We start from the raw sequence: 72,089 nt of genomic DNA on the forward strand, positions 1-72,089 counted from the left end.
AGACCCAAATATTGACTTTCAGCGTCCCCCCCCCCCTTGTACTGATGTAACTTGTGAGGAAGCACCGTACTTCTTGATCACCGTACCACTGGTCACCGTACCACTGGTCACCGTACCACTGGTCACCGTACCACTGGTCACCGTACCACTGGTCACCGTACCACTGGTCACTGCACCACTGGTCACCGTACCACTGGTCACCGTACCACTGGTCACCGTACCACTGGTCACCGTACCACTGGTCACCGTACCACTGGTCACCGTACCACTGGTCACTGCACCACTGGTCACCGTACCACTGGTCACCGTACCACTGGTCACCGTACCACTGGTCACCGTACCACTGGTCACCATACCACTGGTCACCATACCACTGGTCACCGTACCACTGGTCACTGCACCACTGGTCACTGTACCACTGGTCACCGTACCACTGGTCACCGTACCACTGGTCACCGTACCACTGGTCACCATACCACTGGTCACCGTACCACTGGTCACCGTACCACTGGTCACCATACCACTGGTCACCGTACCACTGGTCACCGTACCACTGGTCACTGCACCACTGGTCACCGTACCACTGGTCACTGCACCACTGGTCACCGTACCACTGGTCACCGTACCACTGGTCACCATACCACTGGTCACCATACCACTGGTCACCGTACCACTGGTCACCGTACCACTGGTCACCGTACCACTGGTCACCGTACCACTGGTCACCATACCACTGGTCACCGTACCACTGGTCACCGTACCACTGGTCACCATACCACTGGTCACCGTACCACTGGTCACCGTACCACTGGTCACTGCACCACTGGTCACCGTACCACTGGTCACTGCACCACTGGTCACCGTACCACTGGTCACCGTACCACTGGTCACCATACCACTGGTCACCATACCACTGGTCACCGTACCACTGGTCACTGCACCACTGGTCACCATACCACTGGTCACCATACCACTGGTCACCGTACCACTGGTCACCATACCACTGGTCACCGTACCACTGGTCACCGTACCACTGGTCACCATACCACTGGTCACCGTACCACTGGTCACCGTACCACTGGTCACCGTACCACTGGTCACTGCACCACTGGTCACCATACCACTGGTCACCGTACCACTGGTCACCGTACCACTGGTCACCGTACCACTGGTCACCGTACCACTGGTCACCGTACCACTGGTCACCATACCACTGGTCACCGTACCACTGGTCACCGTACCACTGGTCACTGCACCACTGGTCACCGTACCACTGGTCACCGTACCACTGGTCACCGTACCACTGGTCACCGTACCACTGGTCACCATACCACTGGTCACCATACCACTGGTCACCGTACCACTGTTCAATGCACCACTGTGAGGACATAAATCATCATGAAAACACGACCCGTAGAATAGCTAAGTTAATCCCCAACATTAACAATCATTCACAAAACATTACTCTTCTCTATGTGAGTTTTCCTCCACACAGTATTATTGTTCCTTCATCTGTCTCTCCCTTTCTTCGCTGTTCTTGCTCTTCTTCCCCCACATTCTTTTTTTTTACCTTCATCCTTGCTTCTGAGTTCTTCTCATTAATCTGTTAACTTCCACACCCGACTCCACACCTGGCCTAGCCCCTGACTCCACACCTGGTCTGGCACCTGACTCCACACCTGGCCTCGCTCCTGACTCCACACCTGGTCTAGCACCTGACTCCACACCTGGCCAAGCATCTGACTCCACACCTGGCCAAACATCTGACTCCACACCTGGTCTAGCACCGGCCACATCTTCGTCACTGTTAACAGGAGCAGATCAAACCGGCTCCAACATAAATGCCTAGCTGATATATATACTTATTTTCTGTTTTGGTAATAACACACTCTCTCTCTGTGTCTGTCTGTCTCTCTGTCTGTCTGTCTCTCTTTCTCTCTCTCTCTCTCTCTCTCTCTCTCTCTCTCTCTCTCTCTCTCTCTCTCTCTCTCTCTCTCTCTCTCTCTCTCTCTCTCTCTCTCTCTCTCTCTCCATACTCCCAATCCTCCATTCCTTCCTACCTGTCTCCCTTTTCCGAGCTTATTCTTCCTATTTCCTAACTGTTCCTACCTTGTCACCCTCCCCCCTTCCTATAAACTCTTTTTTCTCAACCATCTTTTCCCAGTTTCCCTCCTCTTCTTCTCCTTTATACTCCACGTCTCATCTCTCAAATAATTTAACATAATTGCAAATACAAATCCTCCAGGAAAGAGGTGAACTGCTAAAAGGTTAAAAGACCGCCACTGAGCATATCTTCAGGATAATGTGGACTAAACAACACCATATAATAAGAGAACGACGACGTTTCGGTTCGTCCTGGACCATTGTCAAGTTGGTTTTGATGAGACGAAGGAGGCACGGGCAAAGGATAAGGCAAGAGAGAGGTGAGGTATAATAAAGGGGGGAAAACGTGCATTCAGAAAACTATGGTGGTTTACGTGCTCACCATAGCCCATGCTACACGGACACACCGTTCTGAGTAGCTAAATCTAAAACAACTGAAACAACGTGCATTCAGAATGATGTGCTTCGCATCCATACAATGCACGGTAATGGGAACCCTATGAAAGATGCTGCTTGAACATTTGAAGAGTTCAACCAACCACTTCTGTCCAACTCAGAAATCGAACCCTAAGTGTTGCCTTATAATGCAAGACTGGCATGTTTTGAAAAGGAAAATCGTGGCTCAGGAACTCAAGAGAATTTGTGACCGAGGGAGAGAGATCAGGCCAGTCAGAGAAGGCTAGGTAACAGGGTTACTGTGGGGGGGAGGGGGGGGGAAGATAAGGTAATTATCAGGATTATTATTATGGTAATAGCTGTTATGGTAATATTATGGCTGCGAGCCATAATAATTATCAGGTAATTATTATGGCTCGCAGCCAGTGTGACTATATGACGCTTGGAAGCTCTCCCATTTGGACCATCGGAGATTGTCCAACAAGTGGTTACTAGAGTTTAACTCAAGTAAGTGCAAAGTAATAACATTTGAGACTGGGAACAGGAGACCGGACCAAAGGTATCAAATGGAAGAGGAATCCCTCCTGGAGATGTACAGAGATAATTACCCGAAGATTGATGTCACACCGAATCTGTCTTACGAAACAGAGATCAAATGAATATAATTGTCAACATAGGTAAGGTTGACCAAGGTCAGAATTGGTATCGGAAATCTTAATAAGTCATCTTTAAGAATCTTGTTTACCACATACGTGAGACCAATTCTGGTATATGAGGCGCCAGCGGTGATTACTTGTCACGTTAAAACAAAACGAAAAAAACAACTCGAAAAAATCCAGTGACAACTCGAGTCAACCAATTCGTAATTCCCATTCTTTGTCCAGCATACTCCTCACCCTTTTCCTTGCCTCATACCCTCATGAAACATATCGACACGATATACAGTTCCGTCCCTCTGCCCCGCATACCCCATACTCATTTTCCTTATCCAGTATACCCGGCAGCCTTTTCTTAGCCACCTTTTCGCTCCGCATACCCTATACCCCTTCCCCTTCTTTCCCCCCAGTGCCCAACATACCCCTAGCAGCTCATGAATATGTGAGTGTGTTATCCATCACTTGTGAGATAACCAGGTATTACCAGGTCCCGCTACTTACGAGGGGAACTGTGAGGGGGGGGGGTGTATGTGGGAACTGGGAGGGGAGTGTAGGTGGGAACTGGGAGGGGGTGCAAGTGGAGGCGGTGAATGGGGAGGGGTGTAGGTGGGGGACTGTGAATGGGGGTGGGTGTAGGTGCGGAGTGAGAGTAGGGAGTGGATGAGAGGAGTTGGCTATGGGTAGATATTGGTACTTACCTATCAGTGACCACGGGAGAGTGGGGTCTAGCTCTCCATGCCCCGCCGGCAAAGCCTCATATTGCACCTGCTACGTTATATAACCTAACTCTCCTGACGTTCGAGTTCTTTGACGAGTCAAGCCTTGAAGTTGTGGATGGAGGTGGCTTCCACAACTCCCTCTTTGCCCGCATTCCACTTTGAAGAGACCACCCGAACAGGGTACGAGTCCTGTCCTTACATTTCTTCCTCTCATGTGTAGGTTTCCAGCTTCCCATTCTTGTCCTACTTTTCCTCACTTTACAAGAGGATGAGGGTGAAGGTTCAGGGACTTAAAAGGGGCGGTTTTAAAGTGCTGCAAAACCGCCACTTTTCATGAAAACATATAGGAAAAGAGGGAAGAGGAGACAATGACAATCTGGCAGAATGACTGTATACTTCATAGACGATCAACCACATAGGGTCAACCATAGACAATTGAGGGTCAACCACATAGGGTCAAGCCATAGACAATAGAGGGTCAACCACAGAGGATCAAACATAGAAGAACAACCACAGAGATACAGCCATAGAGGGTCAACCACAAAAGATCAATCATAGAGGGGTCAACCATAGACGATCAATTAACCACAGAGGGTCAAATAAAGAGAGGACAACCACAGACTAACTACACTTAGGTAATTACACTGAGACAACCATAGAGAATCAAACATCCATGCTCACAGAGGATCAACCATAGAAGGGGTCAACCCCAGATAATCAACCACAGAGTGTCTACAACAGAGAAATCAATCATAAAAAGTTCAACCACCGAGGGTCAACCAGCACAGAGGGTCAAACATAGCGAAATCAACCACAGAATATCAACCATACAGAGCCAGCCCCACCCCTTAACAAAGGGGTGGAAACTAGGTCAGCAACGACCCATAACAAAAGTTACCCACGTGTTTAAAGAAGAAAAAACACAACAGCAGTTAACGAGACAGCTGGAGGAATCCCGACCTGTATTCACCACTGTCGTAAGGGTGGGAATTAACGTGTTTTCTAGAGTTAATTCTGGGTTACGTCTCCTGTCTCGTCCCCCCCCCCCATCCCTCCCTCTCCCTCCCTCTTCCCTGGCCACCCACATTGTTGGCTGGCTGGGTTTTCCAATGACATTTCGTATAGTGATGCCAGTTCGATACCAGCCGGTCGTAAGGTAACATCACAATCAGCGGTCACTATCGTTAATACCATTATGGGTTATTGGAGTGCTTATTATAGTGGTGTCAGAGTCATTGTCATTCAGTAATGTCATTGTCAATAGTTTTATTAATGTAATCGTGATAATTATAGTTTTACTCGTCATTATAATAGTTTTAATCGTTATTATTATAGTCTTTAATCATTATAATAGTTCTAATCATCATTATGAACATTTTAATCATTAATCTTACAGTGTAACCAGCGTATCTATTGAGACGAAAATAATAACCAATTTTCAATTTGTCTAGCGTAATTGATATGATTATTAATCATTATAATTATTACTCATGTTTTTATCATTATCATTAGTGCTGTTATCATTGTTGATAATACTAATTTGATCATTAATATTTCTGATATTATCAGTATTATTGGTGTCCTTATCCAGGCGGCGGGGGGGGGGGGATGATTAGTGCATCTTGGTCAAGCTGAGGGCGCCTGACAGCTGGGTGGACAGCGCTTCGGATTCGTTGTCCTAAGGTTCCGGGTTCGATCCCCGGTGGAGGCTGAGACAAATGGGCAAAATGTTTCTTTCACCCCTGATGCCCCTGTTACCTAGCAGTAAATAGGTACCTGGGAGTTAGACAGCTGCTACGGGCTGCTTCCTGGGGGTGAAGGCCTGGTCGAGGACCGGGCCGCTGGGACACTAAGCCCCGAAATCATCTCAAGATAACCGCGAGATAACCAAAAGCTTCCCAACGTCTAACACAGGAAGGAGAATCCTGCTACTAGCAAGACTTAAAAAGGAATTGCTTAATTTGCAGTTTTTTTGTAATATTCTTGCATAGAAGAAGTAAGTTACAATAAAGTAGCTGAAATAAATATTATTATCCTTATCAAGTTTTAAGGGTCCCGGACGGACCGAAATGTCGTCAACAATGAGTCGAAGATAGGACCGTAAACCTGTGGGTTGGGATAATTTTTTGAAGTGAAAGTTCACCACCATTTCATTTTCATTTTTTTAATGAAAGTTAACCTCAGTGATTGTGAAGAGCAGTTGTAGTAGTGTTGTTTGATGAAATATATATAAAGAACTGTTGACTGCAGAAGACAGCTGCCAGAATCAATACGCAGTTGTAAGGTAGTACGACCGCATATATATTATAGGCGCTATATAATCCTTTCCTCCATCATATCCTAAATCCTTATCCACATGTCCCTTCCAAGTGCTATATAGTCATAATATCTTAGTGCTTTCTCCTGGCAATTACCCCCTCTCTCAATAGGCCCCACAACACCTCGGTCACTGAGAGTTAGAGGAGTGGCATTAAAAAGCAAAACTGAGATGAAAGCTTCCATACCAGCGATGACAATCTCGGTGACTTGGATGTATCGGGCGAGAAAAACAATAGTCGCTCCGCACGGGAGAAATCAAGATAAAATTCTTAAAGACTGACCCGTTCAGCAGAGCGAAAATGCCACAGGCACCGGGGGAGGGGGAGTCTTAGGGCGTAAATGCTTAGGAGGAGCAGCATTTTTAGAGCTTTATTTATGATCAAAAAGAGCTTAACGGGGCAGAGAGAGAGAGAGAGAGAGAGAGAGAGAGAGAGAGAGAGAGAGAGAGAGAGAGAGAGAGAAAGAGAAGAGAGAGAGAGAGAGAGAGAGAGAGAGAGAGAGAGAGAGAGAGAGAGAGAGAGAGAGAGAGAGAGAGAGAGAGAGAGAGAGAGAGAGAGAGAAAGAGAGAGAGAGAGAGAGAGAGAGAGAGAGAGAGAGAGAGAGAGAGAGAGAGAGAGAGAGAGAGAGAGAGAGAGAGAGAGAGAGAGAGAGAGAGAGTGTGTGTGTCGTTATATGGAGAGATGTCAGTGGGAGGGAACTACCAAAGTTACGTCCCTTGGTAGAGGGCGAGTCTCAATATGTCTATGGAAACATTATCAAGACGTCTCTCTCACGCAGGATGAGGAGAAGCAAACCCCAAGAGCTAAAGCTTAATCCCGACCTAAATATATAGATGATATTTTACCCATTTCACACATACATACTAATGTACACACACATCATCCCCGCCCACCCCCCACCCCCCCCCCCCCCCACACCCATACAACTCCCCCACCCCTTCCCCTTCACACACAAACTCACCAATCCGACTAAAACAATCAAACTAATCAAACTAAAACCATCAGCGGTGGTCTAGTGGTAGATAACGCGACTTGAAATGCCTGGGTCGTAGGTTCGCGCCCTCCTCGTAGTTCTAGTGGATTTTTAGTTGATTGACAGTTGAGAGGCGGGACCAAAGAGCCAGAGCTTAACCCCGCAAGCACAATTAGGTAAGTATGATTAGGTAAGTACACACACACACACACACACACACACACACACACACACACACACACACACACACACACACACACACACACACACACACAAGGGGAATCGACCGGGTAAACAAGGATGAACTATTCAACACTGGTGGGACGCGAACAAGGGGACACAGGTGGAAGCTGAGTACCCAAATGAGCCACAGAGACGTTAGAAAGAACTTTTTCAGTGTCAGAGTAGTTAGTAAATGGAATGCATTAGGAAGTGATGTGGTGGAGGCTGACTCCATACACAGTTTCAAGTGTAGATATGATAGAGCCCAGTAGGCTCAGGAATCTGTACACCCGTTTATTGACGGTTGAGAGGCGGGACCAAAGAGCCCGAGCTCAACCGACGCAAGCACAATTAGGTGAGTACAATTAGGTGAGTACACACACACACACACACACACACACACACACACACACACACACACACACACACACACACAGGCAAGTGTGTGTGTGTGTGTGACTTCTACAACCAGGATAACAAAAATCAGGCAAGAAAGAGAGGGGTGGGCAAACTGCATATTTTTGAATTGCCAGAAAGCCTTTGATACAGTACCACACAAGAGGCTAATGAAAAAGCTGGAGATGCTGGTAGGAGTGAAAGGAAAGGTACTCCGTTGGATAAAAGAGTTCCTAAGTAATAGAAGGCAGCGAGTCACTGTGAGGGGTGAGATCTCAGATTGGCGAGACGTCACCAGTAAAGTCCCGTAGGGTTCAGTCCTTGGACCCATACTGTTTCCTATATATGTAAATGATCTTCCAGATGGTATAGAATCATACCTCTCATTGTTTGCTGATGATGCAAAAATTATGAGGAGGATTAAGACGGAGGAAGAGAGTATGAAACTCCAAGATGACCTAGACAGACTGCATGAATGGTCCAACAAATGGCTACTAAAGTTCAAGCCGAGTAAATGTAAGGTAATGAAACTAGGCAGTGGAAACAGGAAGCCAGACACAGGATACAGAATGGGAGATGACGCCCTTCATGAAACGGACAGAGAGAAGGATCTATTAGTTGATATCACACCAACCCTGTCTCCTGAAGCCCACATCAAAAGAATAATATCTGCCACATATTATATGCTGGCTAACATCAGAACTGCCTTCAGGACCTGTGTAAGGAATCATTCAGAACCTTGTATACCACATATGTAAGATCAATACTGAAGTATGCGGCCCCAGCATGGAGCCCGTAACTTGTTAAGCACACGACGAAGCTCGAAACAGCTCACAGGTATGCCACTAGGCTAGTCACAGAACTAAGAGGCAAAAGTTACAAGGAAAGGCTGCATGAGATGCACCTCACGTCGCTGGAAGACAGGAGAGCTCAACGAGACATGATCACTACCTACAAAATTCTAAGAGGAATCGACAGGGTAGATAAAGATATATTGTTTAACGCGGGGGGAAGGGTACGAGAACAACGGAGACACAAGTGGAAACTGAGTACCCACATGAGCCACAGGGACGTTAGAAAGAACTTTTTCAGTTTCAGAGTAGTTAACAGATGGAATGCATTAGGCAGTGATGTGGTGGAGGCTGACTCCATATACAGTTTTACATGAAGATATGATAGAGCCCAGTAGGCTCAGGACTCTGTACACCAGTTGATTGACAGTTGAGAGGCGGGACTAAAGAGCAGGAACTCAGCCCCCCGCAAGTACAACTAGGTGAGTACAGAGTGATTTTAATGAACTTTTAGCAATTTTCAACCCTGAAAAATTTGTGTGCTTCATAAGACATATATCCGGCTCGTCCCTCAACCGTGTCATAATTTGCATTCCTGCAAGCATAGTTCGCTGCAGAACCGTAGTATATGTTGGTTCATCAGACCACCAGGCTGTCTCTACTACGCTGACTATCCGAGCAGGTCAAGGTGAAGAATCTACTCAAACAACCTGGCTTTGGGACAGGGTGAACAGGCCAGCCCTCCGCTCAGAGCTTGTAAGCCACTAATTGGAATGCCTCACTCCACGGCGGATGTGAACAGCCAAACAAACGCTTTCACTAGTCGAATACTGGACCTCCAGCACAGGCACAGCCCTCACCGGCAGTCCGTGACCAATCCTACTGATCACCTTACGTCTGGATATCGTTTCCGGATGTCAGCTGTGGCCAAAAACAAGGCCTGGAGGAGATTTAGAAGGCATTCCCAGACTCATAACTAGAATATTCATAGATTATCTTATCATATAATAAAAAATTGGTTCAAACGTGGGCTATATCCAGATGGGAATCGGAAACTCAAAGAAAGCTTGCATTCGGATTGAGTTGGATCCAAAGTCTGGCGGTACTTGGCTAAAGATCGCAGCTGTTGGCACAATGCCACAACAACAAGGCATGTATAGATGAACTGCAGAAGGCAGCAACACTAGCCCACAGAATGAGAGCGAAGCTGCTGATCATGGGGGACCTAAATCATGGAGAGATAAATTTGGAATCAAGGAATCCCCATGGAGGGGACGAAACGTGGGGAGCAAAATTAGTAGATGTTATAGACAGGAATTTCCTAACACAACATGTGAAGGAAGACACAAGGGAAAGAGAAGGAGATGCACCGAGCCTATTAGACCTGATTTTCACCCAGAACGTAGAAGATATCGAGAATTTAGAGCATGAAATACCTCTAGGGGCCAGTGACCATTGTGTCCTAGTCTTTGACTACATGATGGAATTCAATCTTATGACCATGGGACAAGAGATCTGGGAAAGGAGAGTTGACTACAGGAAAGGGGACTATAAGAGGATAAGGAGCTATCTGGGTGAAGTGCAGTGGGAGGAAGAAATTAGAGGAAAAACAGTCCAAGATATGATGGACCTAGCCATACGGAAATGCCAGGAGGCCGAAGAGAGATTTATACCAACAGTAAAGGAAAAAAATAAGAAGGAATATAATAACCGATGGTTTAATAGACAGTGTCAGGAAGCAAAAATGGCCAGCAGGCGGGAGTGGAGGAAGTACAGAAGACAAAGGACAGAGGACAACAGGATCAGATGCAACAGAGCTAGGAACGATTACATTAACATTAGACGAACATCGGAAAGGGACTATGAGAACGATATTGCGATCAAAGCGAAAAAGCAACCTAAATTACTACACAGCCATATAAGAGAAAAATGTCGGTGAACGACCAAGTGATAAGACTAAGGAAGACAGAGGGGGCATATACTGAAAGTGACAAGGAAATCTGCTAGACACTGAATGCCAGTTTCCATGGAGTGTTCACAACCGAGCCTGAGCAGCTCACATTGTTGGAAGGGGTTACCCTAGATGAAAGACTAACAGATATAGAGGTGACAGCAGAGGAGGTAATGAAACAGTTGACAACTCTAGATGCAACTAAAGCAGTTGGACCAGACAAAGTATCACCGTGGATACTGAAGGAAGCAGCGCAGGCACTCAGCATGCCTCTGGCAATGATCTTTAATGAGTCACTTATGTCGGGAGAATGGCCCAGTTGCTGGAAGAAGGCAAATGTCGTGCCGATCTTCAAGAAAGGTGATAGGGAGGAGGCACTTAACTATAGACCTGTATCACTGACAAGCATCCCCTGTAAAATACTGGAAAGAATAATTAGGCTACGACTGGTTGCACACCTGGAGAACATTAGGTTTGTGAACAAACATCAACATGGGTTCTGGACAGGGAAATCGTGCCTAACAAACCTGGAATTCTATGATAAAATAACGAGGATAAGACAGGACAGAGATGGTTGGGCAGACTGCATATTTCTGGACTGCCAAAACGCCTTTGATACAGTACTTTACATCAGACTGCTGTTCAAACTCGAGAGGCAGGCGGGGGTGGGAAGAAAGGTCCTAGCATAGATAAGGAACTACCTAACAGGAAGGAGCCAAAGAGTTACGGTAAGGGGCGAGAAGTCGGACTGGCGAACAGTAATGAGTGGAGTACCACAAGGATCGGTGCTGGGACCAATTCTATTTCTTGCATATGTTAACGACATGCTTACAGGAGTAGAGTCCTACATGTCGATGTTCGCGGATGACGCAAAGTTGATGAGAAGAGTTGTGACAGATGAGGATTGCAGGATCCTCCAAGAGGACCTGAACAGGTTGCAGAGATTGTCAGAGAAATGGCTACTGGAGTTCAACACGAGCAAATGTAAAGTTATGGAAATGGGACTAGGAGATAGGAGTACACAATGAAGGGGAACTGCCTATCTGTGACGACGCGAGAAAGAGACCTGGGTGTGGACGTAACTCCTAATCTATCTCCTGAGGCACATATAAATAGGATAACGACAGCAGCGTACTCTACACTGGCAAAAGTTAGAACATCATTCAGAAACCTAAGTAAGGAGGCATTTAGGGCGCTTTACACTGCCTACGTGAGGCCAGTCTTAGAGTATGCCGCCTCATCATGGAGTCCCCATCTGAAGAAGCATATAAGGAAACTGGAAAAGGATCAGAGGTTTGCAATGAGACTCGTTACGACACTAGAAAAAAGAAGGGAGAGGGGGGGACATGATAGGAACATATTAAATACTCAGGGGGATTGTCAGAGTGGACATAGACGAAATGTTCACACGTAATATTAACAGAACGAGGGAATATGCGTGGAAGCTGGAAACTCAGATAAGTCACAGGGATGTTAGGAAGTTTTCTTTTAGCGTGAAAGTAGTGGGGAAATGGAATGCACTTAAGGAGCAGGTTGTGGAAGCAAATACTACTCATAATTTTAAAATTAGGTATGATAGGGAAATAGGACCGAAGTCATTGCTGTAAACAACTGATGCTCGAAAGGCGGGATCCAAGAGTCAATGCTCGATTCTGCAGATGCAAATGGGTGAATACAAATAGGTGAGCACACACACACACACACACACACACACACACACACACACACACACACACACACACACACACACACACTAGTGGCGCTGGTGGCTCAGAAGAGAGCACGCAGTATACGTAGTCCTGTGGTCCGGGGTTCGCTTCCCGGCGCCAGGCGGAAACAAAAATGGCCAGTTTCTTTCACCCTGATGCCCCCCTGTCACCTAACAGTAAATAGGTACCTGGGAATTAAACAGCTTGTTACGGGCTGCTGCTTCGTGTGTGTGTGTATGTGTGTGAAAAAAATTAGTATATAGTAACAGTTGATTGATTGACAGTTGAGAGGCGGGCCGAAAAAGCAAAGCTCAACCCCCGCAAGCACAAGTAGGTAAATACACATATGTCTCCCCCTTCCCCCTCCAATACACACAACAACCACCCACTCCAACACTGCCACCCTCTCCCCCTAACTGAACAAGTCCGGCCTAATAGTGTATATTTACAGAGATAAAAGGCTGAGTTGGTGGTGCTAATTTGAGGTGTGTTTGTCCGTCTCCACACCTGCAAACACACAGCTGTTAGCACCTGCCCACAACCGGTTCCTCCACCCCCTGAGTACCACCTTTTGAAACCCGGGCCCACCCTTAGTCCCACTGTAGCCGGTCCTGTACATGGGAGGGGGATCAGATACAAGAGATCAGATATATGGGATTATATACAGGAGTTGAGATAGAAGGGATCAGATACAGGGGTCAGATACAGGAGATCAGATACAGTGGATTAGTTACAGGGGGATCAGATATAGGGGATCAGATACAGGGGATCAGATACAGGGGAACAGATACAGGGGATCAGATACAGGGGATCAGATACAGAGGATCAGATACAGGGGATCAGATACAGGGAACCAGATACAGGGGATCAGATACAGGGGATCAGATACAGGGGATCAAATCCAGGGGATCAGATACAGGGGATCAGATCCAGGGGATTAGATACAGGAGATCAGATACAGGGGATCAGATACAAGGGATCAGATACAGGGGATAAGATACAGGGGATCAGATACAGAGGATCAGATCCAGGGGATCAGATACAGGGGATCAGATACAGGGGAACAGATACAGGGGATCAGATCCAGGGAATCAGATCCCGGGGATCAGATACAGGGGATCAGATACAGAGGAACAGATACAGGGGATCAGATACAGGGGATCAGATATAGGGGATCAAATATAGGGGATCAGATCCAGGGGATCAGATATAGGGGATCAAATATAGGGGATCAGATACAGTGGATCAGATCCAGGGGATCAGATCCAGGGGATCAGATACAGGGGATCAGATCCAGGGGATCAGATACAGGGGATTATATACAGGGGATCAGATATATGGAATCAGATCCTGGAGATCAGTTAATGGGGATCAGATACATATAGGTATACACGCAAGGTAATGAAACTACTGGGAGAAAGCACTAAGCCATTACGACTATACGCCATTTGTACACACACAGGTACACACTCAAGTACAAGGACACGCACTCAAGTACAAGGACACGCACTCAAGTACAAGGACACGCCCTCAAGTACAAGGACACGCACTCAAGTACAAGGACACGCACTCAAGTGCAAGGACACGCACTCAAGTACAAGGACACGTACTCAAGTACAAGGACACGCCCTCAAGTACAAGAACACGCACTCAAGTACAAGGACACGCCCTCAAGTGCAAGGACACGCACTCAAGTACAAGGACACGCCCTCAAGTACAAGAACACGCAATCAAGTACAAGGACACGAACTCAAGTACAAGGACACGCCCTCAAGTACAAGGGCACGCACTCAAGTGCAAGGACACGCACTCAAGTACAAGAACACGCCCTCAAGTTCAAGGACACGCCCTCAAGTACAAGGACACGCCCTCAAGTTCAAGGACACGCCCTCAAGTACAAGGACACGCACTCAAGTACAAGAACACGCAATCAAGTACAAGGACACGAACTCAAGTACAAGGACACGCCCTCAAGTACAAGGACACGCCCTCAAGTACAAGAACACGCAATCAAGTACAAGGACACGTACTCAAGTACAAGGACACGCCCTCAAGTACAAGGACACGCACTCAAGTACAAGGACGCGCACTCAAGTACAAGGACACGCACTCAAGTACAAGGACACGCACTCAAGTACAAGGACACGCCCTCAAGTACAAGGACACGCACTCAATTACAAGGACACGCACTCAAGTACAAGGACACGCACTCAAGTACAAGGACACGCACTCAAGTACAAGGACACGCACTCAAGTACAAGGACACGCACTCAAGTACAAGGACACGCCCTCAAGTACAAGGACACGCACTCAATTACAAGGACACGCACTCAAGTACAAGGACACGCACTCAAGTACAAGGACATGCCCTCAAGTACAAGGACACGCACTCAATTACAAGGACACGCACTCAAGTACAAGGACACGCACTCAAGTTCAAGGACACGCACTCAAGTACAAGGACACGCCCTCAAGTTCAAGGACACGCCCTCAAGTACAAGGACACGCCCTCAAGTTCAAGGACACGCCCTCAAGTACAAGGACACGCCCTCAAGTTCAAGGACACGCCCTCAAGTACAAGAACACGCAATCAAGTACAAGGACACGAACTCAAGTACAAGGACACGAACTCAAGTACAAGGACACGCACTCAAGTACAAGTCCTCGTACTCAGTTATTTACACTGGCAGACATCTAGGCGCACATACATTGCACAAGTCAAAGCCACCTCACCACACCCACCTCACCACAACCACCTCACCACACCCACATCACCACAACCACCTCACCACACCCACCTCACCACAAACACCTCACCACAACCACCTCACCACTCCACCTTCCCAACAACCACCTCACCACACCCACCTCACCACAACCACCTCACCACACCCACCTCACCACACCCACCTCACCACAACCACCAAACCACAACCACCTCACCACAACCACACCACAACCACCTCACCACTCCACCTTCCCAACAACCACCTCACCACACCCACCTCACCACACCCACCACACCACACCCACCTCACCACACCCACCCACCACACCCACCTCACCACACCCACCTCACCACTCCACCTTCCCAACAACCACCTCACCACACCCACCTCACCACACCCACCTCACCACAACCACCTCACCACACCCACCTCACCACACCCACCTCACCACAACCACCAAACCACAACCACCTCACCACAACCACCTCACCACTCCACCTTCCCAACAACCACCTCACCACACCCACCTCACCACAACCACCTCACCACACCCACCTCACCACACCCACCTCACCACAACCACCTCACCACAACCACCTCACCACAACCACCTCACCACAACCACCAAACCACAACCACCTCACCACACCCACCACACCACAACCACCTCACCACACCCACCTCACCACTCCACCTTCCCAACAACCACCTCACCACACCCACCTCACCACACCCACCTCACCACACCCACCTCACCACTCCACCTTCACAACAACCACCTCACCACAACCACCTCACCACACCCACCTCACCACTCCACCTTCACAACAACCACCTCACCACAACCACCTCACCACACCCACCACACCCACCTCACCACTCCACCTTCCCAACAACCACCTCACCACACCCACCTCACCACACCCACCTCACCACACCCACCTCACCACACCCACCTCACCACTCTACCTTCACAACAACCACAATCTCTTACTCACCACACACAATATAACCATGTAACATCAGCTCCACAAATGACTTTGAACATATTGCAATATCTTAAAAATTGCCTTAAATGCCGGACATTAGTGCACAAGCTTACTATCTCAAGTAACACAAAAAATATATGAAAATATTTTGCAATAGAAGCGCGCCGAATCATCCTTAATCAACATAAATCGTTCCAAATTCAGTTATTACTTCGAGCTTAAAAAAAACAAAAAAAAATTGGCAATAAACTATTTTAAATTAAGTTTTATTGAAGATCTGTCTAAAAAAAATGTATAAGACGGAATTTAAATTATTATTTATCTCGAAAATTTGCATAATTTATGTTAAATTAACGATCAGAAGGTGATTGGTGTTAATGACAGTGATGGTGAAGATGGTGGATGATGGTGAAGGGTGGTGACTGCACCGTAGCCGACCTCTACTGTGTCTGGTGCTAATGGTTACGGTGAGGTTATTACGGGTACGGTGAGGCTATAACTGCTACGGTGAGGCAATTGGTGCTTTTACTATCCCAGGGTGTAATTAGTGGTTAGGATAGTGGTAGTAGTGGTTGTTCTGCTGGTGGTGGTGGTTGTCATGCTGGTGGTGGTGGTGGCATGAGTTACGATGAAAGACTGCGAGAAATGCACACACACACACACACACACAATGGGGCCTCGTAGCATGGTGGATAGCGCGCAGGATTCGTAATTCTGTGGCGCGGGTTCGATTCCCGCATGAGGCAGAAACAAATGGGCAAAGTTTCTTTCACCCTGAATGCCCCTGTTACCTAGCAGTAAATAGGTACCTGGGAGTTAGTCAGCTGTCACGGGCTGCTTCTTGGGGTGTGTGTGTGTGTGTGTGGTGTGGAAAAAAAAAAAAAGTAGTTAGTAAACAGTTGATTGACAGTTGAGAGGCGGGCCGAAAGAGCAAAGCTCAACCCCCGTAAAAACACAACTAGTAAACACACACACACACACACACACACACACACACACACACACGCAATCATCACCTTAAACAATCGCCAGAACACACATATCCATCACCGCCACACCCAAACAACCCAAACACTCATCAGTGTTTTGTTGGGGAAGTGAAGCTCTGACAAATTACTGTGCTAGGCCTATCTCGTTCACCTGGAACAGTACCTGCGGAATAAGCAGAAAACACCAAATACAAAAAAATAGGATCAAGCCGATTAAAAATATCGGAATACGAAGAACAGACAAAACATTTAACAAGAGCGAGAAGCAAAATGGGAAATGTTAACGACAGAGCGAACGATGCAGAATTAGTCCAACGAATCCTCCCCCAGAATGGGTAAACATCGCTACATGGAGATGTTTAATGTCAATAATGGTTGAAAGGAGAGAGACGGAAGAGGCGGGAAAGCCAACAGTGCGGCCAAATCTCGTGAATAGGCAGAGGAACTTAAAAAACTTGGAGGACAAGCAAAAAGGAACAGAGGATCCAGACCAGAAGTGACAGCACAGTGAAACTGTTCTATCCTCCCGTTATGGCGGCCCTGGAGTTTTGGGGAAGGTCTAGTAAGTGTACCTGAGATTATTACAAACGGGCAGAACCACCTATTAACACGAGAGAACCACCTATTAACACGAAACAACAGTGGAAACACAGAAAGGCAAAGCTAAGACGTTCTAGTTCGTCCTGGACCCATGGAAAGTGAGAACGAGGGGAATAGGAGAGAGAATAAATACAAGACAAGAGAAAAGGTGAAGGGAAAAGGAGGAGAGGTGTGAGTGGATAAGGTTAGGCAATTATCAGAAGAAAGCACTAAGCCATTACGACTATATAGCCCTGGAAAGGGATAAGGGGGGATATAAGGATTTAGGACAGGAGGGGAAGGAAAGAATGGTACCCATCCACTTGGACGGTCGGGGATCGAACGCTCACCTACATAACAAGATAGCCATAGTGGTCGAAAATTACCCCAAATTAAATACAGGAAGGTCCAGGAAGAAATTTGACAAAAGCTACCAAAATATAATGGGGAAAATGGCTACAGTGGAAAGGAGAGTAAAGGCTAAGGTCGTAATTCCTCGCAATTTTAACCACATGAACATGGATTTAAAAACAAAGAACCCCGACGCTGAGACCTGGAGTGCAAGATTAGTAGACACTAAACAAACACTTACTGAGACAACAAAATCACAGAAGAGGATTGGTCGCTAGTGTCATTCCAATCTAGGTTTACATTAAACTTCATCCCTGAATCATTTTCATATATATGCTGTAAGTTTGCAAAAAAAAATGGTGCCAAAACTTTAACAAGGTATTAGATAAATTAATGACAAACCTGCTGGACTACTATGACAAAAAAAAGGATGAAATGGCATTTTCCTGGACTGGCAGAGAGCCCTTGACAGTGTTCTACCACATTACACACACCTACTCAAACCACATTAATAAAGTGAAGTAGCTGGAGGTGTTTTGAACATAGTGAGGAAAATACATATTCAACCGGAAGCGAAAAGCAGTAGTTGAGGTTGCAAAGATCAAATTGAAGAGAAATCACAAGTAAAATACTTATAAGATACAGTAATTGAACCTATACTGTTTCTGGTGTGTGTAAATGACATAACTTTAAAAGTATGACTCCCAATATTAATTAATTAATTAAAGTTTGTCGATGATAATATGAGATCGGACCAATCAGGATAAAGGAAGATTGCAGAATTCTCCACCTACACCTGGATAAACTAGAGACATAGTCTTGGGGAAATTGATAATCGACGCCAGTCCAAACAAATGCAAGGCGATGAGTTTTATACCGGGAGAAGGAGGCTACAGGGACGGTACGAGATAACTTGAAGATAAATGCTTTAGCCAGAAAATATGAAAGTTCTGGGAGTGATATAACCCAAAAGTTCTCTTGAATTCCCCACAACAAAAGGCTTAGTACACACCTAACCCGAAATGTACAAACCCGAGCAACCCACCTAACCTAGTGATGCATAGAACACGTGGATATGTGTGACCGCTTCATTTCATAGTACTTTGTATTTTGTAAGCTGAGGAAGACAACGTACAAAATGAGACTGGTTTAACCCGGAGCCTCTCACCGAAGGCACACATTAACATCAGCAGCATATGTAAAGCTGACGAGCACACGTAACCTCTACCATTATTGGCTTTCAGAGTCATGTAGATTACCTACATAAGACAAGTACTGGATTATGCAGCCCTAGTGTAAAATTCTCGCTTAAAAATGCTATAAGGAAAACTTGATAAAATCAAGAGTTGTACATTAAGAATGGACTCTGAACTGTGAGGACTGAGCTCCAAGGAAAGACGGAGTGAGCGACGCAACAAAGAAGAACAACAAGAGCTGTCATGATCACAACATAGAAAATTCGCAAAGTCATTGACATAGACAAAACCAGAATGAGAAGCATTAACTGTGGAAAGGCGAGCGTAACGAGGCACTTCACCAGAGTAAGAATGACTTGAATTACGAGGAGAGGAAATTCTGGCGACTCGATGAAGGCGTTCAAGAGCAGCTACGATGATACCATGATGAAGGCGTTCAAGAGCAGCTACGATGATACCATGATGAAGGCGTTCAAGAGCAGCTACGATGATACCATAACATAAGAAGAGAGGGCATCGCTGAACACCTATTGACCCCAGACAGGACTCTGCTCCTCTTTTATATCCACCCAAAATCATTCATACAGGTCTCATCTCTGAAGGAAAAAAAATAGGTTCGGGAGCCATTGTTACAGGGAAATGTCGACATAAAAGGCGAGGCCCAAGAGCCGAATCTCACTCTGCATGCACACACATTTACGAGTGAATATATATATATATATATATATATATATATATATATATATATATATATATATATATATATATATATATATATATAGAGAGAGAGAGAGAGAGAGAGAGAGAGAGAGAGAGAGAGAGAGAGAGAGAGAGAGAGAGAGAGAGAGAGAGAGAGAGAGAGAGAGAGAAAGAGAAAGAGAGAGAGAGAGAGAGAGAGAGAGAGAAAGAGAGAGAGAGAGAGAGAGAGAGAGAGAGAGAGAGAGAGAGAGAGAGAGAGAGAGAGAGAGAGAGAGAGAGAGAGAGAGAGAGAGAGAGAGGGAGGGAGGGAGAGAAGGTGGGCGGGAGCAAGGGGGGGAGAGGGAAGGTGGGCGGGAGCAAGGGGGGGGAGGGAAGGTGGGCGGGAGCAAGGGGGGGGAGGGAAGGTGGGCGGGAGCAAGGGGGGGGGAGGGAAGGTGGGCGGGAGCAAGGGGGGGAGGGAAGGTGGGCGGGAGCAAGGGGAGGGGAGGGAAGGTGGGCGGGAGCAAGGGGGGGGGAGGGAAGGTGGGCGGGAGCAAGGGGGGGGAGGGAAGGTGGGCGGGAGCAAGGGGGGGGAGGGAAGGTGGGCGGGAGCAAGGGGGGGGAGGGAAGGTGGGCGGGAGCAAGGGGGGGGGGGAGGGAAGGTGGGCGCGATCAGAGGGAGGGAAGGTGGGCGCGAGCAAGGGGGGGGGGAGGGAAGGTGGGCGGGAGCAAGGGGGGGAGGGAAGGTGGGCGCGAGCAGGGTGATTATTAGTTAAGTCATTACGCTATCGCCTGGTGTATCTCAGGCTGTGGGCGCCGCTCTCTACTCCCGCCCCGTGGGTACCCCCGGGGAGGGGGGCAGGGGAGTAGATGGGAAGTGAGGCAGGGGAGTAGATGGGGAGGGGAGCAGGGGAGTAGATGGGGAGGGGGGCTGGGGAGTAGATGGGGAGAAGGGGGAGGCGAGAGAGTGAGAGGTGAGAGGAAAAGCGGGAAGAAAAGGAAACTGAAGGGAGAGTGGGAATAGGAGCTCGTTAACCGAACAGCACTATACTTGCTATTTATATACTTCCCTTACTTTCGCTCCCTCTCTCTCTCTCTCTCTCTCTCTCTCTCTCTCTCTCTCTCTCTCTCTCTCTCTCTCTCTCTCTCTCTCTCTCTCTCTCTCTCTCTCTTCTCTCTCTCTCTCTCTCTCTCTCTCTCTCTCTCTCTCTCTCTCTCTCTCTCTCTCTCTCTCTCTCTCTCTCTCTCTCTCTCTCTCTCTCTCTCTCTCCTCTCTCCCTCTCTCTCTCCCTCTCTCTCTCTCTTCCCATTGCTACACACTGTAGATTATACAGATGAGAATGAGATTATACTAAGGCTTACCTTATTAATTTTCTTTGGAGTACATCCCGTAAATCGTTTTACAACCAGGTACCCGATTACTGTCGGGTGAACACGGGCGAATAGTTAAAGATCGTGACCCAGTCGATCATCCTCGTACAGGCCCCGAAAAGTTCCGGAAAAAAACTTTCTTGCGCCATAGAGTACTCTATTACCCTAGTAAACCAACTCTTACCTCCCAAGCATGGCGACTTGCTTCTATGTTCCCGCCCTCTATGCCTCCCTCCCTGTCTGTGCCCTACGCCTCTTTCCTACCCATCTCCCACCCTCAACCCACTCCCCTTTAAAATACAAGCCGCTATCATAATATACAACAATGTTTTGGAGGCCAGTCCTTTTCCAAGCACTAAGGTAACTATTTGGAGACATAAATCCCCGAGCGTCTGCGATGGTCCGTCTGATATTGTCGAAGGCGGCTGTGGTTATCCATCGTTTGGCCAGCCTCCCTGAGCGGGAACCAGCCCTTGACCCAAGCCAGAGTCGAGTCGCGGTGATGTTCGCTAGTCGTCGTCGTCGTCGTCGTCGTCGTCGTTGGAGGGGGGTTGATGATGAGGGATCCCGCCATGATGTTCAGTGCCCCCATCTTCTCTCTCTCCAATTCTCTTGCGTCCATTTTCTCCTTCATTTTACCTTTCTGCAGTAATCGTTACCTTTCTACTCCTCTTTCCGTAGCTCGATGCGCCTCTCCATCATTGTGTTGTGGCTGGTTCGCAAGTGGCTTCGTGCTGGAGGGTGGGGGTGCGACCGAGGGGTAGGGGGACGGAGGGGTTAGGGGGGGTTGTAAGATATTCGTCAATATGCAGAGGGCTTGTTACTTGTTCGTGGAAGGTAAAATAAACATCAACGAGAATATTTGAGAGAGATGGATCGTTCGTTTATTTTTTTACCAATGTGTGCTGGTACAGGTATCATTTGACTTCTTAGTTCTCGCTCTCTCTCTCTCTCTCTCTCTCTCTCTCTCTCTCTCTCTCTCTCTCTCTCTCTCTCTCTCTAAATACAAGTTGATGGGGAGGGAGCTGATCCGAATGTGAGCCCCGATGAGGTATTTAGATACAAGAGTTAAGCGCTGCTCGTAAGAAAAAAAATCCTGCAGGAGAAGCTTACTGGCGATACTGTCGTTAGAAGACGCAATTCATAGTAATGGGAAGCAAAAAGAAAGAATGATAGGTAGAACAAAGCGACGTAAATGAGAATGAAAAGGGAGGAAATGAGAAGGACAATGGGGGAAGGGTGAGGAAGATCGTTGTTTCTTATCAGGACAGCCGCTAAGACAGCCGCTATCTGAACAATATGATAATCTTGTCCCAAGTCTTAGGAGACGCTGGGGATCGTAGCAGCCGCGCGCGTCTGGGAGGGAGATGGAGAGAAGGGAGAGGGGGGGGGGGGTAAGGGAGGGAGAAAGGGAAGGAGAGAGGGAAGGGGGTGAGAGGCCGCTCATTTTATGTCTCTATTTCTGGGTAAGTTGAGTAATATTACTAACAACAAAACATTGGCTTATTGGGTCGTTGATGTTACAAAAGTGAGGTTAAAGTCTGGAGGCTCGACTCCACACCATAACCATCACCACTACCACCACCACCACCACGATCGCTACAACTATCAACATCACAATCACCACCCCCCATCAACACAATGATCACCATAGCTTTCACAACCTACACCACCATCTCCACCTTCCATACCACCATCACCGCAACCACCACAACCACCACCACCACCATCACCACAGTCACCTGTACCACAATCGCCTAATACCCCCGCACTTACTAAGCGACACTTAAATTATAAACCAACACATTTGCACCTCGTAGACCCGGCGTAGACACTGCTTAAGTAAGCACCACCACCAGCCATCACCATCACCACCGCCATCACCATCACCACCACCACCACCACCTCTACCACCTATTACCTGTTGCCTTTTCCCCACCTGATGAATTAATTATCAGGTAGCTGGCAACCGCCCCTCCCTGCCCAGAAGATGCCAAGAGGAGAATTTATCCCAATAAATATACTCAACATTACATAGTGTTTCAGGGCAAGTCGCCGCGCCCTTCTCTACGGCCACTGGTGCCCGCGTGTCCACAAGTGCGTCTCCGTAATACAGGCAAGAAATGCAAGTGTCTAGCAACATTGCCACAGGCCAAGACTACTTGCTGCGTCACCCACCCCAGAAGCGACGTTGAAGGAGCCATCTGGCTGCGATAAACCAACTATCGCTCACCGAAACTATAGACATCTGATCTTTACAGCGAAAATCTCGAGTTTCAGTACAAATAATTTGTGATAATGGAAACTAATAATAACAATAAAAATAATATTTGTAATAATAATTATAATGCATAATGTTTTGTCTTATAGGGAAATTGTTCGTATTTTTTTCTGGGGGGGGGGGTCATTAGGAGGAGATGGGGGTCAGTGGTAAAATGAGGAGGTGGGTAGATGAGGGAGGGATGGAGGGAGGAGGTAGAGTGAGGGAGGGAGGGAGGGAGGAGGCGAGGGAACTAACAGTCTTGATGAATTCATTCAACACAGGAATACTGAACACGTAAGAGTGTGCCTGTAGGATCGAGCTCTCAGCTCTTGGACCACGCCTCTCAGACCGTCGGTTGTCTAGTGTACCGATTGTGGTGGTCCAGTGACACAGTTACTAATCACCACACACACACACACATTCAATTGGACGACAGCTGTGCAGTCAGCTCTGCGCAGTACCTACGATAGGCAAACTTTGGATATCTGGATGAAGGGGTTCCGCCCTCCTCACACCACTTCCCAACAAACTATACAGGAATCCCTACTGGGAACGCCGGGAGGAATTATCTGCCTCACTTCACTGTAATGGAAACCTTCCCAGTCGGGTTCCCGGCGGTGCCCCTGGTGGGAACAGACAAAGTTTATCAAGATTCTCTGTCCCGACCTTGATAAACACCATGTATGACTATTGGCTTACAAAAGAGAATAAAAGAGGAAGAGCGTTAAAAAGGAGAGAGAGAGAGAGAGAGAGAGAGAGAGAGAGAGAGAGAGAGAGAGAGAGAGAGAGAGAGAGAGAGAGAGAGAGAGAGAGACAGAGAGAGACAGAGAGAGAGAGAGAGAGAGAGAGAGAGAGAGAGAGAGAGAGAGAGAGAGAGAGAGAGAGAGAGAGAGAGAGAGAGAGAGAGAGAGAGAGAGAGAGAGAGAGAGAAGACAAGCATTGAAGTCAAGAAAACTTCTCATATACAGAAAGTTGGTAATGTTGTTGTGTCATGTACTAAACACACACAGAGGGTATAGAATCATTCCTCTCATTGTTTGCTGATGATGAAAAAATTATGAGGAGGATTAAGACGGAGGAAGACAGTATGAGACTACAAGATGATCTAGACAGACTGCGTGAATGGTCCAACAAATGGCTACTAATGTTCAACCCGAGTAAATGTAATGTAATGAAACCAGACAGTGGAAACAGGAGGCCAGACACAGGATACAGAATGGGAGATGAGGTCCATCATGAAACGGACAGAGAGATGGATCTAGGAGTTGATATCACACCAAACCTGTCTCCTGAAGCCCACATAAAAAGAATAACGTCTACGGCGTATGCGAGGCTGGCTAACATTAGAACTGCCTTCAGGAACCTGTGTAAGGAATCATTCAGATTCCTTACACAGTATACCACATATGTAAGACCAATCCTGGAGTATGCGGCCCCAGCATGGAGCCCGAACCTTGTCAAGCACAAGGCGAAGCTTGAAAAAGTTCAGATAAGTGCCACTAGGCAAGTCCCAGAACTAAGAGGCATGAGTTACGAAGAAAGGCTGCGAGAAATGCACCTCACGATACTAGAAGACATAAGAGTAAGGGGAGACATGATCACTACCTACAAAATTCTCAGAGGAATTGACAGGGTAGATAAAGATAAACTGTTTAACACGGGTGGTACGCGAGCAGGGGGACACAGGTGGAAACTGAGTACCCAAATGAGCCACAGGGACGTTACAAAGAACTTTTTCAGTGTCAGAGTAGTTAACAGGTGGAATGCATTAGGCAGTGATGTGGTGGAGGCTGACTCCATACTCAGTTTCAAATGTAGATATGATAGAGCCCAGTAGGCTCAGGAATCTGTACACCAGTTGATTGACAGTTGAGAGGCGGGACCAAAGAGCCAAAGATCAAACCCCGCAAGCACAATTAGGTGAGTACACACACACACACCAGACACACACACGCACACACACATACACACACACACACATACGCCAGACACACACACACACACACACACACACACACACACACACACACACACACACAGGACCTCCCTTCTCCCCCATCCCCCATGCCCTCCCTTCTCCCACATGCCTTCCCGTCTCTCCCACCCCCATGCCCTCCCTTCTCCCCCTCCCCCCTAAGCCCCCCACTCTCCCCCACCCCACCTAAGTCTTCCCCTCTCCCCCACTCCCCTAAACCCTCCCCTCTTCCTCACCCACCTCAGCCCTCCCTTTTCCCCCACGCCCCCCAAGCCCTCCACCCTTTTCTCTCCCCCCAAGCCCCCCCATCTCCCCTATCCCCCACAGCCTCTCCTCCCCCCATGCTTCCCCAACCCTCCCTCTCTTACCCACCCCCTGTACCCTCCCCCTCTTATCCACCCCCTGTACCCTCCCCCTCTTATCCACCCCCTGTACCCTCCCCCTCTTATCCACCCCCTGTACCCTCCCCCTCTCCCCCACCACCCCAAGCCCTCCCTCCTCCACCAATCCCCCCGTGCCAGGTCCCCCCAGCTCCCACTCACCCCAGATCCCAAAGGTCCCCCCCAGAAAAGAAGCAGAAGAGAGTCAGTTTCAGGGTGATGTACTCGAACATAGATGGGATCACAAGCAAGACAAGTGAACTAAGGGAAAGAGCACAAGAAGTTAACCCAGATGTAATCGGACTCACTGAAACAAAACTCTCTGGAATCATAACGAATGCCGTGTTTCCCCAGGAGTATACAGTAATAAGGAAAGAGAGGGAAGGTAGAGGAGGAGGCGGAGTGGCCCTACTCATGAGAAGGGAATGGAGTTTTAAGGAGATGGCCATCCCGGGCTGTGAGGAGTTCAGAGACTACATAGCAGGCACCATAACAATGGGAGGACCAAGAATAGTAGTAGCAGTAATATACAACCCTCCACCAAATGACAGGAGACCCAGTCAAGAGTATGAAAACAACAACAAGGCAGTTAACACTATAATTGAGAGGGCAGCCTCTGCTGCCTGTAGAAATAGATCCCACCTGCTCATCATGGGCGACTTCAATCACGGAAAGATTGACTGGGAGAACAAGGAACCGCATGGAGGCGAGGATACGTGGAGAGCCAAACTATTGGAGGTGGTGACAAGCAACTTTTTAACGCAGCATGTCGGAGAACCCACAAGGATGAGAGGCAATGACGAACCAGCGAGACTCGACCTAGTCTTCACTCTGAACGACTCCGACATAAGAGAAATCGGTTTTGAGGACCCAGTAGGAATGAGCGACCACAGTGTACTGGTGTTTGAGTACTTGATTGAAGAAGGGTTATTGAACTCGAGGAGGGATACCGAAACCAAAAGGTTAGCATACCGAAAGGGAAACTATGAGGGGATAAGAAAATTCCTAACAGATATAGCATGGGAAACAGAGCTCAGGGGAAAGACGGCCCAAGATATGATGGATTACATCACGCAGAAGTGCAAGGACGCAGCAAACAAGTTTGTCCCAGTCCAAAAGGAAAACAGAGAAATGAAGATGAGAAACCCATGGTTTAATCAAAGATGTAGGCTAGCTAAGCAGCAAAGTAAAAGGGCATGGAGAAACTATAGGAATAACAGGACACTGGAGAGCAGAGAAAGATACCAGAATGCCAGGAATGAATATGTCAGGATGAGAAGAGAGGCAGAAAGACAATACGAAAATGACATCGCAAGCAAGGCAAAGACTCAGCCTAAATTGTTGCATAGCCACATTAGGAGAAAAACAACAGTAAAGGAACAGGTTATGAGATTAAGGATAGGGGCGGAAGGATTCACTACAAATGACAAGGAAGTGTGTGAGGAATTGAATAAGAAATTCCAGGAGGTCTTCACCTTAGAACAAGGAGAAATTCCAGAGGTAAGTGAGGGAATAGCTAACCAGGAACCACTGGAAGAGTTTGAGATTACCAGTGGGGAAGTAAGGAAGTGTTTACTAGAGTTGGACGTGACGAAGGCTATAGGCCCAGATGGAATCTCCCCTTGGGTTCTAAAGGAAGGAGCAAGAGAACTGAGCCTACCACTCTCCATAGTGTATAACAAATCACTGGCAACAGGGGAACTGCCAGATACTTGGAAAGCAGCTAACGTAGTCCCGATATACAAGAAAGGGGATAGACAGGAGGCACTGAACTACAGGCCAGTGTCCCTAACCTGCATACCATGCAAGCTGATGGAGAAGATTGTGCGAAAAAAACTAGTGGAGCATCTGGAGCGAAGGAACTTTGTAACACAGCATCAACATGGGTTCAGGGATGGCAGGTCCTGCCTCACAGGGTTACTTGAATTCTACGACCAGGCAACAAAAATAAGGCAAGAAAGAGAAGGGTGGGCAGACTGCATATTTTTGGATTGTCAGAAAGCCTTTGATACAGTGCCACGCAAGAGGCTAGTGCGAAAGTTGGAGATGCAGGCTGGAGTGAGAGGGAAGGTACTCCGGTGGATAGAGGAATACCTAAGCAACAGGAGACAACGAGTCTGTGTGAGGGGTGAGGTCTCAGATTGGCGAGACGTCACAAGTGGAGTCCCGCAGGGGTCAGTCCTTGGACCTATACTGTTTCTGGTATATGTAAATGATCTCCCAGAGGGTATAGACTCGTTCCTCTCAATGTTTGCCGACGATGCAAAAATTATGAGGAGGATTGAAACAGAGGATGATAGTAGGAGGCTACAAGATGACCTGGATAGACTGAGTGAATGGTCCAACAAATGGCTATTGAAGTTCAACCCGAGTAAATGCAAAGTAATGAAACTAGGCAGTGGAAACAGGAGGCCAGGCACAGGATACAGAATAGGAGATGAAGTACTTAATGAAACAGACAGAGAGAAAGATCTAGGAGTTGATATCACACCAAACCTGTCTCCTGAAGCCCACATAAAGAGAATAACGTCTGCGGCATATGCGAGGCTGGCTAACATCAGAACGGCGTTCAGGAACCTGTGTAAGGAATCATTCAGAATCTTGTACACCACATATGTAAGACCAATCCTGGAGTATGCGGCCCCAGCATGGAGCCCGTACCTTGTCAAGCACAAGACGAAGCTGGAAAAAGTCCAAAGGTATGCTACTAGACTAGTCCCAGAACTAAGAGGCATGAGTTATGAGGAAAGGCTGCGGGAAATGCACCTCACGACACTGGAAGACAGAAGAGTAAGGGGGGACATGATCACAACCTACAAAATCCTCAGGGGAATCGACCGGGTAAACAAGGATGAACTTTTCAACACTGGTGGGACGCGAACAAGGGGACACAGGTGGAAGCTGAGTACCCAAATGAGCCACAGAGACGTTAGAAAGAACTTTTTCAGTGTCAGAGTAGTTAGCAAATGGAATGCATTAGGAAGTGATGTGGTGGAGGCTGACTCCATTCACAGTTTCAAATGTAGATATGATAGAGCCCAATAGGCTCAGGAATCTGTACACCAGTTGATTGACGGTTGAGAGGCGGGACCAAAGAGCCAGAGCTCAACCCCCGCAAGCACAATTAGGTGAGTACAATTAGGTGAGTACACACACACACACACAGAAAGATATCTCAGAAAGCAGAGAGAGATACCAGAGAACCAGGAATGAGTACGTCAGGGTGAGAAGAGAAGCAGAGAAAAATTTTGAAAATGATATAGCAAACAAAGCCAAGACCGAACCAAAGCTACTCCACAGTCACATCAGAAGGAAAACAACAGTGAAAGAACAGGTATTGAAACTTAGAACAGGCGAGGACAGGTATACAGAGAATGACAGAGAGGTGTGTGAGGAACTCAACAAGAGGTTCCAGGAGGTCTTCACAATAGAACAGGGTGAGGTCACTGTGCTAGGAGAAAGGGAGGTAAACCAGGCGGCCTTGGAGGAGTTCGAAATTACGAGAGAGGAGGTCAAGAGACACCTGCTGGATCTGGATGTTAGAAAGGCTGTTGGTCCAGATGGGATCTCACCGTGGGTACTGAAAGAGTGTGCAGAGGCACTTTGCCTGCCACTCTCCATAGTGTATAGTAAGTCACTAGAGACGGGAGACCTACCAGAAATATGGAAGACGGCGAATGTGGTCCCAATATACAAAAAGGGCGACAGACAAGAGGCACTGAACTACAGGCCAGTGTCCTTGACTTGTATACCATGCAAGGTGATGGAGAAGATCGTGAGAAAAAACCTGGTAACACATCTGGAGAGAAGGGACTTCGTGACAAATCGCCAACATGGATTCAGGGAGGGTAAATCTTGCCTTACAGGCTTGATAGAATTCTACGATCAGGTGACACAGATTAAGCAAGAAAGAGAGGGCTGGGCGGACTGCATTTTCTTGGATTGTCGGAAAGCCTTTGACACAGTACCGCATAAGAGGCTGGTACATAAGCTGGAGAGACAGGCAGGTGTAGCTGGTAAGGTGCTCCAGTGGATAAGGGAGTATCTAAGCAATAGGAAGCAGAGAGTTACGGTGAGGGGTGAGACCTCCGATTGGCGTGAAGTCACCAGTGGAGTCCCACAGGGCTCTGTACTCGGTCCTATCTTGTTTCTGATATATGTAAATGATCTCCCGGAGGGTATCGATTCATTTCTCTCAATGTTTGCGGACGATGCTAAAATTATGAGAAGGATTAAAACAGAAGAGGACTGTTTGAGGCTTCAAGAAGACCTAGACAAGCTGAAGGAATGGACGAACAAATGGTTGTTAGAGTTTAACCCAACCAAATGTAATGTAATGAAGATAGGTGTAGGGAGCAGGAGGCCAGATACAAGGTATCATCTGGGAGAGGAAATTCTTCAGGAGTCAGAGAAGGAAAAAGACTTGGGGGTTGATATCACGCCAGACCTGTCTCCTGCAGCACATATCAAGCGGATAACATCAGCGGCATATGCCAGGCTGGCCAACATACGAACGGCATTCAGAAACTTGTGTAAAGAATCATTCAGAACTTTGTATACCACATATGTCAGGCCAATCCTGGAGTATGCAGCCCCAGCATGGAGTCCATATCTAGTCAAGGATAAGACTAAACTGGAAAAGGTTCAAAGGTTTGCCACCAGACTAGTACCCGAGCTGAGAGGTATGAGCTACGAGGAGAGACTACGGGAATTAAACCTCACTTCGCTGGAAGACAGAAGAGTTAGGGGGGACATGATCACCACATTCAAGATTCTGAAGGGGATTGATAGGGTAGATAAAGACAGTCTATTTAACACAAGGGGCACACGTACTAGGGGACACAGGTGGAAACTGAGTGCCCAAATGAGCCACAGAGATATTAGAAAGAACTTTTTTAGTGTCAGAGTGGTTGACAAATGGAATGCATTAGGAAGTGATGTGGTGGAGGCTGACTCCATACACAGTTTCAAGTGTAGATATGACAGAGCCCGATAGGCTCAGGAATCTGTACACCTGTTGATTGACGGTTGAGAGGCGGGACCAAAGAGCCAGAGCTCAACCCCCGCAAACACAACTAGGTGAGTACAACTAGGTGAGTACACACACACACACACACACACACGAGGTGGGGGCCTCGTAGCCTGGTGGATAGCGCACAGGACTCGTAATTCTGTTGCGCGGGTTCGATTCCCGCACGAGGCAGAAACAAATGGGCAAAGTTTCTTTCACCCTAAATGCCCCTGTTACCTAGCAGTAAATAGGTACCTGGGAGTTAGTCAGCTGTCACGGGCTGCTCCCTGGGATGTGTGTGTGTGTGTGGTGTGGGAAAAAAAACTGTAGTTAGTAAACAGTGGATTGACAGTTGAGAGGCGGGCCGAAAGAGCAAAGCTCAACCCCCGCAAACACAACTAGGTGAATACACCCACACACACACACACACACACACACACCCACACAAACACACCAAACACCCACACACACACACACACACACACCTAGCGTTCATGAACTAACAGATCAAGCGCCACCACCACCTGTCTCTAGGCAGAAAAGCCCGCTCACCAATACAGCATTAACCTGTATCCCAGCAGGTTAACTCACCAGATTAACACATAGAGCAAGAGGGTAGTATCTCAGCCCGCAGCACACACACACCCTGATCCTCGAGCCGGTAAAACTTTATAAGACATTAATTCCAGGTTTATATTCGATCTATGAGTCTGTTCCTGAGCCTTGCAAGTATGTGCAAAAGGCAGCGGTCTCGTGTGTTTAATGGTGATGTTTCGCTTTTTAAATGGAGTTGTATAGCATTTGGCTCTCGATCAATATGATATTATCTCGTTAAGTCTATCTCAGCTTAAATAGTTTTTTTAGTGTTTTAGTTTTTTGCGGAATTGCGCGTCAGAGTTTTAATGTGGTGTGTGGATGGGTTTGTTTGAGTTTTAATGTGATGTGTGGATGTGTTTGAGTTTTTATGTGATGTGCGTTGTTTGTTTGAGTTTTAATGTGGTTTGTCGAGGGGTTTGTGTATTAATGTGGTGTGTGAAGGAGCTTGTCTGTGTCTGAATTCTGTGTTTGAAGCTATGTATCCTCAACCGGATTGAGCCACGGGCCCGATTTCTCATATATCAACTCGAGAGTCAATTTTCCCTAATGTGAGATAGCACTTTATTTAATAATTATACACTTAATTTGGTGTGAGTAATTAAGAAAAACTCTTTGCGTCAAGCAAGATGATATGCTCAAGAACCTGTGTATATTCCCGTCATTCATCACCTGTCATGGGATGCAAGTCTCGAGTGGCAACGTTGTTTGATTAGTCGTAGACAGGCGACGGGCAATTTGAAATATTTAGTACAAACTTAACTCATCAGTCCCCGACGTAATTATTTGACGTCAGTCCACGACGTAATTATTTGACGTCAGTCCACGACGTAATTATTTGACATCAGTCCACGACACAACTATTTGACGTCAGTCCACGACGCAACTATTTGACAGTATATCAGTTCATAGCAACGTTGCAGGAGCTGGAGTGCCAACGGTGGTGATGTGTGATGGAGACGTTGATAGGATGGTATAGTACTTACCTATTTGTGCTTGCGGGGGTTGAGCTCTGGCTCTTTGGTCCCGCCTCTCAACTGTTAATCAACTGGTGTACCTAGCCTACTGGGCTCTATCACACATGTGTGTGTGTGTGTGTGTGTGTGTGTGTGTGTGTGTGTGTGTGTGTGTGTGTGTGTGTGTGTGTGTGTGTGTGTGTGTGTGTGTGTTGGGTGTCAACTTTTCAGCCACGTTTTTGTGTTTCATCATCAGCCGTATCATCATGTGTTAGTTATAGCCATATTAAGGTAAGAAAAGTGTGGCTGGTGGCTGCTTTTCCCTCTCTTGATCACTTGAATTAATCTACTAAACCTTGCAAACCAATTAAAAAACAAGTATATCTAAAACCAATGTGGGAACAGGATTAATTTAAGCGACTATAGTTGCTGCCACTTTCAGAGCCTCAACTATAACTGGTGTAATATACAGTAGATATGATAAATAAAATAGGTCGGGACTGAGTACATTAATAGACAATCGACTGTAAGAAAGGTGGAGTCCAAGAGCTTGAACCTGCAGCATCAAATAGGTGAATACAAACAGGTGAACACATGACCAAGTACGAGTCTCCAAGTAGTATTCCCAAGACAAATGGTGAGATAATTTAAGATAATCACTAATGTGGTCTACTATAATGATCTATAAGGGTGAACCGCTACCAATTTTCTGAGAACCCTCGAGCTTCTAAATTAAGTTAGCAGTGACATTGATGAATGTAGAGCGGAAATGTGTCTCTCTGCATCGTCCTCTCCTTTGAAACCTCTGCCAGGATTTGTTCAAGCATTTATCCAACTACCTGTGAAACCTCTACATCTTCCCTCAATCATTACGGTTTCGTTTTATTTGATAAAACTGTTTATGAGTTCCGAAGTAACTTATAAAATGTGAGGAACAGTATTATAGGTTCAGATCACTCGTGTAGAGTCTGATTCGACGCCAGTCAGACATTTTCTCTAATTGTTAATTTATTAACAGTTTAATATAAATTCCCCAAACACTTAATGAACTCAACAACGGACATAAACAGATGAAACTCACCTCACCTCACCACTGTGTTCTCTGGCATATTTTTTGTGGGGAACATCAAGACACTTTCTTTGAAGGCCAGATACAGGCTTTAGATATTGCAGCTGTCAGATTATTCATTCAGTAGCCAATTAGTTCTTTCAGCTGTCTGATTTTTCGTTCAGCAGCCAGATGCTTCTTTCGGCAGCTAGATGCTTCCTTCATCTGCGAGGCTCTTCCTTCAGATGCATCCTTCAGAAACCAAGTGAATCCTTCGTAAAAAGACTTTCATTGGTGATTCAGCTGTCAATCACTTCCTTCAATTGCCTGATACTGCTATACTAAGCCGATATTACCTCTGAAAGCTTACAAGCTTTATTAATAAAAACAATACAACAATAAAAATAAAAAATAAAGATTACACGCTGTATTAATAAAACAATACTAGTAATTAATAATAATTCATTGTGTGGGGGACAGGCAGCCAGAGTTTATTCATACACGTTAGGCTTATGAATACCCTTAGACCTCTTTCTATCCCGCTCGGGATTCGAGCCCGGGATTTTCGATTGTGCGTCGAGAACGAACCCGACTGTACTACCGGGACCCCTAATTCAAGTGAACAGACGAACACAATCTTAGCTTCAAGTTTCATTTCTCAGCTTCGCCTTCAACCAAACGTAAAACATCGACTCCAAGCTTAATCTTCTCTTCATCCTTATCCTCACACTCAATCTAACCCGCAAGGAAATTAGAAGAGAAACTTTGAGGTTGAAAAAGTATGTGCAACTTCCATAGGCTACATTGCATCGCTGTTGAAATGTATATTATATTTGCCAGAGCAGGCTAATGAACGTATGGCTCTGTATGACTAACCATCCTGTGTGATGGGGATTTTTAACATCACGTAGCTACTAGCTATTTGACACATTGTACTCCCCTTCATATAATCTAGAGTAGCTGTACAAATGCAGATGTACCTAAAAGTGTTAATATAATAGAAACAAAATAACAAAATGTATGTTATATACAATAGATAAATTTTTAAAGCATATTATATATATATATATATATATATATATATATATATATATATATATATATATATATATATATATATATATATATATATATATATGTCGTACCTAGTAGCCAGAACGCACTTCTCAGCCTACTATTCAAGGCCCGATTTGCCTAATAAGCCAAGTTTTCATGAATTAATTGTTTTTCGACTACCTAACCTACCTAACCTAACCTAACCTAACTTTTTCTGCCACCTAACCTAACCTAACCTATAAAGATAGGTTAGGTTAGGTTAGGTAGGGTTGGTTAGGTTCGGTCATATGTCTACGTTAATTTTAACTCCAATAAAAAAAAATTGACCTCATACATAATGAAATGGGCAGCTTTATCATTTCATTAGAAAAAAATAGAGAAAATATATTAATTCAGGAAAACTTGGCTTATTAGGCAAATCGGGCCTTGCATAGTAGGCTGAGAAGTGCGTTCTGGCTACTAGGTACGACATATATATATATATATATATATATATACCAACTTTCTTCCATGTCATGGGAAGGCTGAACAAAAACACTGTGGTCGCCTCTCTCCACCAACGAGGAGGCGACAAGCCACACGGCACCTCGGATGCATTTCCGACGGTTCCTTTCATATAAAAGGGGTGACGCCGAGGAAAATAAGACTCGCGTCCCTATCAAAACATATATAGTAACTAGGTATTCACAACTAGGTGAATACACACACACACATACACACAGAATGCAGCCAACAACAGCTGTCTAGCTCCCAGGTACGTAAATTTAATGTTAAGTGAACAGAGGCATGAGCTGACAGAAACTCAGCTCATTGGCTATTTTTTTTCGGTGAGACCAAGAAATGAACCCGGGGGGGGGGGGGAAGAGGCGGAATGCGAATCGTGAACGCTGAGCAATCGGCCGCCGCCAGACCCCAGAAAGGTACTAACCTAGCTCAGGCACCGCTCCCGTGCCAGGTAAGTTCACTACGGGCTCACCATAGCCCGTGCTACTTACCCCGCTCCTGTGCCAGGTAAGTTACGGGCTCATCATAGCCCGTGCTACTTACCCCGCTCCTGTGCCAGGTAAGTTACGGGCTCACCATAGCCCGTGCTACTTGCCCCGCTCCTGTGCCAGGTAAGTTACGGGCTCATCATAGCCCGTTCTACTTGCCCCGCTCCTGTGCCAGGTAAGTTACGGGCTCATCATAGCCCGTGCTACTTGGAACTTGTTCCGAGTAGCTGAATCTATAACAACAACAACATCACCTACCTGTGCTCACCTAGTTGTACGTGCGAGTGACTGTGGGCGCGCGCGAGTGTGTGTGCAGTCATCATCCCGCCGTAACTCCATAGACGTATGAACACCTAAACCGCACTTACCGTCGCTCTCTCCATCACGAGCTCCGCCTCCCGGCCCCTGTCGCTGGTGTCTTAAGGAACCGGCGGCCTCCGTCGCGTGATCCTCCGCCACTCACTCTCCCTGGCGGCGGCTGCTCCCACCATCATCTCCCGCCTTAGTTTTCTGATTTATTGCGACTGATTTTAGTGTAAGACATTTTATTTCGACTGATAATATGGCATTACTGCATTAAGACATTTTCTTAGGACATTAATTTTCGATCGAAGTAATAGATACACACACACACACACACACACACACACACACACACACACACACACACACACACACACACACACACACACACACTCACACACACACACACACACACACACACACACACACACACACACATATTATATATATATATATATATATATATATATATATATATATATATATATATATATATATATATATATATATAAATATATATATATATATATATATATATATATATATATATATATATATATAATTTCTTTTATTTTCACATTTTGATTTTGGTAGATGAAGATTAATTTTTTGAACCAATAGTTATGTTAAGAGACGAATTGTGGAATCTAATATTTAAATTATCAGATACAAATTTCCAATTGTCAGCGGGACAAACTCATTTTACCAAGACAATTCGCTCTAGTATATCAATTCGCTCTAGAGTCCACGCTGGGACATCATTTTACCTGACCAGCGGAAGTATATACTTCCGCTGGTCAGGTAAAATGATGTCCCAGCGTGGACTACACTTTTCTGTTCAGTTTCTGGAGGTTAAAAATATGTCAATCGCATTACTGAACCGCTAATAACTTACACACAGAAATCACAATTGCGTGATGCATCAAATGAACAAATCCACAAGGGCCGGACCGAAGTTGTAGCTCAGTCGATGCAACCCGTCCTCGACTCAAGTCCATTATATCCAGCGGTCGACCCCACAGACGCATTCATAAATTTTAACATGCTGTTCATTCAAAACGGGAATTTTCTCAAGTATAAATTAATATGATAATATATTAGCATATTGTGTATATATAGGCATAGGATAGGTTAGGTTAGGTGTTTAGGTTCTGTTGGCGATTATTTGTATTTGTAGTACGTGGGTGAAGCATTTATAGCGTTGTGATTCGAACAAAATTCGTCAGTGAAGCACTTGTTCCGGATATGTTCGAACGTCAGCAGTTGTGAGTTGTGTGTAAATCGCTTTTCATTCATAAACAGGGGGTTTGGCGGCTGCATGGAATCACTTTTGGATCTTTGTTTGGAGGACGGGCTGGTCGATTAAGGCAGCGTCTGGGATGCTCTCGGACGCAGGTTCGAATCCTCGTCACGGCCCTTGTGGATTTGTTCGCTTATAACTGTTTTATATAAGGCGGGGGGGGGGGGAAGGCGATGAAGTTAAGGAATTTTTGCCCCAGTTAAAAACCCAACTGATGGCTCTAGGAGGCAAAATATCCCGTTCTATTTTATGTTATATATATATAACAAAAGAACAACCACTTTTATACACCTTATCAACTACCACAGTAGGAGTGGAAATTTATAAAAATCTGTCCCACATATGTGAAAAATGGTGCAGCCTGTCTGCGGATATTAAGGGATGTGTAACATAAGAACATAAGAACAAAGGTAGAGGCCTATTGGCTTATTGGCCCATACGAGGCAGCTCCTATTTATAACCACCCAATCCCACTCATATACATGTCCAACCCGCGCTTGAAACAATCGAGGGACCCCACAAGACAACTCCCAGGTCAGATCAATACATGGAGTTCTCCCCCACTAATATGGGATTCCTATCCATAGTCCGAGCTCAAACTGTTAAACAAATCTCAAGTTAGGGCTGACCATCTAGTGGGAAGCAAAGTTAATGTACTCGACCCAGTGACGTACTCGCGGACTCTCCAACACAGGAGAGACGCGGCCGCTGTTGTTGTTGTTTAAGATTCGCTACCTGGAACAAAAAGTTCCAAGTAGCACGGGCTATGGTGAGCCCGTAGTTGGCCACTTGGACGGTCGGGGATGGACTGCCGACTAAAACATTCTGTCACTTCAACAGTTCGAAAATCTTGTGTATATGAGTAATAACATAATAGTATCCGATACAAATTTAGACTTTCCTCATTACCATATATAATTGTTTAGAAAAAGTGCAATTCTACCTTGCAATCTTCTAACAAATATCTGTATATATATATATATATATATATATATATATATATATATATATATATATATATATATATATATATATATATATATATATATAGCAATAGTTTAGTGTTCATATCTGCGAAACACCACAGTAGCTGTTACGTATATAATTGATTACCTCATTAGTTAATTAACTTCATAAACGTAGTTCCTCGCTCGTTAAGGGTTTGACTCGTTGCCAAACGTATTACAAAATTAGAAACAATGTAACCCGTTGAATGGTCATTAACGGAACTAGTAGTTTATTGGGCAATATTTACATGATTATTCGATTACATATTTATCAATAATTTTGGATTTATAGTTTATATTATATTAGTACCTTGCTGCAATTAAAATAATTTTATAATTATGTTCATTATAATAATTAACATTATTCTTGTCAAACATCATTGGTTATATCGTGTTGTTTATTTAATATTTTTTTTATATAACTAAATATTCATCTCTTTTTTTGTATACAAAAAGTTTTAATCGTCAGCGTTTAACGTGAATATTGTATTCCGAACTTTGAGGCATATCCCATCATTTCTTAGCATGTTCAGAATGCCTACTTTCGTGTCTTTATCATAAATAACTTACATACTTTCTGAAACACTATCTTGCTACACAGTTTAATGAATCAGGTTTTATGTCGAATCATTAAAACAATCGTGTCGTCTCTGTTTTAACTAATAAATAAATGGTGATTAACTGTCATTGTATACCAAAAAAAAAAAATCAGTTTTATGCTGAATTTGTTGCAGTTTGTCAGGGTGTGCAATTAAGCGTTCCTTTCTTTGGAAGATATATAAGAATTCTAAAGATTAAAGATTAAGGCTCTAGTTGATATGGACTAGCCTTGCTCAAGGAGTCTAGCCTCGCTCGGGCCCCAATTAATATTCCCCTAGCCTCGCTCCAGGTCTCAGCTAATCACTAGCCTATCTCCGAGTCATAAAATATCTTCTAAGTGCGTTAAAAAAAAAATATTATCCCATTTTGGATTGCTGCCAGCCGGCTTTCTGTAACCTGAAATATTGGTTCTTATTTTCTGTAGCCTTGATTATGGCTGGGAACTCGCTATCGTACTCTAGTTTACCTCATTTGTAATAAATACCTCTATAGTGTCTCTTTGTTTCCTAAATAGATCCACACTCAAGGCGTTGCTAAAGGTGTTTTTATATATATATATGTGGTTCCTAAGCTCGGTCAGGATGCCAGTAAATCTCCCGTGGCAACAAACAAGGTCACATTTAGCGTCAAACCACAATCAACTCTCAATTTATCGTCTTGATCCTAGCTCGCGGGCTTGATTAATCGCTCTCTACTTCATCTTTCAAGACGTTTTATTTTCCATATAATTACCAAATTTGCATTCTAAGAAGCACGGGCCCCGGGAGATCCTTCCGCAGTCATATGTCAGACGATGTATCTTCCAGCTAATAAATGGGAGGTTTTATCATCTCCTTCAAGAAAATCGCGTTTTTCGCGAACACTGCGACTCCCGGGGAGCAAAAAAACATAACGTTCGCGAAAATGCGATAGCCGTATGTCGTGTGACGTCATGTTTTGTATAAATAGGAAAGAGAGAGAGTTTTTGCTATATTAATCTATGTACTCTAGGCAAATACATACACAGACACACACACACACACATACCTGTTGATTGACGGTTGAGAGGCGGGACCAAAGAGCCAGAGCTCAACCCCCGCAAGCACAACTAGGTGAGTACAAAGAGCCTAACGTCTGGTTGGACAGTGCTCTGGAGTCGTAGTCCTAAGAGGTCCGGGTTCGATCCGATGCGGAGACAGAAAAATGGGCAGAGTTTCTTTCACCCTGATGCACCTGTTCACCTAGCAGTAAATAGGTACCTGGGAGTTAGACAGCTGCTACGCACTGCTTCCTGGAAATGTGTGTGTGTGTGTGTGTGTGCGCGCGCGCGCGCGTGTGTAAGAGAAATATATGTAGTACACATAATACAGGAAAATAGATTGGTTAGAAAGGTTAAGGGAGACATAATCACCACATATAAGATTTTCGGAGGAATTGATCGATTAGTCCAAGAGCTAATAGGTCGATTCTGCAGATACAAAAATTAAACACACACACACACACACACACACACACACACACACACACACACACACACACACACACACACACACACACACACACACATGAGCTACGAGGAGAGACTACGAGAACTGAACCTCACGTTCACGTTAAAAAAAGAAGGGTTAGGGGAGACATGATTACCACATACAAGATTCTCAAAGGAATTGATGGGGTACACAAAGACAGTTTATCTAACACAAGTGGTTCACTCACAAAGAAACACAGTTGGAAAATGAGAACCCAAATGAGCCATATTTGGGTACATCTTTCTAAGCATTAGAAAGAACTTTTTCAGTGTCAGATAAGTTAACAAATGGAACACACTAGGCAGTGATGTGGTGGAGTCAGACTCCATACACAGTTTGAAATGCAGATATAACAAAGCGTGTTGCGTTTGCGTGAGTTAAGAGGAGACTGCGTTTGCGTGGGTAGTGAGTAGCGTGTGTTTGCGTGTCCTTCAGTGCCTACTAGTCCTCCTGGAGACACCCCTGAATAAGAGCCGTTTTTTTTATTATTATTATTTTCTACCACAGACGTGGCCACACATTTACAATGCTAACCATCATATATACATTTTCTTCTGTCCTCCATGGACAGGGTTAGAGATGTGTTAAACATATAGTTCAAGGGTTTTATTGAACAATCAACCACAGAAGATGATTCGGTGTTTTTAAAATGCTAAGCTAACCTGCATACGTAAATACATAGATACACAGATTTACGAATGCCCTACAATAAGAGCCGTGACTGAAGCGTTGTCCCTGCCCTGGAGTCAATAATGTGGCGCCATCTACCAACACCGTTTATATGCATTATCTACAATGAACTCAATCTCCTATGAGTCGAATATGGTATCATTTAAATCTTTTTATGCATCCATGTACAATAAGTCTAATTTACAACACGTACATCTACTATGTATTCAACCCTACATTATATCTACAATGCATTTAATTTATCTTGAGTTCAAACTACCATGACTTCAAACGACACTACCATTAATTTAACACAAATTCCAGCCTACCACGAATGCAGTCATGTGGTCAGTCAGTCAGTCACTCACTCACTCACTCACTCACTCACTCACTCACTCACTCACTCACTCACTCACTCACTCACTCACTCACTCAATCTCTACAATGAATCTTTATCAAGTCACACCTATGTTTCCAGTCTTTCATGAACCCTCACCCTTGTCTAACCGTACTCCATAACGATCTTGTAACAACCACCGTTTGACATAACGATGACCAACGAGGCCCCAATCACTGTCCCTCCTCGCTAACTCTAATCACCAACACGGGTAGTTAGCCCCCGGTAGGGGAGATTTTTTTTTTTTTTAATAAATGTCACAGAAAACTAAATCAATCCAGAGAGGTAATTATTCTTGCTGAGTCTTGGGCACGTTCTCCCGCCTCAGCAGAGCTGGGTGGCGTCTTCAGAAAGCAATAAAATAAATAAAATATGTCATATTTAATAAAGCAACAAAAATGAGGGGGAGAAGAGAATATTCAAGTGTTCAGGGGTGACTCTTCAGGAGCTTCTCTGAATATCCTTTTATTCTCTTCTCCGAGGCTTGGGGTCTATATTATATAATTATATATGTATGTGTGTGTGTGTATTTACTATTTGTGTCTGCAGAATCGAGCTAATAGCTCTTGGACTCCGCCTTTCTAGGCAATCTATTTTTCCTTTATTATGTCTACTACATATATTTCTCTCTAACACACACACGCATCCCCAGAAAGCAGCCCTTGGCATCTGTCTAACTCCCATGTACCTATTTACCTAAGTGAACAAGTCACTTTAAATAGCTAGGTAAACAGGACTTTCAGGGTGAAAGAAACTGCTCATTTGTTTCCGCTACCACCGAGAATCGAAGCTGGGCATGCGGACTATAACCCCTCGAGCGCTGTCCACTCAGCTGCGAGTTCCCTATGTGTATGTGTTTGTACTCACCTAGTTGTATTCACCTAGTTGTACTCACCTAGTTGTACTCACCTAGTTGTATTCACCTAGTTGTATGTGCGGGGGTTGAGCTTTGCTCTTTCGGCCCGCCTCTCAACTGTCAATCAACTGTTTACTAACTACTTTTTTTCCACACCACACACACACATACACATCCCAGGGAGCAGCCTGTGACAGCTGACTAACTCCCAGGTACCTCTTTATTGCTAGGTAACAGGGGCATTCAGGATGAAAGAAACTTTGCCCATTTGTTTCTGCCTGGTGCGGGAGTCAAACCCGCGCCACAGAATTCCGAGTACTGCGCGCTATCCACCAGGCTACCAGGCACCCTGTGTGCTGTGTATGAGTGCGTGTGTGTGTGTGTGTGTGTGTGTGTGTGTGTGTGTGTGTGTGTGTGTGTGTGTGTGTGTGTGTGTGTGTGTGTGTGTGTGTGCGTGCTTTTTAAATGTTTACATTTTTTCTCCAGTCCATCCTCCTTCACCTTCCCTCACCTGTCCTCTCTCACTCCCCCTCCCATTCAATCCCATCCCCTCACCCCTTCCCCTTTGTTATCTCTTCCCTCAATTCCTCTTACATTTTCTCACCTCCCCTCATTTGATGTTCTCTTCCCCTCATCTCTAAATAAGATATGAAACGCGCTGACCATGAGCCCACCTGAGTGAAGTCTTATATGTAGCATATAAACAACAGTGTTTACGTTCGTGTCAGCAGGAATCCGGATCAGGAGCAAAGGCGCAGCTGGGGTGGGAACTCAGCAATCTGCTAATGCTGAGAGCAGAGGCCACCACCCTGTTAATTTATGGCTGGAACCCTGGCTCTCTCAGGTGAGACCAAGGTGATAGGCCTAGCTAGAGGTGTAGGGTGATTAGCTTTTCCGCCCAGGTGTGCTGGAAATGATAGAGAGAGAGAGAGAGAGAGAGAGAGAGAGAGAGAGAGAGAGAGAGAGAGAGAGAGAGAGAGAGAGAGAGAGAGAGGGTTAGAGAGAGAGAGAGAGAGAGAGAGAGAGAGAGAGAGAGAGAGAGAGAGAGAGAGAGAGAGAGAGAGAGAGAGAGAGAGAGAGAGAGAGAGAGAGAGGAGAAAGAGAGAGCACGATATGAAAGGTTGAAATAATGAAAGTAACAGAAAGAATAGAGAGTAACGTTAGAGACTTGTTCTACTAGATCAGAGAGGAAACGAAACCAAGGCAAAATAAATAGGTAGATAGAAAGTTAAGTAAAATAGTAGATGGGTAGTCAGTTGCCTAGGTAGCTACCTGGTAACTTAGGTAGATAGTAGAAAAGTTATAGTAGAACACACGAAGGTAACTAAATAGTTCCAAAGTTGAAGAGACGCTGCTAAGAAGGTAGAAAGTAACCGTGGCTAAATAAATAGATTATACCTGTTGATAGACAAATTAAAATAGATAAGAATGCAAGTGTAATAAAGATTGGTTAACTAAAAGAAAGTATATAGTAAAGTTGATACATCTTCAAGTACTTAATCAAGTAATTAGTTACAACAATTACTTGCTAGGACCGTGCATTTGTAATCATAAATATGAATAGATAAAGGTGAGTTGCATGAGATTTTGATAAATAGGCAGTGATGTAATTTGGCGAATGGGAATATAACAAGATGGATTATTTGGATGGTCATTGTTGAGCAGAGGTACTGTAGGTGGACACCTTTTCTGGAAGATGAACTTTGGAGTGAGAGGTCGAGCTAGTGTGATTGATCCAGTGGTTAGGTGAGTAATTACGCCAGTAATGACGTAGTTGGGTAGTTACCGCAGCGGCCCGCCTCTACCTGAGGTAATATCGTCACGCAAGGTAAATTAACCTGTCACTCGCTTCCCTTGGTCAATGTAAACACACACACACACACACACACACACACACACACACACACACACACACACACACACACACACAGACATACACACACAGTGGGCCAGTGTCCCACTGGCCCACTGTGGCCCCAGGGCCAGTGTCCCTAACCTGCATACCATGCAAGCTGATGGAGAAGATTGTGCGAAAAAAACTAGTGGAGCATCTAGAGCGAAAGAACTTTGTAACACAGCATCAACATGGGTTCAGGGATGGCAGGTCCTGCCTCACAGGGTTACTTGAATTCTACGACCAGGCAAGAAAGAGAAGGGTGGGCAGACTGCATATTTTTGGATTGTCAGAAAGCCTTTGATACAGTACCACACAAGAGGCTAGTGAAAAAGCTGGAGATGCAGGCTGGAGTGAAAGGAAAGGTACTTCATTGGATCCCGGAGTACCTAGGCAACAGGAGACAACAAGTCAGTGTGAGGGGTGAGGTCTCAGATTAGCGAGACGTTACAAGTGCAGTCCCGCAGGGATCAGTCCTTGGAACTATACTGTTTCTGGTATGTGTAAATGATCTCCCAGAGGGTATAGATTCGTTTCTCTCAATGTTTGCCGATGATGCAAAAATTATGAGGAGGATTGAAACAGAGGATGATGGTAGGAGGCTACAAGATGACCTAAACAAACTGAATGAATGGTCCAACAAATGGCTGTTGAAGTTCAACCCGAGTAAATGCAAAGGTAATGAAACTAGGCGGAGGAAACAGGAGGCCAGACTCAGGATGCCGAATGTGAGATGAAGTACTTCATGAAACGGACAGAGAGAAAGATCTAGAAGTTGACATCACACCAAACCTATCTCCTGAAACTCACATAAAAAAATAACATCTGCAGCGTATGCAAAGCTGGCTAAAATCAGATCTGCCTTCAGGAACCTGTGCAAGGAATCTTTCAGAACCTTGTTTACCACATATGTAAGACCAATCCTGGAGTATGCGGCCCCAGCATGGAGCCCGTACCTTAGTCAAGCACAAGACGAAGCTGGAAAAAGTTTAAAGGTATACCACTAAACTAGTCCCAAAACTAAGAGGCATGAGACGACACTGGAAGACAGAAGAGTAGGGGGAGACATGATCACTATCTACAAAATTCTCAGAGGAATTGACAGGGTAGATAAAGATAAACTGTTTAACCTGGATGGTACGCGAACAAGGGGACACAGGTGGAAACTGAGTACTCAAATGAGCCACAGGGACATTAGAAAGAACTTTTTCAGTGTCAGAGTAGTTAACGGATGGAATGCATTAGGCAGTGATGTGGTGGAGTCCATACTGACTCCATACACAGTTTCAAATGTAGATAGGATAGAACCCAGTTGGCTCAGGAATCTGTACACCAGTTGATTGACAGTTGAGAGGCGGGACCAAAGAGCCAGAGCTCAACCCCCGCAAGTACAACTAGGTGAGCATACAGAGCCTAAGGTAATGCCCTGACAAGCGTTCCCACTCACCAATCACTGTTATGGCACTATTAAAAAAAACAGAAACATGCAGAATTCCACAGGTAATGTTTAGGCAATATTCTCACCTTCGCGAACCTAATTGGTGGTCTAATGTCGTGCTGAGGTGCGACGCACACCTGGGCGCGCGCGCACACACACACACACACACACACACACACACACACACACACACACACACACACACACACACACACACCTGACTCCTCCGTCACTACACCTGCAACAACCTTTACGCATTACGCTCCTCTTGCGTGAGTGTGTGTGTGTGTGTGTGTGTGTGTGTTTCCTACAGTGTATTGCTGCGACTTCTTTGTGTTTGCATACATCAGATGTCCATTTCCTGCTTTTTAATTGCAATCAATGTCTGCTATTATGTTAAGGTTAACTGTGAAGACGTCATTGACAAGAAAACGAAGAAATATGAAAATGAAATCGTAGCAGAAGGAAAACATGATTTTACCTTCAATTATACGAGGCAAACGGAGTGTAATTTCTGCTTCTGTTCGACCAGAATTATGCTTTTCCTGTTGGCAGAGCTCTAAATTATAGTCCTTAAATTTGAGGAATAATGAAACTGGTGTAGTTGGGATATGTGACTCTGGCTACCACCTTACGCTCACATGTGTGTGTGCTCACCTAGTTGTGCTTGCAGGGGGTTGAGCTCTGGCTCTTAGGTCCCGCCTCTCAACTGTCAATCAGCTGGTATACAGTTTCCTGAGCCAACTGGGCTCTATCATATCTACACATGAAACTGTGTATATGTGTGTGTGTGTGTGTGTGTGTGTGTGTGTGTGTGTGTGTGTGTGTGTGTGTGTGTGTGTGTGTGTGTGTGTGTGTGTGTGCGTGTGTGTGTGTGTGTGTGTGTGTACTCACCTAATTGTGCTTGTGAGGGTTGAGCTCTGGCTCTTTGGTCCCGCCTCTCAACTGTCAATCAACAATGTGTGTGTGTGTCTGTGTGTATTCACCTAGTTGTATTCATCTAGCTGTATTCATCTAGTTGTATTCACCTAGTTGTGCTTGCTGGAGTTGAGCTTTGGCTCTTTGGTCCCACCTCTCAACTGGTGTTCAGATTCCTGAGCCTACTGGGCTCTATCATATCTACATTGGAAACTGTATATGGAGTCAGCCTCCACCACATCACTGCCTAATGCATTCCATTTATTAACTACCCTAATACTTAAACAAAGTATTTATAATGTCTCTGTGGCTCATTTGGGTACTCACTTTCTGTGTCCCCTTGTTCAGTTCCACACGTGCGAAATAGTTTGTCTTTGTCCTCACTGTAGACGCACGCACACACGCACGCACGTGTGCGTGCGTGCGTTCGTCTATTTACTATTTGTATTTATTATTTGTATCTGCAGAATCGAGCTATTAGCTCTTGTTAACTCTATCATAATCGAGTTATTAAATAGCACTCAATAAATATCATTCAAGAAATTGCAATAAATAATTAACGTTAAAGAAAAAAGCACTCAAGTAGGAGCACTCAAGAATTAACACTGAAAAAATAGCACTAACAAAAATAGCATTCTAGACAGCCAATAATTTGACTTTTACAACAATCCCAAGTCCATGCCCCCAAGTACATTCCAACACAAATAATGAAGAATACACAAAATGATTATATATAATAATAATTATCAGCCTTTATTTATGCAATAAAATGGTCAAATTTCCCTGTAAGTCTTTTATTAGCCTTTTAGCCTCTGAACAGACTGAGTATTTAGACAGCAAAGAATAAACTATAATTTAATTTGCATTTTACATATTTACTGAATTTTTATGTAAATATATTTTTGTTATTGGGTTTCAAGACTTTGTATTAAGTAAATATTATTTGATGTATGTATGTGTTTTATGTACTTAAAAATATGAACTGCTGTGGTATGAAGGTTGTGAAATAGTCAGCCCTTAATATCTCTCTCTCTCTCTCTCTCTCTCTCTCTCTCTCTCTCTCTCTCTCTCTCTCTCTCTCTCTCTCTCTCTCTTTTCTCTCTCCTCTCTCTCTCTCTCTCTCTCTCTCTCTCTCTCTCTCTCTCTCTCTCTCTCTCTCTCTCTCTCTCTCTCTCTCTCTCTCTCCAGCCAAGTAGGGAAGCACAGCCACTCAGTGATTCATGTATGTAAATAAAGTGGAATCATGCACAAAAAAGTTTGAGACGGCGAAGGAGAAGAGGGAGTTTGACGCTGCGCATTCCAGCGCTCTCGATGAAGTCGTCAAGGAGGAGACGACGCCGGCGAGGTGCGCGCCAGCTGCCCGCTGGGAGCCACTCTGCGCATCGAGGGGGCGGGGCTTGGGAGGTGTGTGGGCGGAGTCACGGGGTGCCCACAGTAATGGTCGTGGTGGACTTCACACCTGGGAGATGAAGTTGTCTTGTGGGATACGGCAGGCGCACGTGCACGCACCTACGTACCCACCAACGCGCACTTGCACACGTGTGTACGCATCAACGCATGGATGTGTAGTTCAGAAAAGCGCATGTCTGTATACTTGAATATTTCAGGACCTGATGAATCCTCTTTGTTTACCAATATCAGCTGACTTATGACATCGTCCGAAAACGCACAACATGGGCGCGTTCACTCACAAATTACAACACACAAAAAAACAGAAAATAAAAATGTATTTATATTTTTTTGGGCGCACATTTAAATTTATTCAGACGTTTATAGTCGGGTCTATGTCTTGATGTTTGTAGGAATTTATAAGACATTTTGTGTGTTTATGTTTGTTGTTGTTGTGTCAATTGGGCATTATTTGCAGTCATAAACAAATGTCTGGTCGTTTGTTTAAGTTTTAACGATATGTATTTCCTTGTGTTTTAATGTTTTAATCGAGTCAGCCTTTATATATATATATATATATATATATATATATATATATATATATATATATATATATATATATATATATATATATATATATATATATTATATATATGTCGTACCTAGTAGCCAGAACGAACTTCTCAGCCTACTATGCAAGGGCCGATTTGCCTAATAAGCCAAGTTTTCATGAATTAATGTATTTTCTCAAATTTTTTTCTTATGAAATGATAAAGCTACCCATTTCATTATGTATGAGGTCAATTTTTTTTTATTGGAGTTAATATTAACGTAGATATATGACCGAACCTAACCAACCCTACCTAACCTAACCTAACCTATCTTTATAGGTTAGGTTAGGTTAGGTAGCCGAAAATGTTAGGTTAGGTTAGGTTAGGTAGGTTAGGTAGTCGAAAAACAATTAATTCATGAAAACTTGGCTTATTAGGCAAATCGGGCCTTGAATAGTAGGCAGAGAAGTGCGTTCTGGCTATTAGGTACGACATATATATATATATATATATATATATATATATATATATATATATATATATATATATATATATATATATATATATATATATATTTTCTAATGCACTGATGAGCTCGGTTTGTGGATGAGCTGCACATGAGCAGATATTCCTTGTTTTTCTGTTGCTTGTATTGTATATATCAGTTAATTCCTCATTAAGAACATTGAGCCAGTTCCTTATTTACACTACTGAGCCAGTTCCTTATTCACACCAATGAGTCAGTTCCTCATTTTAGAGCACGCAGGAGGCCAGGGCCACACCCTGGGCGGCCAGGGTGTGTGTGGGGGGGGGGGGGTACTCCACTGACCTTGGACCTTATACACAGTAATTGCGACCCTCCAAAACTGCCCAGTGGCAGCTTGGGTGTAAGTGCCCGCTGTGTTGCACCTGGTCCGTCTGTGGTACCTTTGCACCTGGTCCATCTGTGGTACCTTTGCACCTGGTCAGTCTGTGGGTACCTTTGCACCTGGTCCATCTGTGGTACCTTTGCACCTGATCCATCTGTGGTACCTTTGCACCTGGTCAGTCTGTGGTACCTTTGCACCTGGTCCATCTGTGGTACCTTTGCACCTGGTCCATCTGTGGTACCTTTGCACCTGGTCCATCTGTGGTACCTTTGCACCTGGTCCGTCTGTGGGTGCCTCAGTCATTGGGGTTAAGTCCCACAGCTGCCAGCTTTTCCGGTACAGAACTTTCATTTGGCCCTCACCCCCCCCCCCCCCCATAGTCTCGGGACCAATCCCACCAGCATCCCTGGATACGGTCCCTTTTTAAACTGCTATGGAGGACCCAGTAGCAAAAATCCCGGGAGTAACTCCAGTAACAATCCTGGCACCAATCCCAACTTTCCCATGGCACAGTCCTACCAATCCCCTGTGGACGATCCCAGCAATAATCCTGGAACCCAGCCAAAAGATTGGGAATGGTAACTGCAGCAGGCCCCTGTGAACCATCCCAGTCCCCTGTGGACCATCCCAGTCCCCCTGTGAACCATCCCAGTCCCCTGTGGACCATCCCAGTCCCCCTGTGGACCATCTCAAGCCCCTGTGGACCATTCCAGGCCCCTGTGGACCATCCCAGGCCCCTGTCGACCATCCCAGGCCCATGTGGACCATCCCAGTCCCCTGTGGACCATCCCAGGCCCCTGTGGACTATCCCAGGCCGATGTGGACCATTCCAGTCCCCTATGGACCATCCCAGTCCCCTGTGGACCATCCCAGGCCGATGTGGACCATCCCAGGCCCTCGAGGACCATCCCAGGCCGATGTGGACCATCCCAGTCCCCCTGTGGACCATCCCAGGCCCCTGTGGACCATCTCAGGCCGATGTGAACCATCCCAGGTCCCTGTGGACCATCCTAGGCCCCGGTCGACCATCCCAGGCGCCGGTCGACCATCCCAGACCCCGGTCGACAATCCCAAGCCCCCTGTGGACCATCCCAGGCCCCTGTGGACTATCCCAAGCCCCTGTCGACCATCCCAGGCCCCTATGGGCCATCCCAGGCCCCTGTGGACCATCCCAGTCCCCTGTCGACCATCCCAGGGCCCTGTGGACCATCCCAGGCCCCTGTGGACCATCCCAGGCCCCTGTGGACCATCCCAGGCCCCGGGACAGGATCCTAGGAGGGCTCGGGGAGCGTGAATTCGGACATATCCGGGGGGGAGGGGTGTATGTGGGCGGTGACGTGAGGGCGACCACACCGGAAACCACACTCCCTCCGACCACCCACACGCAAACACGCCCGCACGCACACCCACGCACGCGTACCCACGCACGCACGCGCGCATTAATACCCACATTAAGTTTTAAATGGTAGAGTTCAGTAGCTTCAAGAATCTTTACACCAGTTGATTGTCAGTTGAGAGGCGGGACCAAAGAGCTGAAGCTCAAACCCCTGCAAGCACAGCTAGGTAAGTACAACTAGGTGAGTACATTCACAAGTACACGGCTCTTTTTCCATACGCAAATTGCAGAAGCGGACGACATTCATAATTTCACAAGTAGATAAAAATGACGATAAAGGCAGGAGTTATTGTATTAGACAACTAGCGGCTAGAAAGGCGGGGCCCAAGACCTGAAACTCGATTCTGCAAGCACAAATGGCTGAGTACACACTGAAGCGCGCGAATATCCTCACACTCATACGCACTAAAACACACACACACACACACACACACACACACACACACACACACACACACACACACACACACACACACGCACGCACACACACAAGGGGAAAATGAGTACCCACATGAGCCACAGGGACTGATTAGAAAGAACTTTTTCAGTGTCAGAGTAGTTAACAGATGGAATGCATTAGGCAGTGATGTGGTGGAGGCTGACTCCATACACAGTTTCAAGTGTAGATATGACAGAGCCCGATAGGCTCATGAATGTAGATATGATAGAGCCCAGTAGGCTCAGGAATCTGTACACCATTTGATTGACAGTTGAGAGGCGGGACCAAAGAGCCAGAGCTCAACCCCCGCAATCACAACTAGGTGAGTACACACACACGAACAGAGGTTCCATAGGCACAGAGAACACTAAACACCAAAGGCTCACGGCTGTTCAACCTCAACCAACCATATAAAAGAGTGTACCCAGAACACAAGTGAAGGTGTTCACGAGACAATTAGGCAAGCTCCTGCAGGAAATGCCAGAGCCTCTCCAAGGAGCAGCCTTTCTGATCACGTTATCAAAAGACAGGCCCGGCCCCAGGCCAGGCTACTGCTCCCTCAGCCAGGTCCCAGGTCAGGCTTCTATTCCTTCAGCCAGGTCCCAGGTCAGGCTTCTGTTCCCTCAGCCAGGTCCCAGGTCAGGCTTCTGTTCCCTCAGCCAGGTCCCAGGTCAGGCTTCTGTTCCCTCAGCCAGGTCCCAGGTCAGGCTTCTGTTCCCTATAACCCAGGTCCGCTCCCTAACCCAGGTCCCAGATCATGCTTAAGGAGCAGACGTCTCGGAACCTACCACAGGTAAATACTAGGTTCCCCATACCGTACCACAATACCCGGCAATACCGCCTCAGATGCCAGTAATGCTTTTGGCACTACAAACTGGAGGTTATGGGTGCCACTGTGCACAGGAAGGAGGGAGCCACATCTGCAACGCGACCGCGTGTCGCAGGGCGCGTCCTAGCTATGCCCAATACGTGCAGCAGAGGGATTATAGCCCATGCGTGCCCCTAGCGTGAGTGCTGTGCATGCCCCCAGGTGTAGTCTACGCATGCCGTGGAGAGCCCTGTGTGTGTACATTGGCGTACCATAAGGGTACAGAAGCTTTGGTATCCGATATAGCTCGCTCCGTTTTTTTTAATTTATTAGTTAATGGGGGTTACCCGGCTGTGCCCGGGCTTCTTTCCCCCCCCCCCCTCCATTTTTTAAAGTATCATTTTTATTATTATAATAACAGTAGAAGAGTGCTCATTTATATTTTTATTTACGTGTGTTGTAGCGTGCATGAATAAGATGTTTGAGTGTGTATTGGCCGCATACTCCAGGATTGGTCTTACGTATGTGGTATTGTGTGTGGTGTGTGTGTGAGTGTATTTTCATATAAGCATACAATCTTTTCAGTTAAGAGTACCGCTGGGTTTCACGGGCGGCGGCAGTACTCGCCACAAGAGCTGATCACAGACGGAAGTAGAGTCGTTGTTCACCTTAGCGTCCTCGCCCGCGGAGACCAGGTGGCCAAAAAACAAAAAACAGATGCGCTATTATCATCATTGACGATGATTACAAGTGCAATACTACAAATTTTAGCAGATATTAATTTACTTAATCTCACTTTGAAACAGCGGTTTAATGGGGAACTATAATAAAGTCATTTACTGGTGATTTCCGGTGAGGTCTGGCGGTGCTGTGTAACAAGGTGGGCCCTGGGAGGGAGAGAGAGGGGTGGGTGGATGGTGGGCCCCTTAGGGAGGAAGGTGGGCCCCAGGTAGGAAGGGCGAAGGGCCATTAAGGGTGAAGGTGGGCCCATGGATAGAGGGAGGGAGGAAGCTGATAATGGTATAACTCGCTGCTAGTCCATAATCATCCGAGGCCGGTAATTGTTCAAATGATCCGGAATAACATTGTGAAAAAAATGCGTCGGAAAGTGAGAATAAGTTGTCAGCCGACGGCTGCCTTCAACCCGAGGACGCCAAGAGGGCAGCAGAGCGAGCGAGCCCGCAGCAGACAAGCAGGGGCCCACCCAGTAGCCAGCCAGCCAGCCCACAGAAGCATCTAGCCTTGAGGGGAGTGGTGGCTGCTCCTTGAGGGCCCCAGCACTAGCTCAACCCTAATAATCTATATTTCCCATCCACTTGCCACCATTAAGCTAGAATAAGCCGGAACGACTAATATCGAGTGAAAATGCAGCTGTCATCCTGACGATGCCGACGCTGGAGATGGCAGGGGTTGTTAATGTTGCCGTGGCCTCCAGCTGTGGCCAGTTGGCAACTGTGCCCAGGCGACACGCTGGCAAAAAAAAAGATAATAACATAATTGTGGTCCAATGACTGAATTATCCGTGAAAACCAACGCAGGATGCGATGGGGAACTCTACCCACAAGGGGTAGTCAGAGCGGAGCTCTAGAAGAACTCTACACACAGGGATACTCTCTAGAGAGGCTCTACATGTGAACGATTGTCCTAGAAGAGCTCTAGACATACTCTAGACTGGAGGATTCCAGTCCTATTCTAAATAGGGCCTGCGAAAAGCCAAAAGACTAAATCGGACGAATTTCAATTACCCAATTTCATCATATTTAGCTCATCACTAGATGAATCATCTAGTGACTGAAGAGAGAACTTGGAACGCATTCCTAAACAAATCAAGTTTTGAACGCTTCACATATTATAAAGAATAATGTTCCTATCATTCTTATCGCATCTGATGTAGATTTCAAATCATACACTTCTTTAAAATTTACGATTAATAGGACAAAACAAAAACATAGAAGATGTATTGCAAGGAAGATATATAGTCTTCATCTTAAATAAGTTAGATTTCAAATCCACATAGAAATCCCTTCTTACATCACCCAGACGCTCTCGCTTCAAGACGGGGCCACCCCCACTCCCCAATTTTCAATCAATTACACCCCAAAAAAAAATTCTTAGGCCATTAAAATCAGCTTTTAGCAAATCTGGCACTTTAACAGAATTTTCTCCTACAAATCTATTTCATTCTATGCTAAATCTGATTTCTTTGTGATCACTGTTCTCTAGCTCATTCCCTATTTCGATGTCATTAATTTGTGTCTCCCTGTTAGTTAACACCACGTCTAAAATATTATTTTCTCTCGTTGCTTCTTTAATGTGTTGCTTAAGGAAGCAATCGTCCATTAAATCTTCTGCGGCGTTATTCCCTGTTCTGTTAAGCCAGTTTATTCCCCTAAAATTGAAGTCACCCATGACGCAAATACTGTTTGACATAGATGCTCTAGATATTTCATCCCATAGATGCTTTGCTTCCATTCTAACTTTGATGGCCGGTAGATAACTCCTTTTATAAGCGTTTTAGTTTTTTCATTTAATTCTAACCAAATAGTTTCTGTGTGTGGCTCAGGTTTGATTCCCTCTTTGAGACAACATTTCAAATTTGTCCTGACATATATGATGCTCCCCCCTCCTCGTCTAATATATCTATCTGTATGAAATAGTTGAAATCCGTTTATTTGATATTCGGCTAATAGCTCTGTGTTTTCTATATTTATCCATGTTTCTGTAAGTGTAATAATATCTATTGTTTCTGTGCAGGACTAAGAGCATTTAAATCAGTTTATTTGTTTCTAAGACTAATTCTGTTCGTGGAATATATCTTAAGTGTTTTGCTATTATGAGGCCCTTCTCCTTTACTGTTTCTTTTACCTAACATTTTCGCGTACCAACTAATACATTTAATGGTTCCTTTACCCATATATATTCCCATACATTATCAACTAACAGTTTAAACCCCCCTCCAACCACAGATCCCAACGAGTTGGCAACAGCAACAACCCCAGCCCTTGATAAATGATCCCCATCTCTAGCATACATGCCATTCCCTCCATAGAATTGTTCCCAGTTATCAACGAATGATATTGCATTTGATTTACAATATTTGTCTAGTCGGCAACTGACACCAAGTGCCCTCGACAACCATTTATTGTCAACTCCCTTTATTGGAGGAATACCACATCTGATCTTTCTCCTAAGTCTATGGCTATCTTAAACCTTTGTATCAGTGCCTCACTCCTTACTCGTCCTACATCATTTCCACCGGCATACAAATAATGGGTTTGTTCCCATTTCCAGCCATATCATTCATGTTTACAAAAATCACCAATTCCTGCTCCCGGATAGCAAACCCTTCTTAGTCTGTTTTCCCCCAAATCTCTGACACAAAAAGCTCTATCCAATAACCTCACCTGGGAATCGCCTAACGATCAAAAATTCGTTTAGCTACTTCCCTTACCAGCGCTCCCTTCGTTGGCTTGTCTCTCGGGTGAACTGCTGTCTCCCTACAATACTCGTCTTCCAGCACGGCGAATGAGTTTAAGGTCTTTAGCACAGCTGTAGGCGGCCTTGTCAGACTTTTCTTGAGTCCTCCACCGTCCTTTGCGACACTTCAAGACGAAGACTTCCTAATGCTGCTCTCCTCCTTCTCTGCTTCCTATTAGGTGTAAACACGTTGTCTCATCCTGCCTTATCTCCTACCCGCAGTGAATCCAACTCTGAAGTCATTACTCTACCAATTACCAACTACCTGGACCATCACTCATTCATGAATTTGTGCCTTAGAGGTGATTATGAGTAATGAATAATGAGAAGGAATGAATAATTGGGGAAGGAAATCGGCAAAGAAGTATATACAGCAAGTACCAATGTGCCAGGATCAATGGGTTAATTTGGGTTTGGGTTCTCTTACAGGACGCTATCCAGCCGTCCATCTATCCATCTGCCTATCTTCCTATCCATCTGTGCATTTTCCATTCATCTATTTATCAATCCATCTATCTGTCAATGTATCCATGCATCTGTCTATACCATCTATTTATCCATCCACATACTCATTTTTCTATCCATCTTTCTATTTATCCATCGACTCATCCATCTGTCCATTTATTCATTTATTCATCCACCTATTCATCTATATATTTATCCACCTATTCATCCACCTATTCATCCATCTATTCATTCTTCTATTTATCCATCGACTCATCCATCTGTCCATTTATTCATTTATTCATCCACCTATTTATCTATATATTTATCCACCTATTCATCCAACTATTCATCCATCTATTCATTCTTCTATTTATCCATCGACTCATCCATCTGTCCATTTATTCATTTATTCATCCACCTATTCATCCATCTATTCATCCCTCTATTCATCCATCTACTCATCCATCTACCCATCAATCTATCCATCTATTCCTCTATTCTTTCTCCTAATCAACTTGATGAGAATTTTCTAACAAACGTCTCACACTGCATTTACTAATTCTCACCAAATTAATTGAGATAGAGAGGACTCAATATTGCTCAGCTTATAACGAGTAACCAATACACAGTTCTACATTTCCAGCATTACTGCATTCACTAATCTTTGGTTTATGCTAAAAGCTTATGCTGATTGTCTGGAAACTTTTTTTTTTTTATTAATTGGTTGGGCACCATTCCTTTCCTCGTCCCATCCCAAATCCTTATCCTGACCCCTTCCTGGTGCTATATAGTCATATTGGCTTGGTGCTATATCCCGATAGTTCTCTTCTTCTCTACTTCTATCTTTTTTTGTAACATATACAAATTTTGGAATGTGGCTGATTTTGTGAATGTGTTTGTGCACTCAACTATTTGTACTCACTTATTTGTGCCTGTAGGATCGAGCGTTGGCTCTTGGATCCCGCCTTTCTAGCCTCCGGTTGTTTAATGATATGACTCCTGATGGGATACCTTCAAGGTGTGGGCCACCGTCAACAGGAGCGCGGGCCACCTTTAAGAAGGGTGTGGCACACCATCAAGAAGGGTGCGGGCCACCATCAAGAACGTGTGGGCCACCATCAAGAAGGGTGTGGCCCACCATCAAGAAGGGTGTGGCCCACCATCAAGAAGGGTGTGGCCCACCATCAAGAAGGGTGCGGCCACCTTCAAGAAGAGCGCGGGCCACCATCAAGAACGTGTGAGCCACCATCAAGATGGGCGCGGACCACCATCAAGAAGGGTGCGGGCCACCATCAAGAAGGTGTGGGCCACCATCAAAAAGGGTGCGGGCCACCATCAAGAAGGTGTGGGCCACCATCAAAAAGGGTGCGGGCCACCATCAAGAAGGTGTGGGCCACCATCAAGAAAGGTGCGGGCCACCTTTAAGAAGGTGTGCGCCACCATCAAGAAGAGTGCGGGCTACCTTCAAGAAGGTGTGCGCCACCATCAAGAAGGGTGCGGGCCACCCTGACAACCACACCGACCACAAGAGCTTGTTCACTAACCCGAGCGTAAAACTTGTAATTCCGTGGGTTATCAACCCGATCACCCGCACGCCGGGGTCTATCTCTGGGCCCTGGAGTAAGAGCAGCAGGAGGAGGAGGAGGATAAATAAAAGATGATTAAAAGAAGCAAAAGGAGGATTAATTAGAGAAGAAGCAGAAAAACGATAAGATGGAAGAGAAAGAGGAGCAGCAGATGAAGAATCTGGAGTTGATCCCATCAAGGAGAGGGTTGAGCAGAGAGACAGGCCTACTAGTGTGAGGGTTGAGCAGAGAGACAGGCCTACTAGTGTGAGGGTTGAGAAGAGAGACAGGCCTACTAGTGTGAGGGTTGAGAAGAGAGACAGGCCTACTAGTGTGAGGGTTGAGAAGAGAGACAGGCCTACTAGTGTGAGGGTTGAGAAGAGAGACAGGCCTACTAGTGTGAGGGTTGAGAAGAGAGATAGGCCTACTAGTGTGAGGGTTGAGAAGAGAGACAGGCCTACTAGTGTGAGGGTTGAGAAGAGAGACAGGCCTACTAGTGTGAGGGTTGAGAAGAGAGACAGGCCTACTAGTGTGAGGGTTGAGAAGAGAGACAGGCCTATTAGTGTGAGGGTTGAGAAGAGAGACAGGCCTATTAGTGTGAGGGTTGAGAAGAGAGATAGGCCTATTAGTGTGAGGGTTGAGAAGAGAGACAGGCCTATTAGTGTGAGGGTTGAAGGCCTACTCACGGATCATCCTCAGAACTAAAGTGTGTAACGACTCAACAACACAGGCAGAGATCTTCCCCAGTCTAACAAGATATTTGAATTTTTTTTCAAACCACACATAAATCCCGAAGCTCAATAATGGTACGAACAATGTACAGACCACAATTACAGGGCGCTTCCCCCACTTAACTTCCCGATAGACAATCTAGACTGGCTACTAAAGCAACATAACAGTCAGCACGTAATAACTGTGGGAGACCGCAAGCATCTCGTACAGAGAAAGACGCTGCTGAACTCCTGCCAGTTTTCAACCATTTGAACGTTTAAGGGGAGCTTTCCAACTCTTCTTGCAGGTTCTTACACTGATCCTGTCGTAACTACTCTACCTACAAGTATTTTTTTCTTAGCAGACCGCTGAGATATGTTGCACTACCAGGCAGCCTTCACTGCACTGGTAGAACTGGTAGATTGAGGTACAGTATCCCGATAGACCGAGGTAGAGCATCCCGATAGACCGAGGTAGAGTATCCCGATAGACGGAGGTGAAGCATCCACTCTCGCAACACAGATATGGTACAACTGGGACTGTCCAGCACTCTGCTCAGAGCTAGAAGCAACTGAAGAGTAGCCCTTGTTCCAGGAGTATGTGAACACCCAAGAATTAAAAAGCTTTCGCCACTTGCATACCTCCAGGGCAAGTATACTCCTCCAGCACAAGTATACTCCTCCAGGACAAGTATACTCCTCCAGCACAAGTATACTCCTCCAGGACAAGTATACTCCTCCAGCACAAGTATACTCCTCCAGGACAAGTATACTCTTCCAGCACAAGTATATTCCTCCAGCACAAGTATACTCCTCCAGCACAAGTATACTCCTCCAGCACAAGTATACTCCTCCAGCACAAGTATACTCCTCCAGCACAAGTATACTCCTCCAGCACAAGTATACTCCTCCAGCACAAGTATACTCCTCCAGCACAAGTTCGAGAACAGTGTGAGTAGACTCATCTCTAGTCTTGACCCATTACGGTTGCAACGCTCAGAACATTAGATTCATTAACACCGACAAGATGTTGTTGGACTTACTGTTTTGAATAAAAATCAATATTCTCAATGCTTCTCACCTGGCCAAACATCGTGGACGACCAAAAACCGGCATCCATAACTCAAGGCGCTCAGCCAGCAACATCTCATGCTGGCAATGCCGTCTCAGTAACATCACTCCATCAGCGACCATTCACTCCATCGCTCACTCGTATGTTGGGCGCCCAACAGGCAGACACGCGTGAAATGAAGTCAATCGACCACATCAAGGCTCTGGTTCACTGTTGGCTCCCGGCTCATCCTGTTCCTTACATGATAGTTACTTAGCACCCAATTTGGTGTATTTCTTATGAATACAAATAATAAGCTCATCAAGTGAATAGGTTTCTAGGGTCAGGTTTCAAATGAGCGGTTTAGCGATAATGTTTTTAATTTTACTTGCAGTTTATTTAGTAACATCAATGACCTGCCTAATAAACCCTTGGATTAGTTAAAGAGAGAGAGAGAGAGAGAGAGAGAGAGAGAGAGAGAGAGAGAGAGAGAGAGAGAGAGAGAGAGAGAGAGAGAGAGAGAGAGAGAGAGAGAGAGAGAGAGGTTGGATTGTAATGTATATATAATGGCCAAGTTCCTAGTCTGCCCATCTCGTTATGTCCTAAACTTGCCGGTCTTTCTTTTATAACTCGACTCGATATAAATGCTAATAATTAGAAACTAATATATATAAAACTAATTATTATAAAATTAATAATTAAAAATCTGCTAATTATTAAACAAATAATGATTAACGTTACATTATAATTAATAATAAAACTACCACAAAAAACGTAATTAATAAAACTAAGAACAAAACTATTGTTTTGTTGATATAAAAGGGAACATCCATCTGGCTGTCACACACACACACACACACACACACACACACACACACACACACACACACACACTCACACACACACACACACACACACACACACACACACACACACACACTCACACACACACACACACACACACACACACACACACACACACACACACACACACACACACACACACACACACACACACACACACACACACACACACACACACACACACACACACACACACACACACACAACACCGCAGCTCGTGTTGACGTAGTTTGTCCCTTGAGGAGAAAAACTTACAGACAAGATAAATCGCTGGTGAAAAAATAACGCATCAACTGCTATTATCACTCTTTAATGTAATCCAGACAGTGATACCTGACCCCAAGGAGAGGTAGGAGGGAGGGAAGGAGGCAGGAGTGCACCTTATTAATAACGCCGGTATAGCCGGTCATTACCAATAACTAATAACTAATAAGCGATCAACTAGCAACCTCCTCGTAAGCAGGTGAGCTCCAGGTCCCTAATTGGCTCATTCATTTTGAGCCGCCCGTAGCGGCCAGATGATGGAAAATCCTCTAATCGATGTGAGACGGGGAGCAGGTAGGCGAGGTGGGCAGGGAGGTTAATTAGCCAGGTGAATTATTGCCTTTTGGAACTTAACAAAGGTAAGCTAGCTAACTAATAAGGAAACTTATGTAAACAAATACAATCAGTTTAACGAAAATAAGGTATATTTAACGAAAATAAGGTAAGTTAACCGGGTATATTTAACAAAAATGAGGTAAGTTAACCGGGTATATTTAACGAAAATAAGGTAAGTTAATCGGAATATATTTAAAGGAAATTAGGTAAGTTAACCGGGGTATATATAACGAAAAAAGTCAGTTAATCGAGTAGATTGAACGAAAATAGGGTGAGTTAATCGGGTAGAATACACGAAAACTAATAGCGAACGAAAAATTGACAAAGCTTCTTAGCCACCTTAGAAGAAATGTTAACATGTTCTTGTTATTAAACAATTCATTCAGTAAACAAAGGAACGATAAAGAGATAAATCAATATTTTCGAAGGTGTAAACGAAGCATAAGCCTAAAAATAGTTAACTATGCAGCCCGTCCTCCAAACAAAGACCCAAAAGTGATTCCATGCACCCGTCAAACCCCCTGTTTATGAATGAAAACGGTTTACACACGACTCACAACTGATTTCGTTCGAACACTTCCGGAACAAGTGCTTCACTGACGAATTTTGTTCGAACCACAACACTGTAAATGCTTCACCCACGTACTACAAATACAAATAATCGCCAACAGAACCTAAACACCTAACCTATGCCTATATATGCACAATATGCTAATATATTATAATATTTAATTTATATTTGAGAAAAATTCCAGTTTTGAATGAGCAGCATGTAAAAATTTCAACCCGTCCTCGACTCAAGTCCATTTACATCTAGCGGTAGACCCCACAGACGCATTCATAAATTTTAACATGCTGTTCATTCAAAACGGGAATTTTCTCAAGTATAGGTTAGGTTAGGTGTTTAGGTTCTATTAGCGATTATTTGTATTTGTAGTACGTGGGTGAAGCATTTATAGCGTTGTGATTCGAACAAAATTCGTCAGTGAAGCACTTGTTCCGGATATGTTCGAACGTCAGCAGTTGTGAGTCGTGTGTAAACCGCTTTTCATTCATAAACAGGGGATTTCGGCGGGTGCATGGAATCACTTTTGGATCTTTGTTTGGAGGACGGGCTGAAAAATTTATGAATGCGTCTGTGGGGTCGACTACTGGATGTAATGGACTTGAGTCGAGGACGGGTTGAACTATGAATATCATCGGAAGGACCCCAAGCAGGAATGTTTTCAATCTCAGTAATGATTAGTGTAAACAAACTACAGGAAATAAATGCAAACAGGTAGCAGTATAATTAATGCAAAGAAGGTGATAACCAATGCAAACATAAGATAACTAATGCAAACATACGATAACTAATGCAAACATACGATAACTAATGCAAACATACGATAACTAATGTAAACATAAGATAACTAATGCAAAAAAGCTATAACCAAACCAAAACAAACGCTAAGGCAAACAAGTAGTAACACAAATAAACTATAATACAAACAAGCACTGTAAACATTGTGGACTGTAAACCTGACTGTAAACACTGTAAACATTAAGGGGATGGAGGATATATTAAATATCCCTGTGGGTGCCAGGACGGATATATTCTCCAAGCCAGTCGTTAGAGCTATTTTTAATGATTTAGTTCAGGTAATATTCATCAAAACAAGGTTGTTGTTGTTGTTGTTTTAGATTTAGCTGCTCAGAACGAAATGTCCATGTAGCACGGGCTATGGTGAGCCCGTAATACTGTTAAACGAGGTATTGCTTGAGACATAAACACTGTCTCTTCACCATCATTGGTACTAAACATAAGATCCGTCAGAGACCATTCATTGTAGTCTTGATCTGCTACGTGTAACATGTGAAGCTGTTGGGGGAGAGAGAGAGCGTGCATCCTCGTGCTAGCACGCACGCACGCACGCACACACACACACACACACACACACACACACACACACACACACACACACACACACACACACACACACACACACACATGGAGACCCGCATGGAGGACCAGACACAAGGAGAGCTAAGCTGCTGGACGTGGCAACAAGACACCTTCTAAACCAGCACATCAAGGAACCAACAAGAATGAGAGGAGAAGATGAACCAGCCATGCTCGATCTGATATTTACCCTAAATGAGTGGGATATAAGGGAAGTTAAGATGGAAGCAGCCCTTCGGAATGAGTGACCACAGTGTATTGAACTTTGAGTACCTGGTAGAGCTAGGAATTATCTCCCCCAAAAAAGAACTAGGAAACAAAAGGCTGGCATACCGAAAGGGGAAATATGAGATGAGACGTTTCCTAAGGGAAAATACCTTGGGACAGCAGACGTCAGAGCTAAGTCTGTACAAGATATGATGGACTATGTCACACAAAAGTGTCAGGAGGCAGTAAACAGATTACATCCCAGGCCCAAAGGGAAAAATTCGAGAAGCAAAAGAAAAATCCATGGTATAATAGGGCATGTATGGAAGCAAAGGTACTGAACAAAAGGGCGTGGAGGAACTTCCAGGAATAACAGAACACCAGAATGCAGAGAGAGATACCAGAGAACCATGATTGAGTATATGAGATTGTGAGAAGCAGAGAAAAAGTATGAAAATGATATAGCAAACAAAGCCAAGACCGAACCAAACCTACTCCACAGTCACATCAAGAGGAAAACAACAGTGAAAGAATAGGTAATGAAATTTAGAACAGGTATGGACAGGTATACAGAGAATGACAAAGAGGTGTGTGAAGAACTCAACAAGAGGTTCCACGGAGGTCTTCACGATAGAATAAGGTGAGGTCACTGTGCTAGGAGAAAGGGAAGTAAACCAGGCGGCCTTGGAAGGGTTCGAAATTACGAGAGAGGAAGTCAAGAGACACCTGCTTGATCTGGATGTTAGAAAGGCTGTTGGTCTAGACGGGATCTCGCCATGGGTACTGAAGGAGTGTGCAGAGGCACTTTGCTTGCCACTCTCCATAGTAGTATAGTAGGTCACTAGAGATGGGAGACCTACCAGAAATATAGAAGACGGCGAATGTGGTCCCGATATACAAAAAGGGTGACAGGCAAGAGGCACTGAACTACCAGTATCCTTGACTTGAATACCATGCAAGGTGATGGAGAAGATCGTAAGAAAAAACCTAGTAACACATCTGGAGAGAAGGGACTTCGTGACAAATCGCCAACATGAGTTCAGGGAGGGTAAATTTTGTCTGACTGGCTTAATAGAATTCTACGACCAGGTGACAAAGATTAAGCAAGAAAGAGAAGGCTGGGCGGACTGCATTTTCTTGGATTGTCGGAAAGCCTTTGACACAGTACCGCATAAGAGGCTGGTACATAAGCTGGAGAGACAGGCAGGTGTAGCTGGTAAGGTGCTCCAGTGGATAAGGGAGTACCTAAGCAATAGGAAACAGAGAGTTACGGTGAGGGGTGAGACCTCAGATTTGCGTGAAGTCACCAGTGGAGTCCCACAGGGCTCTGTACTCGTTCCTATCTTGTTTCTGATATATGTAAATAATCTCCCGGAGGGTATAGAGTCATTTCTCTCAATGTTTGTTGACGACGCCAAAATTATGAGAAAGTTTTAATACAGAGGAGGACTGTTTGAGGCTTGAAGAAGACCTGGACAAGCTGAAGGAATGGTCGAACAAATGGTTGTTAAAGTTTAACTCAAGCAAATGTAATGTAATGAAGATAGATGTAGGGAGCAGGAGGCCAGATACTAGGTATCATCTGGGAGATGAAATTCTTCAAGAGTCAGAGAGAGAAAAAGATTTGGGGGATGATATCACGCCAGACCTGTCCCCTGCTGTCCATATCAAGAGGATAACATCAGCGGCATATGCCAGGCTGGCCAACATAAGAACGGCATTCAGAAAGTTGTGTAAGGAATCATTCAGAACTTTGTATACCACATATGTCAGGCCAATCCTGGAGTATGCAGCCCCAGCATGGAGTCCATAAGTAGTCAAGGATAAGACTAAACTGGAAAAGATTCAAAGGTTTGCCACCTAGACTAGTACCTGAGCTTGAGAGGTATGAGCTACGAGGAGAGAACTACGGGAATTAAACCTCACTTCGCTGGAAGACAGAAGAGTTAAGGGGGGGGGGCCTAATCGCCACATTCAAGATTCTCAAGGGAATTGATAGCGGGTAGATAAAGACAGTCTATTTAACACAAGGGGCACATGCACTAGGGGACACAGGTGGAAACTGAGAGCCCAAATGAGCCACAGAGGTATTAGAAAGAACTTTTTTAGTGTCAGAGTGGTTGACAGATGGAATGCATTAGGAAGTGATGTGGTGAAGGCTGACTCCATACACAGTTTCAAGTGTAGATATGATAGAGCCCAATAGGCTCAGGAACCTGTACACCTGTTGATTGACGGTTGAGAGGCGGGACCAAAGAGCCAGAGCTCAACCCCCGCAAACACAATTAGGTGAGTACACACACACATACATGCAGGAGCCAGTCCAGGAAATGGCAGAAGGCGCTGTAAAACGTCTTCACGCCGGGGACACTGAAGGGGGCCCTCCATCACCTGAGGCCGGTCATTAGTGGGTTCACCTCGCGCCCCCACAGGTGTCGCTTCTTTAGTAGACTGAGGTCCCCCTGAAGCCACCCGGTGTCACTCTCTTTGTAGACGGGGCTTTATAACGTGGCGCCGGTGGCCTGTGTTGGCAGCCGGGTGTTAGAGGCTGACGGCTGTCTGCGGCACTGGAATTTGAAGCTTTTGTGGTGTCTTAATGTAGTTCGCTATGGTGACGGACGTCCCCTTGCGCCGCGTAGTGTCTCCTCCGGCTTTGTGAGTTGGTGGGGGGGGGGGGGGGCGGGCTTTGCAGGTGTCTTGATGAGGGTTCGTTTTAAATGTCGACGATTTGTCTCTGCGGTCGTAAACGTATATTTTTTCCCCCCTTTACAGCATTGTAAGCGAGGCTTTGGCAGCATCCTTGTGTAGCTTTGTGTCGCCTACAACCTTGTGGTGTCCGTGGCGAGTTGTGAGGCCATCGTGTCCCCCGGGCCGCTGTTGTGGGGGTCTTCCCTCCCTCCCTTTGGAGCTTAATGTCACTCCTTTTGTAGACGACCATTATAATGCGGCCAGACGGTGACTCGTGGCACCAGACGTCCCTCTGGCTCGCCCGGCGCATCAGTCTCCCCTGGCGAGGCTTTGTCACACTGCCCAGGGCAGGGCACGGAGGCCGGCCTTCTCCCCCCTGCTGGTTAACTTTAATTTGTTTATTATGGGCCGCGTAGCCTTCCTGTTGGCGTCGGCAGGAAGGTTTTAAAGATTCACGTGGTTGGATTTTTGGGAACTGGATCTCATTGTTCTTAATGTTATTTATATGTGCGAGGTAGTTGTGGATTACATTAACTTGTCTATGGGACAAGCAATACTAACCCGGTAGATGGTTGTGCTAAGGATCTGTCATGTGCGTGTGTGTGTGTGTGTGTGTGTGTGTGTGTGTGTGTGTGTGTGTGTGTGTGTGTGTGTGTGTGTGTGTGTGTGTGTGTGTGTGTGTGGGTGGATACCTATATGACAGTGAATATGGCTAACTTTTTTAGTAATATATATAATTTTGAGTAATTAAGACATTTCTTGAAACTTCTGGAAGAATTATCTCTAAATTCTTGAATATTTTTCCATTCCACCAAAATGGGATAATGGGTGTGCGAAAGCCAGTTTTCTCACACCCATTATCCCCAAAACAAGACTCGGCCCATTGCATCAATGTTTGGTATCACATTATGTCTGGTATTTTTGCATCTGTGTTTTGTAGAGAGAGAGAGTACCTCCAGGTACTCTCTCGAGTACCGCCAGGTATATAGTCGGTGTTTATACAAAGTGTCTGTCTCATCCTTAGTTATGAAGCACTGATATCTTCCTCTTCCTTGCAAGACTTACATATACTATTTATATTTACTTCAGCCCGACTGAAATATTATGTCAATGCTTTACAGTTATTTTTACAATATTTTACTTTCAAACTCTGAAACTCCTTCACTCCGTGCTGCCCCAGCTCCCTTGTCCTCTTTGATTGATTGATTGATAAAGATTAAGCCACCATAAAGGTGGCACGGGCAGTGAATAGCCCGTAAAATGGAGGCTTTTTCGAGCCATTACCAGCACCAACAGCTGATACTAGAAATCTGTGGATGGATGAGGTCTTCATGGTGGATTTCCAGCCTCGGAGGGCTGGCTATACCAGTTGTGGAACTGGTGGGTTAGTGTAGACCTCTAGTTCGTCAGTTTTTTCTTTGGCTGAGACTTGCCGCGAGTTTATCCTCGTTTTCCTACCTAAGTACTATATAGTCGCATTTGCACAGAGCTTTCTCCTCATACTCACCTCACCTTAACCCTCACCACTCGAGTCTTACAACACAGCAACCCGTTCTCGCATTTGCTTATAGCCAATATTGGCTTATTTAATAAGTGCATATGTGACATACTAATTGTTTGTGAATATTTTAGTTTACCTTGAAAAGCTTTATAGAAAACACCGACCTCACCTAACCTTCTTGGTATGTTAAGATAAGCATCTTATTTTTTCTTAATTACAATTATTACTTAACCTATACCGTTGATAGGTATAACCTATCAACCTATACCGTTGATAGGTTAAGTAATAATTGTAAATAAGAAGCAATAAGATGCTTATCTTAACGTACTAAGAAGGTTAGATGAGGTCGGTGTTTTCTATGAAGCTTTTCAAGGTAAACTAAAATATTCACAATCAATTAGTATGTCACATATGCACGTATTAAATAAGCCAATATTGACTGTAAACAAGTGCGAGAACGGGTTGCAACACCTCAATAGCTGGCCCCTGTGTACATTGCAAAACACCAAGAGCAACTAGCATCTAGCAGCAAAAAGCAAACCAAGAGCAAAAAGGAACTAGCAGCGCACTGCCAAGAGCGGGAGACTGTTTACCTCACCTTATACCCATGTAAGTCAGAGGAACATATTTTAGGAACCTTATTTAAGGTCGTATAGTGAGCTGATGGAGGTAATCCAAGAGAGGGAATAATTAGCTGGAGGGGGGAACAATGTTACAACCCTCAACCATTACCAAATGGGCCCCATTTTCTTCATTATACTAGACGATCTTTTAAGGGAAGAAGGTAATCAATTGTAAATCCTGGTACACGGATGTAGGGTCATGTATAGCCGGCTGTAGGTCGAGTTAGATGGTTATGTACGGTCGTAGCCGGAGCATTTTATAACTCGTCCGGTTACTTAATAGGTCGTATTGCGAACGAAACCGACCAACCCGTTCGAAATGCGGTGAAATAGTACAAATCAAATCACCATGATAGTGTTTTTTCCTCGATGTAGCGGCGGCTCTGATTGGTTAGTTTAGTGTTGCTTTAGTTCGAACGTTTCTGGTTAGGCGATAACAGGTGTATTTTTGACGGAGTGTAGGTGTTGGTGGTGAGTGGTTGGTGGCGAGTAGGTTGGTGGCGAGTGGTTGGTGGTTGGTGGCGGGGGAGGTGTTGTTGGCTGAAGTGTAGGTGGTGGTGGTGGTGGGTGACGGTGAACTTCACACCTGCGGTCTGGATTAAGACATCCGAGAATCGTGATGGTGAATTGTCAGCTCATCTGAGGTCAACTTCCCCGGCTCTGAATCTTTATGGTGCCCAGGGGGCAGAGGGGAGGAGGGGGAGGAGGAGGAGGAGGATGAAGAAGGGAGGTGTGGAAGGAGGTGAGGAAGGAGGCAGAAAAACGATGAAGGAGGGAGGGTGAGAGACTAGTAGAGGGAGGGTAAGCTAAAGATTGCTCTACATTCTTAGGTTGAAGTGTCTGAGAGCTCTATAGATTCCAAGAGTTATAGAATCTGAGAGCCATATAGAGTGTGAAAACTCTACGTAGTCTGCTATTTTAGAGTACAAAACCCCTATCTAGTCTCTTAGCATTTTCAGAGTCCAATTAGAGACCCTTCAGGAGGTCTTTGGAATTAATGATTTCATTCCTTACCTAAAGATGTTCCTGAGTGGGGAAAAAATTGTAGAGAATAAACAAAATAAACCCTTTAATAATCATTAGAACTTTCTTCACCATGAATTTCGGTAACTTGAGTGTTGTTCTTAATCCCGGGAGTAAGAAAATAGAAGCAGAGAAAGCTTATACAATAAGATCATCAACGCCAGCAATGCGGTAATTTTTAACCAAATATACTTAAAGGAACCCCTGCTGCCCAAGTATACAAATATAATATAATATAGTATAATATAATATATAAGCCACCCTCTGTTTTTTATCCCCTCTTTCTAATTACCATCTTGACTAAGCATCATGCGAGATGAGGACCTATTAGTACCAGTAAGTAGTTGGCTTTTGAGACTCTTCATATAGTCTAGGGTAGCTCCATGAACGCACCTGTGACTAAATATGTAAAAGCAAAAACCCTTCCCTACCTCCCCTACCTCCCCTCCCTATACTTCCCCTTCCCTTTACCCCCTCTTGCTTACCTTCCTTGCGCGCAGGCGGGTACAGGAGCAGACGACTTGTGATTCCAGTGAGCAGGCTGAAAACTTTCCCTTCCCATAGCTCATAGGAAGCCTTACCCATAACGTTTCCCTGGAGAACAAGCCGCCAATCGGTTAACAAATTAGTATCCAATTACTGCTGTGTGAACGAGAAGTTACAGACTGGAGCCCAGTCAATCATCCTTGGCCAGGACTCAAACCCTGACCATATCGTTTGCGAGGCAGCGGGGCCCTTTGCTCACCCTCCCACTCTCTTCTCTCTATCCCTCCCCCTCGGTCTCTTTTCCTATGCTTCCTCTTCCAAAAATATTTAACTAGTGTCAAAATCCTCACAAAATACAATAACATTTACCAAAGTAGCGAGCAGAGTGATGTCCTCGTGGGGAAGCCTCTCCAGCGCTCAGTCCTCCTCCTCTGAAAGATAATTTATTATGTTCGAAACGTGTACAAAACCCACACAGAACTCATCAGAGAGTGTAGCCCACTTAGACCCTACTAAAGACTCCCTCCGAGACTTCTTCGTCAGTTCGACGTCGTTCATTTATTTTCCCCCGCCAGTCCCTCTCATTCATCCCCACGCTCCCTCCCCTCCCCCTCCCTCCCACCCCCACCAGGATCGGTATTCTCGACCGTCCCAAAGTGGCTGTATAGCAGTTTGTCTGGAGTGTGTGTTATTACGCCTCACAGCGGATATCCCTAACGACACGGCCCAGCCAGCCTCACATCGTCCATCACTGCCGTTGTTGTCGTGTTTGAGAACCTTCTCCCGTTTTTGCCTCGTTCCTGACGTCTTTATACTTCGACGGGGGTGGAAGACAACCTTTCATGCATCAGTGGTAATTGTGGAACCGCTGGCAGGGATCGCGAGGCGAAGATCGAGGTAAAAAAAAGAAAGGTGGGAGTCGAGTCCATGTTCTCAAATTAAGGATATTGGAGATGGCTATAAGGACTATATCCATGTCCTGAGGTTAAGAACCGCAGTACTTGACGGGAGAGCCAGAGTAATGTCTCCAGACTAAGAACGCTGGTCCAGGGAAGAACACCAAGCGTCCCCGGACTAACATACATGGAGGACTGGTAGTCGCCTCACAACGCACCCCTCGGGGATCCGATGTATCTAATGGAGTTGGATTCTAGGTATGGCGCTTTGTTTATGTTCACGTTCTTGAGCGGGGCCCCGTTCGCGTAGATGATGGAGGAGTCATGCGCAGAAGGTGGATTATAGAGCTTGGAGGACGCTCGTCAAGGCCTCTACAGAGCTCCTTCCTAATCCGCTCAGGCATTAGTAGCCGGCAGCATGATCAACAAACCTGTGTTACGGCGTCAAATAATATACGACAACGACATTTAATGGTCATTAACGTATCGTGTGTTCCCGAAGGCCATTTTTTCTAATACTTTTCTTTTTCAGTGGTAATTGTTATTGTGTATTTTGGAATGTCATCAGTATTTCATATATTTAGTTCTGGTAATTTTAGCGTAATAATTGTTTACATCAAAATTGGAGGGGGGGGGGTCTTTTTTGCCGGTAAAATAACAAATCTTGAAATTTATAAGGAATTCAACAGAACTTTTTATATTACAGTTTTCTAGATTCAGTCTGTGTTTATTAGTGTGTACAGTGTCATTATACAGTGTGTACAGTGTCATTGTACAGTGTGTACCGTGTCATTGTACAGTGTGTACAGTGTGCAGTGTCATTGTACAGTGTGTACAGTGTCATTGTACAGTGTGTACCGTGTCATTGTACAGTGTGCAGTGTCATTGTACAGTGTGTACCGTGTCATTGTACAGTGTGTACAGTGTGCAGTGTCATTGTACAGTGTCATTGTACAGTGTGTACAATGACACTGTACAGTGTGTACAGTGTCATTGTACAGTGTGCACAGTGTCATTGTGCAGTGTGTACAGTGTCATTGTACAGTGTGTACAGTGTCATTGTACAGTGTCATTGTACAGTGTGTACAGTGTCATTGTACAGTGTGATGGGACAGTGTGTAAAGTTTCTTAATATTGTATCTCTGGCCATCACAGACAGTTCCCAACCGATGGTGCCAGGGTTCGATTCTTGGGACAGGGTACGTGAGACTCTTGGCCCATCTTACACTTGATGCCTCTGTTCACCTCTCAGCCAATAGGCGGCTGGGATTCAAGCAACTGTTGTGAGTAGCATCTTGACAATGAGAAACAATATTGCCATCAAGGCAACTAACCAGTATAATGTCACAGTGGCAACTGATTATTTGGCAAATTTGGCAACTAGACTAGATGAGACAATGTCATTATTATGTCCCGCAAAAACAATACCTATGGTACATCATTTGTCAAGTTTCCAATTGCTCTGGAAGGAAACCCGCATAGGCCTCCCCAGCCTATGATGAGGAAACGGCCATCGACGAGTTCAAATGGCAAAACTGTCCCTTGAACATTAGTCAGAACAGTTTTAAAAATACATTCCGAGGACGCCACAATACGTAATAAAACCGGTCACCATTGAACTGAGGGGAAACAGAGAGAACGGAGGGAAAACTCGCGGGGATTACAGAAAATGGATCTAATAAGGTATGGGAAACTATGGGAAAAGGTCCCGCATTAGGACATCTGTCGCAACTCACGTAGTATTAGTTAAAATAACTTACAAAAATACAGAGTTCTGATATTTACAGTAATGATAAAAATAATATTGGTAATTAAATACAACGAACAATTATAAAACAAGTAAGTATATAGTTATCGTAATGCTAATGATAATTACTGGACAAAGAAAAAAAGTTACAAATGAAACAAAATACAAATAGAACAAAAAAAGTCACCCCAACCCACGGACTCATTACTGTATGTGCTATTGTTCCCTTCTTCCCTCCCATGCTCCTCCTCCTCCGTTGTTCCCATCACTGTGGGAGAAGGGTCCCAAGCCTCGTCTCGTGTTCTCGGGGTTCTAAGGCCACTAACGTACCATACAGAGCAACAGTCAGCAACTTTATTCACAAATAGTTTACAACACAAATCAAGATCAGTTTTTTACATATACGGGAAGCAACTCTTCTTTGATGGGTGACAGTGACACGACACGATGGTGATTAGGTGACAGTGATGGTGGTAATGTTGATTATAGTAACCGATACGTATATTGTTACGGTGATGGTGACTGCCGG

The 72,089-nt window shown here is 45.1% G+C and overlaps 1 protein-coding gene across 1 annotated transcript; it reads left to right on the forward strand.

Moving 5' to 3' along the window:
• The first annotated feature begins 9,615 nt into the window (after positions 1–9,615).
• Positions 9,616–56,898, forward strand: LOC138367743 (putative uncharacterized protein ENSP00000383309). Its single transcript, XM_069329690.1, has 3 exons — positions 9,616–9,728; positions 13,697–14,888; positions 56,596–56,898. Exons 1-3 carry the CDS (start codon positions 9,616–9,618, stop codon positions 56,896–56,898), a joined length of 1,608 nt encoding a protein of 535 aa, XP_069185791.1.
• The last annotated feature ends 15,191 nt before the right edge of the window (positions 56,899–72,089 follow it).

This window comes from Procambarus clarkii, chromosome 23, assembly GCF_040958095.1.
Source record: "Procambarus clarkii isolate CNS0578487 chromosome 23, FALCON_Pclarkii_2.0, whole genome shotgun sequence".
Taxonomy (NCBI): domain Eukaryota; kingdom Metazoa; phylum Arthropoda; class Malacostraca; order Decapoda; family Cambaridae; genus Procambarus; species Procambarus clarkii.

Bases quoted from the DNA above. Each gene is read 5' to 3' on its own strand.
- LOC138367743 (XM_069329690.1), top strand. From the start codon at position 9,616: ATGGGAATCGGAAACTCAAAGAAAGCTTGCATTCGGATTGAGTTGGAT. The intron at 9,729-13,696 runs GTATAGATGAAC...GTACACACACAG, and splicing joins ATGCCACAACAACAAGGCAT to GTACACACTCAAGTACAAGG. The intron at 14,889-56,595 runs GTACAAGTCCTC...TTGTGCCTGTAG, and splicing joins GTACAAGGACACGCACTCAA to GATCGAGCGTTGGCTCTTGG.